This window comes from Salvia hispanica, chromosome 1 (assembly GCF_029641045.1).
Source record: "Salvia hispanica isolate PSC_SH4W2 chromosome 1, Shi_PSC_v1, whole genome shotgun sequence".
Classification (NCBI taxonomy): Eukaryota; Viridiplantae; Streptophyta; class Magnoliopsida; order Lamiales; family Lamiaceae; genus Salvia; species Salvia hispanica.
Window position 1 is genome coordinate 15,497,795 of NC_142692.1, and position 72,089 is coordinate 15,569,883.

General features: G+C 37.0%; 2 protein-coding genes across 2 annotated transcripts; both read right to left on the reverse strand.

Annotated features, from left to right (window-relative positions):
* Window positions 1-30,740: 30,740 nt before the first annotated feature.
* Window positions 30,741-32,869, reverse strand: LOC125219951 (acyltransferase GLAUCE-like). Its single transcript, XM_048122057.2, has 2 exons — window positions 32,404-32,869; window positions 30,741-31,787 (listed from the first exon to the last, which is right to left on the reverse strand). The coding sequence occupies exons 1-2, from the start codon at window positions 32,857-32,859 to the stop codon at window positions 30,888-30,890; spliced, it is 1,356 nt and encodes a 451-aa protein (XP_047978014.2). The 5' UTR covers window positions 32,860-32,869; the 3' UTR covers window positions 30,741-30,887.
* Window positions 32,870-38,792: 5,923 nt separating this feature from the next.
* Window positions 38,793-43,140, reverse strand: LOC125185680 (fatty acyl-CoA reductase 2, chloroplastic-like). Its single transcript, XM_048082255.2, has 9 exons — window positions 42,838-43,140; window positions 42,400-42,500; window positions 42,120-42,319; window positions 40,904-41,004; window positions 40,630-40,822; window positions 40,300-40,461; window positions 39,607-39,688; window positions 39,128-39,519; window positions 38,793-39,049 (listed from the first exon to the last, which is right to left on the reverse strand). The coding sequence occupies exons 1-9, from the start codon at window positions 43,130-43,132 to the stop codon at window positions 38,884-38,886; spliced, it is 1,692 nt and encodes a 563-aa protein (XP_047938212.2). The 5' UTR covers window positions 43,133-43,140; the 3' UTR covers window positions 38,793-38,883.
* Between the last annotated feature and the right edge of the window lie 28,949 nt (window positions 43,141-72,089).

A 72,089-nucleotide genomic window follows, 5' to 3' on the forward strand; every position in this document is an offset into this window, starting at 1 on the left:
GAGCATGTGCATTGCATGTCCCGGGGAAAGACCTTGCTGACTCTTTGAAGTCACAAGGCAAGTGAAAGTCCTGCAAGACTAATTGGCCTAGCCATCTGGAGTCTTGTTTAGGCAACCTGGCTGATCTCTTGACTAATGAGACTCAAAACTCTTTGGTGTCTTGAGTTAGCCTTGTAGGCTGTGATGAAGCAACAGCTGACTAAGGCTCTCCCCATGTGCTCTCAATAGGTCCAAGGTGGAGAATGTTGAATATTTGTGGACCTTCTAAGAGTTGGACTTTGGTATTAATTAGTTGGGCTGGCCCAATCCAATTAATATTAGAGCCCAAGTCTCTGGTGCAGGCCCAATGTGTTAGTTGGCCCGCTACTTACCTGATTACCTGGATGACCGCCACGTAGGCAGCTCCACGCGGATCCTGGAGGGCAGCCGTTGGATCTGATGTGTGTTTGTTAAGTGAGAAGGAGCCTTCTCTCTTCTCTCATTCAGTTGAAACGTCTGACCTAGTCTTTCTCTCTCTTCGAAATCGCTCTACCTTCTCTCTAGCTTTCCGGCGACTCTAGTCGGAGTTTTCCTTCGAGCTTGTGTTTCCACCGATGATTCTCTGTTTCCTAGAGATCTAGTGGATTAGTTTGAGTGTTAGGCAACTTCTTCGGTTTCCTTCTCAAACCCTAGTGTTGGTCTTCTTTCTATGACTGACCTACTTGGCTTGGAGGTGGTGTGGTGAGAAATCTTGGTGTGCGAAGGTGTTTGGAGAGTCTTGTGGTGGTTCGCGTGTTGAGGAGCCCTACTGTGGTGGTAACCGGTGAAACTTAGGGTTTCTGGGGTCCTTGTTCAGTATTACTCCCTTGTGACGGTTGGTTGTAGCTTTGGGGAGGTTCTTGGCCCGGTGTAGTCGCCTGTTGCGACCTGAGCCATATTCCTGTGCTTACAACTTTGTCATACTTGTTTACTTTGTAGTTTAGATCCTGCGGGATCATTCTTGTGGTACTAACAAACTCTACTTAAGTGTGCAGGGTTATTGAAGGATATGGAGACTCAAGTTCTGTGTGCTACTTGAACTTAGTCTAGAATTCTTCAATTGTATCTTCTTGTACTCGTGTAGAGTGCAATCTTAGTATCACACTTGTACTGGCTTGTACTCCTGAGATTAGCCATCTCAGACTCAATAAATAAAAGAGGTCCCGGTAATTAGCGAATCCCGAGTGGTCTGATCCCTACAGTGGTATCAGAGCCCTGGTTCAGGGTTGGGCCTGTGTGGCTCAGGGTTCGGTGGTTGCGCTTGCAAGTTATCTGATGTCTCTGCGTGAGCTCGACCAAGACTTGTGGGTGACCTGGTGACCTGTAACATGAGGCACACATGTGGTCTGTGGTCTGGTGGTCTTGGTTTGAGGGGAGGATTGTGGTAGAGCAAACCATATCCCACATCGGAGAATGGACAAGAGTTGCAAGCATATATAATGGCTACCCCAACTCCATTAGTATGAGGCCTTTTGGAGAGTACCCCAAGAGCAAAACCGTGAGGGCTTTTGCCCAAAGCGGACAATATCATACTAATGTGGAGTTTGGGTGTGCGCCACCGGGACCCTACACATGTAAAATGAAATAGTTATGGCAAACTTGTATGGAATGTGATCAAGTGCTACCTTGCTTGTCCACCACATAAATAATCGATATACCAACTAAAAACATTTAGCTTATTGTAACATCTTATCTTACTAATCTAAAGTGACAGTTGGGTGAAATTACTGTAATATCCTTTTTGGTGGGAAAAATATATGTATGTGAGATGGCTGTTTCGGTAAATCCAGTTAGCCCAATTTAGAATTTAATTTGGAATTTATTTTCTGATTTTTTTTTGTATGTATCGAGACTGCAGACTATTTTCAGCGGTTTCCAAGAAGTATTCAAGAGAAAGAGAGAAATTGAGTGAGTGACAGCTATGCGACGATTTTCAAGAAATAAAAAGTTGTAGTCTTGCAAAGCGTACCAGACAATCTTCATACAAAAACAAAATTTCTATCTAAACCAACACAACAAAATCTCTATATATACTAAACACAGAAACATATAACAATAAACTTCAATGCAACTAGAGAGAAAGATGAGAAGAAGAAAAAGAAGAAGGTGAAAAGATCTGATCAGCGGCAAGGTTGCGAGTAAGCGGCTGCGCGACACTGCCCACGAATCCAGACCAGCGACCTGATGCAGGAGACGACGGCGTTTGATGGTGGCGATTGGCGAGTAGCAGCTGCCGTTCTACAATACACCCTAAGGCACAACTCCCTCCATTCCCTCATCGCCGGACGTCATTTTCTGCATTAGGACGGACAAGGAGACCGGCAGAGGAAGGGCGATGGAGGAGCGGTGAGGCAAAGCGGAAGGCGCGACGGCGATGCAGGCTGATGGGCTTGCCGGCGTGGCGGCGATGCACGAGTCAATTCCGCTGATTGAGAGAGAAAGAGAAAGAGAAAGAGGGAGAGGGAGATGGAGTAGATTTAGGTGAGAGGGAGAGGGAGGCGCCGCTTCTTCATGTAGGGTTTGTAGGAAATATTAATTTATGGAGTACTATTATTTGGGTTTATTTGTGTTGGGATTTTAGTCTAAGAATGTATTATTTGGGTTTTTTTTGTGTTGGTATTTTAGTTTATGAAAGTGTGATATTTGAGCTTTATTCGTGTTGAATTTTAGTTGTGGTATCAAGTATTGAAATTAAATTTGGCTAAACCAAATAATAATTATAAAATACTACTACAAAATAATAATTATAAAATATAAAATTAAGTTAATATCAATATCAAACCAAGAACAATATACATTTTTAAAAAAAATTTGGTGTTACTCCAACTCAAGAGGAAAGATAAAATGTATACTACCAATTATGGAGCGGAATTGAAAGATTGATGAACATTAAAAAAATCGCAAAAACCTTGCCTCAAATGGTACTCCGTTCATATGTATTTGAATGTATTATATTATCTTATCTTATTGATCTAATATATTTAGTTGGATTTTTGCAGTAAATTTTGATTTCAAATAATGGTATAAAATTATGCAATAAATAGTAGGGGTACATTTTTATTAATAGAATATAGTTTTAATTTAAGTGTTGTACTCTATTATTATATTCATGCTAAGTTTTAATTTGAAATTTTAATTTATTGGACTTTACATTTTTTGAATTAATCTTTTGAATTAATTATATTTAAGTGTTGTATAGATTGGGTTGTTTTTTATTTACTCATATTTCTGTTCTTTTTACTTCTCAAAATTTTGAAATATGTTTATATTGAATTCAAATGTGGCTAAACCAAGTAATTATGAAACACAAATAAATAATAATATAAAGTGAGACTAAATTAATATCATTATCAAACAAAGAACAATATTGCATAACATTAATTATTGTTGTGTATAGTAATATATAATTTCATAAATAATATATTAGTTTAATAAAATATGTTGGAGTTGATTTAGTTAATTGAAACTGGTGAACTATGTATTCCTTCAAATAGATTGTTTTTTTTTTTTTTATTCTTTTGTAAATAGTACTATTACATTTTTCTTTATTTGTATGTCTTATTTTATTTCATCCACACATTTCCTCTTTTGTTATTTCTTTTATTTTATACTACACTCATATCAAATATTAAAATAGTATACAATCATCTGCTAAAATATGAAATGTTTCATTGAGAGTGGGCTAAGAGAAGTACAATTGTACAAATATTTTTCCGTTGTTGTTTATAATATTACAAATACTTATTTTAATTAGTTCTTATTGTAAATATATGTTTATACTTATTTACTCTATATTCTTTATTTTAAGTTAATATATCATTATTTAAAAAAAAATTGTCCTATGCATAGCACAAGTGAGAAGTAAAAGCTGTCTTTTCTATATCACATTAGCTAAACACTAGCTCCAAACATCAAAACATAATAATAAATGAATATGTACCATCTGAGGCAATCGAAGGTTAGTTTCTCCTTTCAAGCAATGAAAAACAACAAATAAAATTCTTTATCTGCAGCATTCTTCGGTTTTATGGTATAAAACTAAAACCACACTAGTATCAGCAGAGAAATTTGATGCAACCCGTGGGTAAACTTCGTACCTTAAAGCTAGGGAAGTCAATTCAACCCGAAATCCGTGGGCCGGCCCGAACAACCCGGTAATATGAGTGGGTTAGGGCTGTAATTTAATTACCCGAATACAAAACGGGCTAAACGGGTTGGCCCGAATGGGTTGGCGGGTTAAACGGGTTGGCCCGAACGGGTTGCGGGTCGGCCCGATGGGTTGTGAGTTTTAATTATAAAATATTAAGTTTTAGGGGTTTTTTTATTTTTTTAATCCTCAATCTTCATTCTACACGATCATTAGTCTTATTCAATCTTCATTCTACACTTTTCCCATAATATCAGCTTTCAAGTTCCATCTCAACTCATTATTGCACCGTCCCATCATCTGCCACTAGTGTCTTACCACCACCAAAACCAATCAAGACAAAATTAAAAACTAACCCATCAAAATCTTAATATATTTATCATTTTAATAATGATTCATGTAAGGTATGATTTTTAATTTTCATTAAGAATTAGTTACGAACAATGTCATAATAATGACACCAACACAAGCTTTAATTTATATTGTAGTTGATCCAGATGAAAGGCTTCTTTTCAAGTATTATTGAAGAAAACTATGAAAATTTGAAGATTTTATATGATTATAAACTAAAAAGAAAAAAGTATCTAAAATTTAAAATCATTTTATAGAAGAAAATTTTGATACAAGAGATTATTTTCGAAAGCTTTTAGGCCCGAATAGCCCGATGGGTTAGCCCAAAACCCGACGGGTTAGGGTTAGGGCTGAAAATTTATGACCCGAAAAATCCATAACCCGAATGGCCCACACCCAAATAGCCCGGTGACCCGAGTGAGCTGGCCCGAACCCGAACGGGTTAGCCCGATTGACATCCCTACTTAAAGCACCCTCAACACATTCATCAATAAAGGTAAACGACCGTGTTTGCTTGCCATCTCCCCACATCTCAAATTTATCAGTAGGATTGAGTGCTTTCCTACAGAAAGCAGCTGGTGCTTTCTCCCTCCCACCTATAGCCACAGATGATACAAAACATATTAAACATACTAGTTTACCTTTCCATGTCCCGAATGGACCATAAATATTATGGAACCTTCCTATGCGGCACTCAATACCAAAGTCCTTGTTGTAGTGTTTACACAACTCCTCGGTAGCCAGCTTCTCTAGACCATAAGCATCTTGAGGCTACAGCAATCACCAAAATGCAGCTCATGTCAATAATGGAAAATAAAATGTAAAAACAATTTAATCGAGATAGAAGGTGAAAAAACCTCTGCAGGCCATGCATCAGCCTCCTTCAAGCTCACATTGGTCTCCAACTGCTTAAATTCGGGATAGATACAAGCACTGGAGGCATAGCAAAAACCTATACACCAAAATTAAAGTCCATTTCAATTCTTCACTTCAAAATTATGCTATAGATGAAGGATATCAGTTCAAAGAAAGAAGACCTTTTAATCCCATTATCCTTGCAGCCTCAATCATGTTAAAGCTGATCATTGTGTTGTTGTACATGATGACCTTTTAATACACAAATACATACTGTAGTATTTATTTACAATAATACCTAATCATTGTAGTTTTGACCATTATCCTTGCACATGAGGTCAGCCTGGATTCCCAAGAACATGGAGAGAGCACAAATATCTCCCTCGTTTCAAATCTTCAAGCAAAGCAAATGGAAATCTGAAATTCATAATGGCTAATGATAATGTAAAAATCTTATCATATAGTCATTCGAGATTAATCAACACATACGTGCCGAATATCATAAACTTTAGTCGAATTCTGAAATCACAAATGAAGAATCAGAGTTAAGAGTCAAAGTGAGAGAGGATACGAGAACTGACCAACAGAGGATATGAGAGGATACATCGCCCGCCGAGAACTGTATTCGTCGCCGACAGAATCAAACTGCCTATATGAAACCAATATACAACCAATTTAACCAAAACATACTCAAAATCATCTTACAACAGAATATGATACTCAATAACTTATATGACAGTCTACTGTATTAATACAGCATATAATTTTATTTTATCAACTCCAAATAAAAAAAAAAACAGTTTTATTCAATGCATCAAAATAACCATCTACAAACTAGTATATATGATTAATGGAATCCTTAACGCATAGTCATAATCCACCATTTTGATCTCTAAAGCATGAAAATTCAGATTATTTAAAAAGCTCATCAATCAAGCACCAGAGTCAACAATCCAAACCTCAATCGAATTAGATAATACAATAGAAATCAATAATACCTCACTGATTTCAATCAAATTTTGAAAAATAAAATACAACAATTACATAACCTCACCGATCTCGGCTCGACGATCTTCTCCAAATGCTTAAACGCCACTCTAACGGTGCGACACTCAGTTTGCAGATTCTAAACCAAATGAAATGCCTAAACGCCACCCAATTGGTCGAATCTCGCCACCGATGAAGAATCAGAGAGAAGGGAGGTTTAGGGTCTATAGAGGCAGTGAAATTTTGAGAGAAATAATTTTGTTCTAAAATGTGCCGGTGAGATTTGCGCGGAAATAATTTTGTTCTAATAGTAGTACTCTCTCCGTCCCAAGATAAGTGACCTACTTCTTTTGGGCACGGAATTTAAGGAATGGTATTTAAATAAGTTAAAGTGGAGAGAGTAAAGTATGAGAGAAGGAAAAGTAGAAGAGAAAAGAGAGAATAAAGTAGGTGGAGAATAAAATAAGAGATATGACTTTTTGCTAAAAATGGAAATAGGTCATTTATAGTGGGACACCCCAAAAAGGAATACAAGTCACTTATCTTGGGACGGAGGGAGTATGATTTAAGAACCCCGAGCACAGTTCCAGTACTCGGAATATTTAGAGCACAAGTATTGCAGATAAACAAAATTGTTGAATTTCTCTTTTTTTTAAACTCGTGCACAATATCAGTGCTGGAATGTTCCGACCACATATAGCTGGTGCTCGCTAGTCACGGATTATTAATAGTATTTTGAAATTAAAATTAATATTATATGGCTTCCCAGCACTTTGATTTTGCTCGCAATTTTCCAAGCACATTTAAAAGTGCTCGCCATTTTGTAATATAGTGGATGATTTATAATAGTTGATATATTGGTAGGAAATATTAAAACTTATTGGCATTCATTGAATAATTAAACAATTCATTTTTATTCTGAGCACATATGTAGTGGTCGGAATATCCCGAGCACGGTATACGCTGCTCGCTTTATTGAAAAATATTTATCAAATTCACATGGCATACATTGAATAATCACTACAAAAAAAGGCAACAAGAGCGTAGTATTAGTGGTAGCAATATTTCGAGTACATACCGCTATTCACGAATTTATTTATTGAATATTCTAAATGATAGAATAATATAATGGAGGTTTGAGTAATTTCAATAAATAGTTTTAAACAATATGTTTATGAAATATTTTATTTTGAAAACATATCATAAATGCTCACATCGATATAAACAAAATGAAATGTATTATATGAGTTTTTTTTAAATTCCGAGCACAGTATTTGTGGTAGCAATATTCCGAGCACATACCTAGTGCTCGCTATTCACGAATAAAATAATAATTAAATATTCTAAATTGTAGGGTAATACAATGGAGGTTTGAGTAACTTCATCAATTATTGACATGTTTTAAATTATTATTGTTCTTGAATAATGATTAATTATATTTGCAGATCATTAATATTAGTAAAATTTATTTTGAACATATAAAAAAATAATTAATAATTATTCTTATTCTACAACAATAATAATATAAAACATGTCAATATTTATTAGCAACATCAGAAAATTTGCATATATTCAAATTTATGGATCATTCACCATAAATATTAGTAAAATTTATTTTGAACATATAATATCAATAGTTTTAAGCAATAGTTCCGAGCACCGTATATGTGCTTGAAAAATGCCGAGCACCATGATGTATGTGCTTGGAAATTATAAAAAAATAATTAATAATTATTCTTATTCTACAACAATAATAATATAAAACATGTCAATATTTATTAGCAACATAAGAAAATTTGCATATATACAAAATTATAGATCATTCACCATAAATATTAGTAAAATTTATTTTGAACATATAATATCAATATTTTTAAGCAATAGTTCCGAGCACCGTATATGTGCTTGGCAAATGCCGAGCACCATGATGTATGTGCTTGGAAATTATAAAAAAATAATTAATAATTATTCTTATTCTACAACAATAATAATATAAAACATGTCAATATTTATTAGCAACATCAGAAAATTTGCATATATACAAATTTATAGATCATTCACCATAAATATTAGTAAAATTTATTTTGAACATATAATATCAATATTTTTAAGCAATAGTTCCGAGCACCGTATATGTGCTTGGCAAATGCCGAGCACCATGATGTATGTGCTTGGAAATTATAAAAAAATAATTAATAATTATTCTTATTCTACAACAACATTAATATAAAACATGTCAATATTTATTAGCAACATCAGAAAATTTGCATATATTCAAATTTATGGATCATTCACCATAAATATTAGTAAAATTTATTTTGAACATATAATATCAATATTTTTAAGCAATAGTTCCGAGCACCGTATATGTGCTTGGCAAATGCCGAGCACCATGATGTATGTGCTTGGAAATTATAAAAAAATAATTAATAATTATTCTTATTCTACAACAACATTAATATAAAACATGTCAATATTTATTAGCAACATCAGAAAATTTGCATATATTCAAATTTATGGATCATTCACCATAAATATTAGTAAAATTTATTTTGAACATATAATATCAATATTTTTAAGCAATAGTTCCGAGCACCGTATATGTGCTTGGCAAATGCCGAGCACCATGATGTATGTGCTTGGAAATTATATAAAAAGAATTAATAATTATTCTTATTCTACAACAACATTAATATAAAACATGTCAATATTTATTAGCAACATCAGAAAATTTGCATATATTCAAATTTATGGATCATTCACCATAAATATTAGTAAAATTTATTTCGAACATATAATATCAATATTTTTAAGCAATAGTTCCGAGCACCGTATATGTGCTTGGCAAATGCCGAGCACCATGATGTATGTGCTTGGAAATTATATAAAAAGAATTAATAATTATTCTTATTCTACAACAACATTAATATAAAACATGTCAATATTTATTAGCAACATCAGAAAATTTGCATATATTCAAATTTATGGATCATTCACCATAAATATTAGTAAAATTTATTTCGAACATATAATATCAATATTTTTAAGCAATAGTTCCGAGCACCGTATATGTGCTTGGCAAATGCCGAGCACCTTGTACGTGCTCGGAAATTATATATAAAAAAAAATTCATCCAAAATTTTGCAACTACGTTGGGGTTTCACTGTGCAAATATTCCAAGCACTTTTAAGGTGCTCTTCATTATCCGAGCACAAGTAAGATGCTCGCAAGTATTGGAGAAAAATAAAAAAATGACATAGAGGAAATGAAGACTTACATTATTATTGTTGAATTATTTCACCAAGTATTTTTTGTATCCCGGGCACATATTGCGTGCTCACCTGTGTCCGAGCACTTTTGGTGAACCATATAGTTTCATGACTAAATTACCAAAATCGACCTGGTTCCGAGCACTTTTGGTGCACATTTACGGTGCTCGCCTGGTTCCGAGCATATATTTAGTGCTCGCTTATATTGATGATATGTTTTTTTTTTGTATCCTGGGCACATATTGCGTGCTCGCCTGTTTCCGAGCACTTTTGGTGAACCATATAGTTTCATGACTAAATTACCAAAATCGACCACGTTGCCTGTGATAGCAATTCTCGTAAGTTAACGCACCATTTCTTTACATTGCCGAGCACATTTCGATGTGCTCGGAAATTTGCCGAGCAGATTATAAAGTGCTCGCTATATTCCGAGCACAGATGAAGGTGATCGCTATTTCTGGTCGGGAAACAGTGATTTTTTTGTAGTGTCAGTATTATAACATCCAAAAAAACATTTTGAAAAGATATATTTTAGACTTATGATAATTAGATTAAAGCATGCTTATTATTCTCATATTTACTGTATTCATGATTTTAGTTAAAGACATTATTTGTTAAAGCTATTATTTTTTAAAATAAATTATTGATTTAGATTATAAATTAATGGTTATAATATTAATAATACAGCACGTAACCATATTTTTATACTCCTTTAATTGCACAATATGTTTATTAGTTTTATAATAAAATGTGAGTGGAAAAGGGTTAATGGAATGTGGGGCCTAGTACCATTTATGGAATATTCCAATCGGGACTCCTAAAGTGGGACACCCAAAAATGTTAAACCGGGACTCCTAAAGTGGGACGGAGGGAGTATAATGAATGATGAATACGCGTAACACTGCAATATTCATTGAGTAACACTGCAATCTGGTAACAGACTGAAAATAGAGAATACTGATTTTGCCCTTCAGCGTTTTTTTATGTTCCAATTTAATTAAAAGAGGCTGCCACATGGCAGTTTGAGAATCACATGATCTTCAAATCTAACGACCTAAAATATAAGAATATGTATCTCACAAATTTTGCCAGATAGCATTTCTACCTTATTTATTGTTTACCAAACAACAACAAAAAAACCCTCATCTGAGCTTATCTTGACACAAAGCCAACATCTTCTTATCTTACTTTGCAAATCTTCTTATATCACATCTTTTTTATCAAACGAGTCCTTAGTATTCTAAGTATGTTATATGGAAACATATGTTCTTATAGTTAGCAATGTTTACACAGTTTCTCATGAACTTCTTTATCAAATAAAGTAACTAACGAGATTCCTTGTGGGCGATGGACACTAATTGGTGTGTCAAGACATACTCAATCCTGAAATCTTAAAATTTGATTCCTTGTGGGGGATAGACACTAATCAATCTTGAAATTTTAAAATTTTTCTTATATCAAACTCAAAATTATGTAGTGTAAATATCATATATTAAGTAGTAATTTTACTCAAATTATTTATATCGAACATGAACTTTTAAACTATTATTCTTTATTCACTTACTCTCCTATGTTTACTAATAATCGTCCCATTTTGTTATTTTCATTCGCTCACTAACAGTAAATCTCTTGTTTTTTTAATAATTTTGGCAATGTACCTCGCATTTCGCTAATTTTATCTCACTCACATTTAACTTTTCATTACATTTTTTAGAACTCATGCCAAGTCAAACTATATCTATTATTCATAAGTAGAGTATTTATAAAATTGTACAATAATACATTCATTTTTATTATTAGTCTTCGGTTTTTACTTGATGTATTTTACTTGATTTTTAGAATTTGGGTATTATTTACCTTTTTATTTATTTATTTATTATTTTAACTATTGCCTGTTGTAAAATTACCTGGTAGTATATTCAGTAGTTCATTTTATTACTCAAATTTATTTAATTAAATTCTCAATATAAATAAGAAATAATAAATGAAACGTATCTTATTAAATTATGCCAACTAATTAAAATTTTCTAATTCAACCCGAATTAATATTATTCAACTAAACCAATTAATTTGGTCAAAACAACGTTTAAAGGTATGATATAATTAAACTAAAGAAAGAACGAAAATACATGTTTGTATAATACATTCATATGGGCTAATCTAAAAGAGCCCACTAATTAAATTAGTCTAATTAATAAATTAACTTAATATTAGTAGGATTACGAATCTATAGAGAATCTCCGGTGGCGGACTTCCCACTGGGTCTTCCACTAGGACTTTCCACAAAAACCTCATGCCACATCACTAGGACTTCAACTAGGACTTCTGAAAGTAGGTATGTTCCTTAGTGCGTACAGAAGGAAATAACAGGTTCCCTAGGTCCAACAAATCCACTAGATCACGCGGTCTAGGAACTCGTTGGTCGCAGGAAATCTTGGTCGTCCGACACACAGAACACTTCTTTCAAAAACCCTCAACTACTTTACTAAACCTAGTATAGGGAAGTAGGGATCGATCCCATAGAGAAGGATGCGTAATACTCATGTTCAAGGACTTGGATTTATTTTTGGTGTTGGCTGCTGCCACGCATTTTTTTCTTGGGTTGAGGAAAACAAATTAAACTTGACTTGGGAATCTTAAAACTCCTAAGCTAATAGCTAGACCTAGGCGAAATAATAAGAGAACGTTGCGAGTAAATTAACTGCTAGATCACTAGATCTAAGAAAACTACTCCAATTACCTAGACCTAGGAAATAAACTGACTGTGGGGACCATGACTGAAAAAGCAAAGTACGTACGAAAAGCTGGCAAAATAACTAACTCTAGTACTAACTAACAGCGACATCATCTTCTATAACCAAATTGCGTACAAACTCATAAGAAAATCAACATGAACGAAATCAAAGCAGAGCAAACTAAATCTAAGTCAAATTTATGCATAATCAACAAAAAACTAAACAGATCTGCAGACGCTAGATGAAGTAAAACAGAAAACAAGAAGAAAACCCAAATCCATCTAACAACTTTCTTTTCCCACTTCGGATCCAACCTCAGACGCTAAATCCACTCCGGATCCAAGCGTCCAACACAACTCCAACAAACAGAAACACTTCATCACTTCAGATTCGAACAACAACCTCCAATCAGTCAATAACCCACAGATCTATCACCAAATTCCCATATTAAACACCACAACATCAAAATAAAACAGAGATCGACCTAATACTTGTTAAAATAAACTTCCAGCAGCGAGATCTACGTAAATCAACTCAAAATATCATGACTAAACACAAATCAACAAAGCGAAAGATAACGAGTATCATCAACAGCCAAGTCGACTCCCAAAAGTGAAGTTTGACCGCAAAAAGTGCAGAATAAACGGAATTAAAAGAGATTGTTCTACAGATGCTAGACGAAGTAAAACAGAAAACAAGCAGAAAACTCAAATCCATCCAACAACTTCCTTTTCTCACTTCGGATCCAACCTCAGACGCTAAATCCACTCCGGATCCAAGCGTCTGAGACAAACTCCACCCAACAGAAACACTTCATCACTTCAGATTTAAACAACAACCTCCAAGGAACTAAGTCATCGACTTCATCAAGGAGACTCCTCCTGGTGCGCCTCCTTTCTGCCCTCTCATCTATATTTGGTACATCTTCCTCCCGGTCATCAACCAGGTCCACAATCAATTTCAGCCCTCCCTCGGGCTCCGGTACTCCAGTCGTAAGTAGATCTGCTTCTTCCAACAATTTTTCTGGGGTTCCCCCCTCGCCATCCAACATCGGGGTTGCCCCCTCAATATAAATGGGGTTCTCCCCCTTGACATCTCTTGGGGCTGCCCCCTCTTCCATGGGTTCAGGGGTTGCGCCCCTGAAATCAGTTGGGGTCTCGTCCCCAAAGTCCATAGGGGTTTCCCCCTTAGCAACATTCTCCACAATAGGGGTTTCCCCCTCAGCAACTTTCTCTAAAATAGGGGTTTCCCCCTCACAAACTTCATCAGAAACAGGGGTTTCCCCCTCACAAACTTCCCTACCTTCAAGATTAGGGTTCTCATTTTCTTGCCTTTCTGTCCCCACCATGGTTCCGTCGTTCGTCAATCCGTCACCCCCTGGTCGTTCTTCCACCGCCACCTCTTTCTCTGCCTCTTGTGAAGAGGTTTCTGTATGTTGAGATCCAGAATCATGCGACCTTTCTTCACGAATATCCGCCGGTTGTGCAGCCGAATCGACCGGAATCGGCAGTGGTGGTATGACCGGCGCTGACGGCATCAGGCTAGCGGCGAACAGGGCATACACTTCTTTTACTTTCTCGACGCTCCCCAATTTCTGCGTCAATTCTGCCAACAGGGTTGGGTCATACATCGTGCTCTGTGAACTTCCGGTGCGTTGGGTTGAATCCATGGGTGCAGATCTGAAAATGAGAGAAAAACTGGTCGAATTTGGTTAGGGTTTATTTTCTAGAGAGAGACAACGAAAGTAGAGAGAAGAGAGAGTAAATCAGATTTCGTCAATTTGGGATTATTGGAGAGAGAAAGACGACGGTTGCTTTTCGGATGACAAGATGGTGCGGTTGCAGGCATGATGTGAGCAACCGTACAACTTCCATAAATATCGGCCAGATTTTAAATTTCAAAATATCTTTTTCCCTCCTTGACTTCTCCCTTCAGGTTCTTCTCTAGCTGATTCTCTTGACCATGACCCTACACTTAAAAAGAAAATTTGAAGGCTCCAGACTCCCAGGTCAAGGTTAGAGTATAAAGTGTCGATACCTTCGGAGTCTGGTGCTTCGAAAATATTTTTGGATTTTCTAAGTTTGAAAGGTAATTAAACTATTTACACACTTCCTTAGAGTATTCCCGAGATTCCCTGGTTCAGTTTGTATTTTTAAAATTGTTAACCTACTACTTGATCCAGGAATTCATCGGGAATATCCCCTCATCTGTTTAGGCGATAGTAGGGAGTGTATGTAGTGGAACTTCGTCCACAACACACAACTCGGAATTATCCCTATAGACTTTCACTCTATGACCATTGACAAGGAAAGGAACAGAGTTCGGAGCACTTCCCTGGATCTCCACTGCTCCGTTTGCTCGGATGCCGATGATGGTATATGGGCCGATCCATTTAGACTTCAATTTTCCTGGCATTAGCTTGAGCAGAGACTGGAAAAGAAGCACTTTCTGTCCCACATGAAGTTCCTTGACCCGGAGATTCTTATCATGCCATAACTTCGTCCTTTCTTTGTACCACATGGCAGACTCAAATGACTTCAGCCGAAGTTCCTCCAATTCTTGTAATTGTAACTTCCGCTCTTCTTCGCAATCTATCGGTTTCATGTTCAGTTCTTTTACTGCCCAGTACGCCTTGTGCTCAATCCCAACAGGTAAGTGACACATCTTGCCAAACACAAGTCTGTAAGGCGACATTCCAATAGGGGTTTTAAAAGCAGTTCTGTAAGCCCACAATGCGTCTCCGAGCCTCTTACTCCAGTCCTTCCTTGACGGATTAACTGTTTTCTCCAATATCGCCTTGATCTCGCGATTAGAAATCCCCGCCTGACCATTAGACTGAGGATGGTATGGAGTCGACACTCTATGGTGAGCACCATATTTCTTCATCAAAGCTTCGATGGTGCGATTACAAAAATGAGTTCCCTGATCCGAGACGATGGCCCGAGGAACTCCATATCTGTTGAAAATATTGGCCTTCAAAAATTTTGCCACCTCCTTCGATTCGCATGTTGTGGTGGCCTTAGCTTCTATCCACTTAGACACATAGTCCACTGCAACCAATATATACGTGTTCCCACAAGACGATGGGAACGGTCCCATAAAGTCCATTCCCTACACATCAAAAATTTCGCACACGATCACCGGGACCTGAGGCATCTCGTCTCTCCTTGAAATTCCCCCCGTCTGCTGGCACCTCTCGCAACATTGGCAGAAATCAAAGGCATCCCTATTTAGCGTTGGCCAATAAAACCCGCTGTCCAGAACTTTCCTTGCTGTCTTCCTTGGTCAAAAGTGACCTCCACATGCTAAGGTGTGGCAATGAATTAACACATCTCTTTGTTCCCATTCGGGAATGCAGCGTATAATCACTTGATCTGAGCACATTTTCCACAGGTAAGGGTCGTCCCAAAAGTAATATTTAGCTTCACTCCTAATTTTTATCCTCTGGGCCCGGGAAACTTCGTCTGAACTTGGCATCTCTCCCGTGACCAAGTAGTTGGCTAGGTCAGCAAACCACGGTTCTGCGTTCAGTGTGCGCTTCCCCTTATCCGATTCCCCTAGACCGGTCAGAGCCAAAACTGCTTCCCAATTAAGTGGTCTAGGAAATTTCTCTAGAAGGTACAAATGTTCCTCGGGGAAGGCATCGGGTATGGCCTCTTCTGTTTCCCCTTGATGTATTCTGCTCAAGTGATCAGCTACTCTATTCTCCGTTCCTCTTTTGTCTCTTACTTCCCAATCAAACTCCTGCAAGAGTAACACCCAACGGATTAATCTCGGCTTAGACTCTTTCTTAGACAGCAAGTACTTAATCGCCGCGTGATCCGTGAAAACTATAACCCTCGACCCAAGGAGATACGGTCGAAAATTTTCAAACGAGTATACGACCGCCAACATTTCCTTCTCCGTGGTGTCATAATTTTTCTGAGCCTGATTCAGCGTATTGGAAGCATAGAAGATCACATAGCTTTTTCCATCAATTTTCTGTCCTAGGACAACTCCCATAGCAAAATTGCTCGCATCACACATTATCTCGAAAGGATGTCTGCAGTCTGGTGCCCTGATAATTGGTGCTGATACTAACCTGTCCTTAAGCAACTGGAACGCCCTTTTGCATCCTTCGTCGAAGACGAATTCCACATCATTATGTAACAACCGAGTGAGTGGTTGCGCGATTTTTGCAAAATCCTTGATAAACCTCCTATAGAACCCCGCATGGCCTAGGAAGCCTCTCACCTCTTTTTGGTTCGTAGGGTATGGTAATTTTGATATCACATCCACCTTTGCCTTGTCTACTTGAATACCTCTCTCAGAGACCACGTGACCCAGGACAATGCCTTCAGTCACCATGAAATGGCATTTCTCGAAATTCAACAATAAATGCTTCTCTTGGCATCTCTGTAACACTAGATCAAGGCTGGCTAAACAAGTATCAAATGAGTTCCCATGTACGATGAAATCGTCCATGAATATCTCAATGCATACTTCCAACAGATCCGAGAAAATGCTCATCATACACCGTTGGAAAGTTCCCGGTGCATTACACAATCCAAACGGCATTCTTCGGTATGCATAGGTACCAAAAGGGCATGTGAACGTGGTTTTCCCTTGGTCCTCTGGGTTAACGTAGATTTGGAAGTAACCACTGTATCCGTCAAGGAAAAAAAAATACTGTTTGCCAGCCAGTCTTTCCAGTATCTGATCAATAAAGGTAGGGGAAAATGATCCTTCTTTGTGTCTTCGTTCAGCTTCCTGTAGTCGATGCACATCCTCCACCCTGTCACTAGTATGGTGGGTACCAACTCGTTTCTTTCATTCTCAACAACCTGTATTCCAGATTTTTTTGGTACCATATGTACAGGACTGACCCACTCACTGTCAGGAATGAAGTAGATAATCCCTATAGCAAGCAATTTTAACACCTCCTTTAGGACCTCCTCTCGATGAGCCTTCGCACCTTCTTCTAAACGAATGTGGTGCATACAAAGATCCGGACTTATTCCCACCAAATCTGAGATAGTCCATCCTATTGCTTTCTTGTTTCTTTTGATGACTTCTAATAACTCCTTCTCTTGCTCCTTGGTCAGGTTGCTGTTGACTATTACCGGAAATGTCTCATCCTCCTCCAAGTAAGCATACTTGAGGCCTGGTGGAAGTGTCTTCAGCTCCTTTCTTGTTCCATTCGTCTCCTGGGACAAGGGATTTTTGCCCGCAATTTCTGGTGATGCCTCCTTCCCAGACCCAGGAGATGTTTCCAGACTAGCCACGTGAGCTAATCCCTTAGATTTGGCTGACTCAGGACTTCTGCAAAATTCCATAATGGCCTCCGTGAGTTCTTCATCTGTCAATTCCGCTGTGTTCATTGCTGCACACCATCCTACAACTTCTCTGTCAATCGAATGACTCAACTCCGAGTTGTCGATTTGTTCCTGTATCAATTCCGTCTCAAGATACTCTTGGACTAAAGGGTTAATAACATCAATACCATAGAGATTCTCAACATCTAAAGGCCTTTTCATCCCCTCATCTATGCTAAAGGTATACTTTTCCCCGTTATAGTACAAGCAAATTGTTCCATCAAAGACATCGATAATGGTCTTAGCGCTACGCAAAAATGGTCTCCCTAAAAGTACCCCACTGGACTCAGCAGACTCATTATCATTCATCTTGATCACATAAAAATCAGCAGGATATAAAAAATCATGCACCTTGACTATAACATTTTCCAACACTCCTTCAGGGCAAATGCAAGTTCTATCTGCTAACTGGATCACTACCTTGGTAGCAACCATTCTCACCCCAGTTAACTTCTTAAAGATCGAAAGCGGTAAAACATTTATTGACGCCCCTAGATCAAACAAAGCATGCTCGACTTTGATATCCCCTAGAGAAATGGGTAATGTGAACATACCTGGGTCGGTGCATTTTGAGGGCATTCTTCTCTTTTGTATCACAACAGACACAGTCTCCTCGATCACAATCTTCCCATCTGGCTTGGTCTTTCTTGCAATAAACTCCTTGATAAACTTGCTGAAGGCAGGCATTTTAAGGGCTTGCAAGAATGGCAGGTTGATTTCCAACTTGCTAAAAATCTCCATGAGATCCTCTGTATCATCCTTTTTCTTCTTCGCTTCCCCTCGGTATGGAAATGGTTTTTCTCGCTTTACTGCATTTGTGGAAGTCCCAGCCTGGGTTTCATCTACTCCCTTGCTTCCTTCCTTGCTCACTCCTTCCGGTTCTTGGTCTAGGAAGAATGGGTCTCTTGGTCGAGGTAGGGACCCCCCTAAATCTCCCTTCTGAAGGTCATCTTGAACAAGGCTTTCCCTGGGTCTAGGGTTATCCCCTTGATGCATCTGGCCTTTTTGTCCTCCACTAACCTGCACGGGTACTTCCTCGTCAATCTCCACAGTCGGCCCTTCATAACCCCGCCCAGATCTCAAGGTGATTTGACTAATGTTTGCTCGGTCTGGCGGTTTGACGGTGGCGGGAAGTTTCCCTTCATTCCCTCGCATCTCATTCAAGGAAACTGCAATCTAGCACAGTTGCTTTGCCATCATGTCCATGGCAGCCTTATGTTCAGACTGAGCGTCTTGCAATTTGTGCACCACGTCATTGTTGGAGTGCAGGTTACTCTGCATGAACTGCTGTGAATTCACTAGATCATGTACCATGTCGTCCAAACTCCTCTGTGGTCTGGAGTTAAATTGACCAGAATTTGGTCCTTGACCTTGGTTCTGACGATAGTTACCTTGATGATTGTTGTATTGGTTGTTAGACCCTTGATTTCCCTGATGGTTGTTGTACTGGCTACCAGACCCTTGATTCCCTTGATGATTTGGTTGGGAATTCTGGTAGTTCCCTTGGTTATTCCTCTGATGAGGTGGCACATAGGAGCTCCCTGGGTTGTTCTGATTCCTATTTCCCCAATTAATATGGTCCTGATTCCTGTACCCCAGCTGCAATTGCCCCTCTTGACCTTTCCCTGACCAGTTGGACTGCCTCTCCGGAGGGTGTGCATAATTCGTGAGCTGAAGTGGCTTCCTTGGTTCCAACTTCCGTCGGGATTCCAACTTCCTATCGAATTTGCCTGAGCTTGACACTCCCCTTCGCAGGGCTGACTGTAGTATGGTTGAAGTTGCCTTTCCTCCTGACCAGGGGGTTTCTCAATTTCCACTGGAGCATGCGGATTGTATTTCTCAATTGCATTTAGCAAGGCCTTTTCCAGTTTATCGATCCTATCTTCCACCTTCTTGTCTTCTTGTTCCATCACTGCATTGGCTGATCCTCTACTCAATATGCTTCGCGGGTTATCATAGGCCTTCTTCGCCTCGATCAGCCTTCCCAAGGATTCCCGAGCTTCACTTGCCTTATTCTTGGTAAAATTTCCCCCACTCGAGGAGTTCATCAAGTCCTTTGATTCAGGGTTTGCACTTTCGTAGAACAGATAGTAAGTCTCCACTTCTATCATCCTGTGGTTCGGACAAGCATCCAGCAGCCCCTTGAAACAGGACCAATAAGAACTCAGAGACTTATCGTATTCTTGTTTGCACTCCTAAATCTCCTTCTTCAAGGCATTCGTCTTATTGGATGGAAAAAAGTAATCCAGAAACTCTAGTTTAAAATCCTTCCACGTGTTGATCGAGTCCGGTGAGAGCCTTAGCAGCCAAGTGTTCGCCTACCCCTTGAGAGCAAACAGAATTGCTCGAAGACGGTAGTCCTCCTCTGTTGCCTCGTTGGGTCGCTTTTGAATGCTGCATAGTTTACTGAACTCGTTCAAAAATTCATAGGGGCATTCGTTCCTACGCCCAGAGAAAGTGTGTAGAACTCCGAGTACATTCGTTTTGATGTCGATTGACCTCCGGCGTGGATTCGAGACTATAGCATGAGCGGGTTCACCGTCGAGATGTGCGGTGAGCGACCCTATTTCTGGATCAGGATCTACTAGATGAGCCATATTCGGGTCTTCCTCCTCCTCGGTCTCGGAATGCTCTGGTTCTGTTGACGACTTCGGGTTCTCCTCTGTCGACGAATTCCACTCTTTTTCACTCTCTGACTCGAACGGGAATGGATCCTCCGTCCTCAATCCTGATCTGGTGGTGATGGTAGATGTAGATTCCTTGACACGCCACTTGTATTGGCCACTCCCTGACCCAGATGAGCTTGCCCAACTTCCAGAATGGAAGCCTGCGTTCATAAACAGTCAAGGAGAAAGAAAATAACAGATATTAAAATATTTACACCAGATCCTTAAACGAAATAACAATAAACGCCATCCATCCCCGGCAACGGCGCCATTTGAAAGTAGGTATGTTCCTTAGTGCGTACAGAAGGAAATAACAGGTTCCCTAGGTCCAGCAAATTCACTAGATCACGCGGTCTAGGAACTCGTTGGTCGCAGGAAATCCTGGTCGTCGGACACACAGAGCACTTCTTTCAAAAACCCTCAACCACTTTACTAAACCTAGTATAGGAAAGTAGGGATCGATCCCACAGAGAAGGATGCGTAATAATAATGTTCAAGGATTTGGACTTGTTTTTTGTGTTGGCTGCTGCCACGCATTTTTCTTGGGTTGAGGAAACAAATTAAACTTGACTTGGGAATCTTAAAACTCCTACGCTAATAGCTAGACTTAGGCGAAATAACAAGAGAACGTTGCAAAGAAAATTAACTGCTCAATTAACAGATCTAAGAAAACTACTCTAATTACCTAGATCTAGGAAACAAACTGACTGTGGGGACCATGACTGAAAAGGCAGAGTACGGACAAAAAGCTGGCAGAATAACTAACTCGGGTACTAACTAACAGCGACATCATCTTTTTCAACCAAATTGCGTAAAAACTCATAAGAAAAACAACATGAACGAAATCAGAGCAGAGCAAACTAAATCTAAATCAAATTGATGCATAATAACGAAGAACTAAACGAATCTACAGATGCTAGACGAAGTAAAACAGAAAACAAGCAGAAAACTCAAATCCATCCAACAACTTCCTTTTCTCACTTCGGATCCAACCTCAGACGCTAAATCCACTCCAGATCCAATCGTCTGAGACAAACTCCACCCAACAGAAACACTTCATCACTTCAGATTTAAACAACAACCTCCAATCAACCACAGATCTATCACCAAATTCCCAGAACGAGTACCACAACATCAAAATAAAATAGAGATCGACATAAAACTTGTTAAAATAAACTCTCAGCAGCAAGATCTATGCAAATCAACTCAAAATATCACAACTAAACGCAAACCAACAGAAGCGAAAAGATAACAAGTAACATCAACAGCCAAGTCGACTCCCGAAAGTGAAGTTCGACCGCAAAAAGTGCAAAAACAACTGAAATTAAAATGGATTGTATCTTCGTCCACACGCGGACGGTGTTGCAACTGAGACTTTCTAAAGAAATGAATCCTTCGTATCCCGAACTAAAAGAGAGTAAAAAGTGATGATGTGTGTTGCATGCTCTTCTATTTATAGGCGTTGGAGTGGGGCCCAGCGAGGTATAGATAGACTTTGTTGCCCTCAGCTACTGACTCCCTCCGTCACGCCTTCTTTTCCTTTGGATTCTGCTCATTTTACTTCATTCCTTCGCTAGATTGCTTCCTTCTGCATTCCCTCGATCTAGCGACTCTATCACACACCTGGCTTAGGAAACGTGTTAGACCCAGCAAAATATAACGTTTTTCACCATATAACCGATGCATGAAATTAGCCTTATCACTTCCCTATGCTAAGTTGTAGTATAGTGGGTTGAGGTTTTTGAAGGGACAAAGTGCACCCAACGACCCCTTTCTGATAAGTTTCATGATCTTCTAGCCTCTGAAATCTAGTCGAATCCTCTGGACCTGTTAGATCAAGTGATATCACACACAGCAGAAACCTGCACTGCACTCTGTGGACCTGTCAGCAACCAAACGTATGATTCAGTCTTCTCCATATATCGTGACATACTTTAATATATTATTTCTCACTCACCGGGAATCGGTTAAGAGAAAGTGAATATACTACAATCATCTACTCGCAGCGTAGATCGATTTTAAATTATTTAATTATTTCAAAATTAAATAATCTATCACTTGTACGACCCGGTCTAATTGCGTTGACCGGACTACGATTCCAACAATCCCCCACATGAGCGGAAATAGCCAAATGCAAATGCATGCAGACACAAGCTCAACCCTTGAGAGGTATATAAGCATAAGGATAGGTAGCTTTTAGCTTTGGACCTTCCATAGTCAACGCCATCGGATACACATGCGGCCTAGTAGCGCGATGCTTTGAACTAGTCCCCCACGGCGTGCACTGAGACAATGGTGTTAATACTTAAACACCTGAACCTCATCCGTTCTCACGTTTTGTGTCCTTTTCGGCCTTGGACACCACTTTGGATTCATAAGTGTGTAATTTGAAGCGGCCACACTTCACACTTACATAGGTGATTCCTACTCGAGTATCTTGCCCTACTCGATCTCTTTGAGAACTCAATCTCCTTGAGATCCTTAGGAATCATTAAAAGTCATAGACTTATCCTCACCACAAGGCAAGTTTTCAAACGCTCTATTGCTCTCTAGGGAATAGATGTAGATGAGTGTTTCACACGAACTCTTATAGCTTAGTTTTCCCGTTGAACCAAGTTCTTGGGATCTCCAGTCATCATGGTTGGGTTACCACTATGATAATTCTTTAGTTTGTGGATTTCAAACCCATTCCCTCTAGCAACTTATTCATTTGATCAAGGTTTAACCCTTTGGTTAGCGAATCCGCTAGATTATCTATTGACTTTAAATAATCATTTGTAATCACGTCTGTTGTGATCAAATGTCTCACGGTATTATGTTGTCGACAAATATGTCGAGACTTACCATTATAGAAGCCATTATTTGCCCTAGCGGCTTGACTATCACAGTGAATCAACACTGGAGGTACTAGCTAACACCAACCTGAAATATCCTCAAGGAAGTTCTTAAGCCATTCGGCTTCTTCCCCAGCTTTATCTAAAGCTATGAATTCTGATTCCATGGTTGAACGGGCTATACATGTCTGTTTCGTTGATTTCCACGAGACAACACCATCCCCAATAGTAAAGACGTATCCACTTGTTGAAAGTGAGTCTTTATTATCGGATATCCAATTCACATCACAGTACCCTTCAAGTACCGGGGGTATCACGAAAAATGTAGCCTATGATTTTGAGTATGCTTTAGATATCTCAAAACCCTTACAAGAGTTCTCCAATGCTCTTTGCTTGGATTACTCGTATATCGACTCAACTTGTTCACGGCACAAGCAATGTCCGGCCGAGTGCAATTTGTCAAGTACATAATGCACCCAATGAGCCGTGCATATTCTTCTTGTGCAACAGGTTCACCCTTGTTTTTGCTCAAGTGAACATCGAGTTCAATTGGAGTCTTAACCGGCACGCCATCATAGGCATTGAATTTCTTCAATATCTTCTCAACATAATGAGATTGGGTTAAGATGATTCCATCGGATGTTCTTAGAATTTTTATTCCAAGAATTACATCGGTAAGACCCATGTCTTTCATGTCAAAGTTTCTCTTTAACATGGCCTTTGTCTCGTTAATCATTTGAGTTTTATTACCCATGATTAACATGTCATCAACGTAAAAACACACTATAACGTACCCGTTATCAGTGCTCTTAATATAGACATATTTTTCACACTCGTTGATTTTAAACCCATTTGATAACTTCACATTATCAAACTTCAAGTGCCATTGCAACGGCGCTTGATTCAATCCATAGAGGGACTTAACCAATTTGCATACCTTTTTCTCTTGTCCAGGTAATACAAACCCTTCGGGTTGTTCCATATAGATTTCATCCTCTAATTCACCATTTAGAAACGCAGTCTTAACATCCATTTGATGAATCTTAAGACTGTGCAATGCAGCAATAGCGAGAAGCACTCGGATTGATGTAATCCTCGTTACAGGTGAATATGTATCAAAGAAGTCATGTCCTTCCTTTTGTTTAAAACCCTTTACCACCAGGCGGGCTTTAAATTTATCCACTGTTCCATCGGCCTTAAATTTCCTTTTAAACACCCATTTGCACCCTAAAGGTTTCGCACCTTCAGGAAAATCAACCAACACCCAAGTGTGGTTTAGCAAAATTGAATCAATTTTGCTTTGAACAGCTTCCCTCAAATGTAACTCATTTGGGCCATCGAAGGCTACTTTTATTGACGTTGGCTCTTCATCCAACATAAAAGCAATGTAGTCAGGACCAAATGTTTTTGGTGTTCTGACTCTACTACCACGTCTTAGTACTGTTTTAGAACTGGTGGCTTCATCCACCGTTTTGGAGCTAGTGGCCTCGTCTTAAATTCTCTTCTCAGAATTGATTGGGACTTCTTCTTTCTCCTTGCAAGGAAATGTATTTTCGAGAAATACGGCATTCCTTGACTCGATTGTTGTTCCTACTGTTATAGTCGATATTTCAGACTTGTGGACAACAAATCTATATGCACTACTATTAAGTGCATATCCAATGAAGATACAATCAACTGTTTTAGGGCCAATTGTAACGTCTTTGGGCGGGGGAACCATCACCTTCGCCAAACATCCCCACACTTTGAGGTATTTGTAAGATGGTTTCCTTCCTTTCCACAACTCATAAGGAGTGATGTCTTTTCCTTTGAGTGAAATTTTGTTTAGGATATAGTTGGCTGTCAAGATAACCTCCCCCCCACATGTTATGTGGTAATCCTGCACTTAGTAGCAACATATTCATCATCTCTATTAGAGTTAGATTTTTGCGTTCTGCTACACCATTAGATTGTGGTGAATATGGAGCAGTTGTTTGATGAATTATACCACTTGCGTTGCATAACTCCTCAAACGGGGCTACATACTCGCCTCCTCTATCACTTCGAATCGTTTTGATTTTACAACCAAGTTGATTCTCAACCTCGTTCTTATAATTTTTGAACGCTTCTATTACTTCATCTTTACTTCTTAAACGATAAATGTAGCAATATCTTGTGCAATCATCTATGAAAGTAATAAAGTAATTTTTACCACCTCTAGTTTGCACCATCCTTAAATCACATACATCCATGTGAATTAATTCAAGGGGTTTCGTTTTCCATTCAACAGGGTGAAACGGTAACTCAGTCATTTTAGCTTCAAGACATATTTCACATTTGTCTTGGGTATCCACTTCAATTGCCTTTAGTAAATCTAAATTTACTAATCTTTTCACGGCTTTTGAATTTACATGTCCCAAGGACTTCCTTCAGCGTAATCGTGATGCTAGACGTCATCATGAAGATCACATTTCCGATGCCAAGGACTTCGGAGGATGCTTGATTCCCCATGTTGATCTTCTTCCCTTCAACAACAATGTAGGAGGCAAACTTGCTTCTGTCGGAGCAGACATGAGCAGTAGTGCCGGTGACGATGTACCAGCCCCCTTTGTTATCAACAAGGTTCACTTCTTCGGTGACCACGGCAACGAGGTCATCTTCATCCCAGTCCTTGAACTCCTTCTCAATGACTTGGGCTTCCGGCTTCTTCTTCTTGCTTCAGCAGTCTTTGGCTAAGTGGCCAATTTTGCCACACTTTATAGCATTCGCCTTCAACTTTCTTTGTAGGTTGCTTTTCCTTCCCCTTGTCCTTCTGATTTGGGCGAGGGCGTTTGTTTGAGGGTCCGCCCCGCTCCAACAAGTTGGCTTTGGCATCAAGGGGGTTGAAGCTCTAAGCCTTCTGATCGATCTTGCGCACATCCACTTCAATGCGCAACTTCACGATCAAATCTTCAAGACTCATGTTGGAATCATAGTCCGGTCAACGCAATTGGACCGGGTCGTACAAGTGACGGATTATTTAATTTTGAAATAATTAAATAATTTAAAATTGATCTACGCTTCGAGTAGATGATTGTAGTATATTCACTTTCTCTAAACCGATTCCCGGTGAGTGAGAAATAATATACTCCCTCGGCCACAAACAATAGATCTATTGTTGTTCGGCACGGGTTTTAATGTAGAATTGGTAAAGTAAGAGAGATGAGGAGAAAAAGTAGGTAAAGTAAGAGAGATAGAGAGAAAAAGTGAGTAAAGTATGAGAGAGGGAAGAAAAAGTGGGAAAAGTATGAGATATAAACTTTCCATTTTTAGAAAGTGATCTATTTTTTGTGGACGTCCCAAAATGGCAAAAGTGATCTATTTTTTGTGGACGGAGGGAGTATTAAAGTATGTCACGATATATGGAGATATGTAATTAATTATTTAAATAATTAATTAATATTATTTTGGACACGTAGATAAAATAATGTGGCTTCGTAGAGTGCGTGCACATTGATCGGGTAGTCCAGATATATTTCTGGAATGAACAACTACGTGAGAGGTGTCTAGATACATCCGTCCAGGTTCATGCTCCATGGTTGACGTTTGTAACGTCCGTAACGACTAGTAACCCACCGCGGTTACAATCTAGCCATCAAGACACACATTATGAGTGTTGACTCCATCAATTCAAATGAGTGGACTTGGCCTATAAATAGGCATGCATACTCTTGCATTCTAGAGACCAATTCACAAGCATTCTACAAAGCATAAGCTTTCTCCCTCTTTTGCATTGTTCTTCTGTCGAAGCTCTGCCCTCACCTTGAAGTCAGACCAGGTTCTGATAGAATTTGGTGGCAGCCTCATGAACCAAGTATTCGCCTCCCCTTTAAGAGCAAGGGGAAGGGCCTTCAGCCTATAGTCATCCTCGCTTGATCCCGCTGGCCGCTTTTGTGCCTTGCAGATCTTGCAAAATTCATGTAAAAACTCATAAGGGTTGTCACAACACCTCCCCAAGAACACAGGCAGGACGGCCATAATGTGGGGCTTCACATAGACTGCTTCTTGTCCTAGGGTCGTGACGATAGCTTGCAGTGGTTCGCCAATTAAGTGGGCGTACAGTGAGCCTATCTTAGGATCATCTTGCTGGTCGTCAGCCATGTTGGCTTTCTCTTCTTCAGATGTGGATAATGAATCCGATTCACTCTTGATGGTTGTGCAGCAATCTTCCTTAGTGCTCGCATCCAAGTCAACAGGCAAGGCAGTGGTTAATCCTGAATGAGTGGTGACTGGATCTACCCCTTCTTCCCTTAGCCAGTTGGACTCGGTGTCTTTAAACTGCGGAACACAAAAAATAAAAAAAAAGTTTATTTACAATATTTACACCAAAATTCTTAACAAAAGTACATGATACGCCATCCATCCCCGGCAACGGCGCCATTTGACAAGGAAGATGTTTTTTTTTATGGGCGGCGACTCTATGTGTGTGCGTGTTAACTGGCCAGGAGGGTGCCTAGACCTAGCTGTGTCGTTGGGTCTGTGCCTAAAACCTCTTGTCAACAAAAATACCTCAACCCACTTCCACTGGCTAGTATAATGGAGTAAGGATCGATCCCACAGAGATGGATGTAGGTGAAGTGCAATTGCAAAGACATTTCGGAAGGGTTGGTTTGCTACCACGCTTTTGGGGTTGAGTTCTACCTAGGCGTAAAATTAAAATGAGACTCTACCTATACTGACCAGTAAGTAACTAAATGCTTAATGCTACTGGATGTGTACGTGAATGTGAAAGTTGGACACCTAGTTATGCATATGAGAAGCTACTAGACGAAACTTACTAAAAATGCCTAGACAAAAGGTAAAGGGAATCAAAGGATATGCTGACAGACTGGCTGCTGGGTTTGTAGAAAAGCTAAAAAAAGTGCAAGTACAAAAGCAAAAAGTAACAAAAGCAACATATCTTTGACTGTGACATTTTCTTCTTCACCAAGCTAAACTAACCAGATCTAACAAACTCCATTGATGAATGCTCAAGCTCAAAAATTCGTAAATGCAATATTTAACTTGAAATCGAGAACGAAAGCAAGAAAAACTGAGATTTACGCATACTGGTCAACAGGACAGGGTGACAGAAACAAGTAGAAACGAATTCCATGCATTTTTGAGAGATTTAAACCGATTAAAACTTGTAAACACTTAAGGAAAGACTAGAGCTAACTAAGCTAGGCAGATTCAAGCACTTAAACAACATAAAACTATCAGATCTTGCTAACTAGAGAGATTTAAAGCAATAACAAAGCTGAAACTCAAATAAAACCATAAAAACTTAACTTCATTCAAACATTCAAACCATAGGATGCTTCAAACAGATTAACTACTGAAATCCGAGAAAAATGCAAGTAAAACAAGTTCTTAAACTAAGAAAGCATTAAAAGAAAGCATGTAAATGGCTGATGGCTTCTTCTGAAACTGGAACTGGACTACGGCGGCTGGAATGATTCAGGCATGATGACTCCCCGCCGGCTGGTGGCCGGAATCTTCATGGCAGGCTGCTGGATTTAGAGAGTGGAACTTAGAGCTAATGGAGCTATTCTCCCAAAAAAAAATGAGTTGTAAGTGGTGATAAAGTGATAAGTCCAAAGTTTAGCTCCTATTTATAGGGTGGCTTGCCCTAATTTCTAGGGCTGCCTCTTCATGCGAAATGACAATTTTGCCCCTCTTTAGTAGTTGATTGTTCCAAGCAAGTCCTTCATTCTCGTGTCCAGTTCCGTAGCATCCATCCTGGCCAGTTTGCACATTTTCTGCTCATACTGACCAGTTTGCACACCTTTTGCTTCTTTTTCACTTGAATTCCTTCTGAACCTTTCCTCCTGATTTAGTACCTCAACCTGCACACTTTAGCAACTATTTTGCAGATATTATCCATAAAGCACGTTATACTGACCAGTAACCAAGGCTTAGAACGAGACTCATCAGGACGAAACACCAATCCGAAGAGTACTACCGGGGCGTATCTCGTCTTGCAGAAAGTGGACTCCTCGCTCGGCTAACAACATTCACGGTTTACTTGTTTCGAATTTTCCTTGTAATCTTGTTTCAGTTTTGTCCATTTGTATTTCTTCTTGGGTTGTATTATACCCGGCTAGTTTTATCTCTTGTAATCTAGAAACCAACAATCGCAAGACGAGATATAACTTGCCTTTGAAGGAATTTGAACATAACTGAACTTAAATACTTTCGAAACCTTAATACCCTTGCTGGAGATGTCGACCGAATCCAACACTGCTGCTGCCACCACTCCGGCCACCACCGTGCCATAATTTCCTCCACCATCGCGACCACCGGTCCAGCGGTCAACACGTCGTCGGTCTCGACGATGAACCCTACCCCAGGGTTCACCTCTTCATCAACACTGTCATGGGGGTTTTCAAACCCCTTTGAGCCCACTGTTGGATACTCCTCCAGTGGGTCGGTTGGTTCCACTTTTAGTGGTTTCTTCGGATCCTTTAATGGATCGAGTGTTGGGGCCTTCGGGTCCAACACGGGTGCCGGTACAACCATGGCGGGCTCTACGCCCAACATGTTGTTGGCTCCTTTTGGGGCAACGTGAATGGTTCCTTCCAAGGACCAAGTGCGAGACCTTTAGCACCTAGAATGATACTACCCGCCGAAAAGCCACCAAAATTTGGAGGATCTGACTTTAAGAGGTGATATCAAAAAATGTTGTTCTACTTGACAACATTGGGCGTCGCCAAATTCCTCACGGAGAATGAGCCACCCGCGCCAAGTGATCAAGACGAGACTCGAGATCTTGGCGGACTATGATGCATGGCGCAAAGGAGATTATCTTTGTAAAAATTTAATTAATTAATTAATATTATTTTGGACACGTAGATAAAATAATGTGGCTTCGTAGAATGCGTGCACATTGATCGGGCAGTCCAGATACATTTCTGGAATGAACAACTACGTGAGAGGTGTCTAGATACATCCGTCCAGGTTCATGCTCCATGGTTGACGTTTGTAACGTCCGTAACGGCTAGTAACCCCCTGCGGTTACAATCTAGCCATCAAGACACACATTATGAGTGTTGACTCCATCAATTCAAATGAGTGGACTTGGCCTATAAATAGACATGCATATTCTTGCATTCTAGAGACTAATTCACAAGCATTCTACAAAGCATAAGCGCTCTCCCTCTTTTGCATTGTTCTTCTGTCGAAGCTTTGCCCTCACCTCCATCCAGTTAGCTGGAGCTCTGCTGTTTCATCAGAGACGTAGTGTTTTATCTTTGGGGACGAAACGTCAATCCGAAGAGCACTACCGTGGCGTATCTCGTCTTGCGGAAAGAGGACTCCTCGACTTGGCTAACAACTTTCACGGTTTACTTGTTTCGAATTTTCCTTGTAATCTTGTTTCAGTTTTTTCCATTTGTATTTCTTCTTGGGTTGTATTATGTCCGACTAGTTTTATCTCTTGTAATCCAGAAACCAACACTAGCGTGTTACAAAATTGATCGAAGTGTGTTTCAACAATATTCATAATTCATGAAATACATATAAATTGATCATACTATGTTTCTTCATTCAAAATTCAAGAAAGACATGTTATATGAAATTCAACCATATATAGTCAAAAAGGAGAATACATCACACACAACATTACGCATAACACAAACAAACAACAACTCTTGAGCATGATACCACTATCAATCAATTAGAACTTCCCAATTGCTGAAAAAAGTCTTGAAACACACCATCAAATTTCTCCATCTCTTGAGGAGGCAAAGCCACCATTGCACCAACTCCACCATCAACGGCGTCACGAAATATCCAACATATATCCTTCCGATGGTTCACCACCGGGCAACAATAAACCGGTTTTCCCCACGGGTACTCGACCCGCTCAAACCCTAACCCTAGCCACGAACTAACCATATAATCTCCATGGGGTAACCCTCTATGCCCCTCCATCCAATCAAAAGCCGATTTTATATACTCATCCGTCATCGCTTCCGCCCCTTTCGCCACCACCTCCACCACCCCCGAAAACGGCCCCTTCTCAAGCTCCTCCACCGCGGCAGAAACCCCTATCGGAAGCACCCCATTTCCACTATATCCCGGTGGAAGCTGCGGATTCCTCCTTGGCCTTATATCAATCACATTAAGCAAAGTCGAAACCCTCTCTCCCCAATCTCCGCCGCCTCCAGAGAGGGCTTTGCACCGCCATATGAGCGCTGCTGCCACGCCGAAGGTTGTGATCTTCGCGTTGGCGGCAGTTTTGGCCATTTGTTTTAGGTTTTCAATGTCCGGGAGAGTGAGTTTGAAGATCTTGAAATCGAGTGGCTCCCGGGTACAATCGAAGACCGGAGGGGAGGAGTGCTCGCCGACGGGGAGGCGGAGGTCGAGGAACTCGGGGTGGGGGAAGGAGATTTGCGGCGGGGATCGGGCGGCGAGGAGGCGGCGGTCGTTGCATGGGATGTGGGCTAAGGGTTTGTCGTCGAAAGCTTGAGAAGCTAGGTTTTCTATGAATGATTTGGCGCCTAATCCATCGAGTAAGATGTGATTAGTGCATATTCCGATTGCAAATCCACCGCATTTAAATGATGTTACCTGCAATTATGTGTTAGAAGGATGGCATAAGATCGAAATTACAATGAAAAAATGATTCATTGTATTATGAAAATTACTCTTTCGGTCCCAGTTTAGGATTCCTAATTGAGTAGGGCACGGATTTTACAAATGTAGAGGATAGTTGGTGAAAATAAATTGTGGAATGTGAGTCTCATTTTTATATACTTCATTCGTCTCATTGAAATAGGCTAATTGGGGATGTCACGGGTTTTAATGTGAAATTGATAAAGTAAGAGAGAAAGACAAAAATTGGTTGAAATAATATAGTGGATGGTGAGGTTCATAAATGAAAAGGTAAAAAAGGAGCAAAAAAGTTTCGATAAATGATATGGACTATTTCTATTAGACCGATGAAAAAATTAATTGGGCCTATTTCTATGGGACGGTGAGAGTATTATTTTTATTATAAAATTAAAATGTGAGTGGAATGATGTTAGGGAATGTGGAGCTTATTACCATTTATGGAATATTTTAACTGGGATTCGGGATAGACTAAAATGAAAAACTGAGATTTCTAAAGTGAGACAGACTAAAATGAAAAACTAAGACTCCTAAAATGGGACGGAGGAAATCTGATTTTTTCCCATAAGCGTACCTGAAAAAAACACAACGGTTGGTCAACTTCAGGTGCTAAATTGTCCAAGTTTTGCGCAACAAGCTGGCGGTATCCCAAGTTTGGATAAACCAAGTAGCTCCCTATCTCTTCCAAAGATAGCTCCGACGACACGACGACGAAGCCGACTCCGGCTCCGTTGCAGTCCATCTCTAGGCGGCCGATCTTGGCGTTGAGTTTGAGCCTTCCAGCCATAAAATCATAGTGCACAAGCACTTTTTCAAGTGCCATTCTAAGGCGTTTCACGACATTTTCAAAGGGGAAATCTTGATTTGGCTTAAAGAAATGAGCTGTTGGGATATTGTAGTTGAGAATTTGGTCGATGTTTGACAAAAAAACTGTTTTGTGTGGAATTTCTTGTGATGGGAATACAAGGGAGCTGTGGTGGTATGTGATCTTGAGATCATTCAAGGTAGGGAATGGAGATAGAGATGCCATCTGAATTGATTTTTTGTTGATTGCTTTTGGTTGTAGAGCATGTGTACTTATATTGTTTGAGTAGTGTAGGCTAGCTAGATCATGGTGATAACATTTTGTAAATCTACTTCACACTACGTTTATTACGGATGGGAAGAGTATTAATTACTACTCCCTTCGTACCATCAAAATAGAGACTATTTTCATTTTGTCCATAAAAATAATTTATTTCTATTTTTTTTAACTTATGTATCTCTAATGAGATGAAACTCATTCTCCACTAAAATACTTTAATAAGTTTTCTTTCTATTTCTCTCCTACATTACGATTATATATTAAAACTCGTTCCGTCCAAATATCTCTATTGTTATGGAACGAAGGGAGTATTATACTATGCAACGTCTTATTTATGAAGGATTGCTCTTAAAGAAGAAATTTGTGAATTGATCGGCAAAATTTAAGTAATAGATATTCACAAAAATGGGATGAACTAATTTGCATGAATAAATTTGTTACTTTTCTGGACTATAATTTATAAATTTTGTAGTACTATTGCACAATAATATAAATACATAATGGACCATCAACCATATATGTGATGCATGTGTTTAGGTGATCCTTCATGTTATAATATAATAAATACATATGCAATGGACCGTCGAACTCGATCATATACGTGATGCATGTGTTTAGGTGATCCTTCATAGTATTATAATTACAGTGCTGCATGCTTGACTTTGCTAATTGGCAACTTGGCGTTCGTGAATATTCAAGTGATAATAAAGGAATCAAACAACAATTTTGTTTTTCACGTTTTGTTTAAGACACCATCCTAACAACTTTTAGAGAAATTAGTTAACTAATACTCCATTCTGTCCGATTATAAGTTAAAGTAAACTACAAAATTAGTACTAGAAAATGAGTTTTGCACTTTTTTATATCCAATATTTATAAAATTACATTTAAAATTAAAAATTCAATAAATCCTAATTTCAGTCCTAATTTTAATTATTCTATCCTTCAGCCCTTGAAGGATGCATTTGTCCATGTAGTTGTTTGAAGAGAGCACCAAACTTGTGATTTTTGAAAGTTTATGTACTTCTGTTGTAGTTTTTAAAGATAAAAATCTTCGTGGTATTAATTAATATTTGCATATTATCTCAAACAAATTATTTAAATCTTTGTAGTGTTATCTAAATATGAATTATTTAAATCTTTGAAATTATTTAAATTATTACATTACAATTGAAAAATTAATTTGTAGTATTATTTAGAAAATATTGAATGATTTATTTTTAAAGTATCCATTTTAGTTTAATGCTTGATTGCAACAATAATTTTAGAAAAAAAAAATTATATTTGTTCCTTTACACAAAGATTTAAGAAAAAAATATATTTAGTAGATTATGTGTACATGCAATAAAGTAACAAAGATAATAATATCGAAAAATAAAAATAAAAATAAAATGGAACAAAATAAAAATAAAAATAAAATGGAACAAAATTATAGTGACTTTTTTGTTATAAAGAAAATGACTCACTTGAAATAGAACAAAGAGAATACATATTAACTTTAGTGGCGGATCCAATCAGAAATGAGGGGTCGCTACAACAAAAAAAACGTTAAAGTTATTTTTTAATGCAATTAAAGACGCTAATTTGCATTTCTAAATATATTTCTACCTTCATCCCTGAAAATTTTGTCACTTATTTCCTTTTCATCCCTCGCTAATAATTTGACATCTTTCACTTTTACCATTTTTGGTAGTAGACCCCAAATTCCACTAACTCATTCTCTCTCACATTTCATTTTAAAATTAATATATAAAAATAGGACTCACATGCCACTAACTTTTTCAAACCACTTTCTATTACATTTCTTAAAATTCGTGCCGGGTCAAATGGTGCCAAATTTTAAGGGACAGAGGGAGTACTAACATTTCAAAAAAGCGTCCTTATTGTTGGTGTCCCAACTAAAATTAGAGGATGCAAACAGAAATGTATTAAAAAAGCAAAATATTAAGTTAATATGTCCTTAATTTAAGAGCGCTTTCTTTTCCGTCTTAAATTGTTGTTATTTTTTAAAATTTTATGACGCAAGCAATTGCGTCTCAATTTTTATGTCCTTAAGTAGTACTCCTCCCGTTCCTTGTCAATAGAGGCATTTTTGTCCGTCACATAGTTTAAGAATAATGTGTTAAATGGATGGTGAAAAAAGTAAGAGAGGATAAAGTAAGAGAGACGAAAAAAGAATAAAATAAAAAAGAGAATTACTTTTTGATAAAAATAAATAACTCAATTAATTTAGAATTTTCCAAATTAAAAAAATAAATCTATTAACATAAAACGAACTGAGTATGTTTTTTGTCATGGGTATACCTATACACTAAAACAAACATAAAATACACTGACATGCTTTTACAACAAAGTACTACTTGTAGCCTAGCGTTACTTTATTTATCGATAGGCAAATAGTTTTAAAATTTAAAGTCGAGTCACGATGAATTTGAACCCAAAACTTTTGCCAAACTCACAAACACATACTCCCTATGGAACCGTTCCATATTAATAGAGTAATTTTATTATTTTGGCACGTTCCATAGTAATAGAGTCATTTCTTTTTTTAGTAAAAGTCAACACATTTTTCCACACATACTTTACTCTCTCTTACTTTATTCTCTCTCCATCTCTCCACCTTTTTCATTTTCCACTTTACTCTCCCTTTACTTAACTCACCTAACACAATTTTTCTTAATCCCCGTACCGAAAAGAAACGCCTTCATTACTATGGAACGGAGGGAGTACTACTTGTAGCCTAGCGTTACTTTATTTTTCGATAGGCAAGTAGTTTTTAAATTTAAAGTCGTGTCACGATGAATTTGAACCCGAAACTTTTGCCAACTCACAGACACATAGCAGTACTTTCTCTTTTCCCAAATTATCAACATTAGTTTGAAGTAGGTACAAGAAACTTTCCCTCCGTCACACCGAAGATGATTCACTTTCATTTTTAGTTTGTCACACCAAGATGACTCATTAATAAAAATAGAAACTCATTTATCTCTATGTTAATCATTCTATATTACTTTATTCTCTCTATCTAACACATACTTCCTCCATCCACGAATAGGAGTCCTGTTTTTCCATTTTAGTCTATCCATGAATAGGAGTCCCGGTTCATAATTACCATAAATGGTAAAGAGACCCCATATTCCACCAACTCATTCCACTCACATATCATTTAAAACTAATATATACAAGTGAGACTCCTATTCCACTAACTTTCTTCCACCCACTTTTCTTAACATTTCTTAAAACCCGTGCCGGATATAAATAAGACTCCTATTCGTGGACAGAGGAAGTAATATAAAACTGCATAGAATTCCGTATCGCCCAAGAAATGAGTCATCTTCCTTGAGACGGAGGGAGTACAACTTTTGATTTAGTAAATGCGTTGCTACGTTTGACTAATTTGGCATGATATGGATTGACAATATGACATTCACCAAATCTAATCTATATTGTTTCCCTATATTTAGATTTATTCAACAAAAATAGTGAAACTAATACACCTTTTGATTTCATTAATTACTAGCATAGTTGACAACTTTGTTATAGGCAGAGAAGAAATATGAAAAGAAAGACTTTGATGCCCTAGAGTTGCTAGACATGACGATTGACAATGTAAACGTCTCAATGTGAGTTTCAGTAATACAACTATGATGATTGATGCCCTAGAGTTGCTAGACATGACTATTGATAATGTAAATGTATTGATCAATATGATTTTTAATTACTACTGCTACTGTTGTTGTTGCTGGTACTGCTACTTTTTTTATTATTATTATTATTATTTGAAGACGATGGAATGGTTAAATTTGAATTCTAGGTCCATGTATTATTCCCTATGCCATATTAGTTGATGCATTTCATTTTGGTATAGAGATTAAGGGATTAATATCCAAAAATAAAGTCATGAAAAATAAAATTTGTGCCTAAAAAAGAAAAAAACAACTCAACTATTTTAAAATAATCCCAAAAAAACGACTCAACAATAAAATAAAAAGTTCAAAACAAGATATCATTGTCGAAAGCTCAAATTGTCGACGAAATGGACAAACGACAAACGACAATATATAAACTAGAAAATGGAGTAAGAACTATATTGTTGACGGAATCGATCAACGATAATTATGGAATGTGAGATAATTACGAACTTAATGTATGTAGATATGTATAAATGTTTTTAATTAACTGGTGTGGATCCACACATCATGCATCATACTAATACATAATTTTATAAATAATGTAGCTAGATCCTCCATATTGGTGTGGATTCATGCATCATGCATCAGCACTGTTATATTCGTTAATATACAACAAATTATTTGGTAATAATCCTAATAAATAATTAAGTAATCTGTCATCTCACGCACGTCGAGTTTGAAGAATCCAACAGTTTATAAGAAGACGAGATTTTATTTTAACATTCCCATACAAGAGTTCACATTAAGATTTTATTTTAATTTTTTTAAGCAAGAGTTCACATTACTGACCATGTCAGTATTATAACATCCAAAAATATATTTTGTCTGTCACCTTTAATTGAGCTATAGTGTTGGGGATCATCTATTATCTCTGTTATTGCATATACCTTAGAAATATATTGGCTGTTAGAAATAAATTGCATGCATAAGAAGTACTCCTCATATAAGAAGTATTGGTTGTTAGAAATAAATAATTCAATATGTAAGAAAAAAATAGTCCATTAATCCAGAGAGATTAAATCATGCATCCTCATATCTGTAACAAAAGATTAGGGTTCTAACCTCTAATTAAGTTCTAACCATGCCATTTAAACACCAACCTTAAGTAAAATTAGTGTTAAAATATCATACTCCTATAAGAATTCTTAAATCTAAAATTTTAGTTGGAGGAGGCCGGGTAGTGTTGTGATTGCGAATTTATAAATTTGAATTTCGCCAACAATTAGGTTACGCACCATCACACTGTTGCAACAACTCGAGAATTATATTCGAAGTATTGGAGACGATCCACTAAGGCTCAAATTTGATCCACACCACCCATCACTTGCTCTATCATCCAATCCAATTGAAACTCAGTCTGAGCATATAAATACCTACTCTTCGTGAATTGGATCTTCGCCAACTCCCCAAGCATTGAGTCGATACAAGTCTACGATGGAGCGGAGGTTCTCAAAACTAAAGCCTGTGACGCGGAATACCAAAAGGATATTGTAGTGCTACTCGACATTTCTAAAATTTATTTTTTTGTTGCCAATTTATAAATGCAAGATACACCATATAGGAATGTTATTGATATACACACTCAAGGAAGTCAACAGACTCACACTTGATCTAAACACATGATTTTACCAATGCATTCTGAAGAATAAAATCATCGGTTTTTATACATCATCAGTTCACTTCTCTGCCTCAATTTTATTAAACACCAACTTCTATCCCTTCCTGTTATGTTTTATTATAAACATGAATTTAAAACGAAAAAAACGTTACTACAATAATTACTCATGTCCCAAATTAGCGTGAAACGTGTATCATGGTAGTGACAGCAGCCTATCCCTCAGTAACTAGTGACGGAAACGCGTCAGTCACTAAATAGTGACAAATTAGTCCGTCACTAATACGAACTTACCATGGCAAATCGGTCACTAAAATTTTTAGTGACAAACTTTTTAACTACGGTTCTAACCGACACTAATCTGTCAAACCCTGTTCAGTGACGTACGGATTGACGGAATAATCCGTAGCGATTTTTTGTAGGTATATTCATCTCAATATAAAGATGATTTTTAATAAAAAATAATTTAAATGTGAATTATGATTTGTTTTGAGCCAATCTTTACTTTAGTTTAACAAGAGAAGGATTTCCACAAAGTGATATTTTTGTATATTATTAAGACATAATTTTTAGAATTTTTCCAAATAAAAATACACGTAGTAGCATCCTCTCTTGCATTAAACAGGAAGAAAGAAAACGTCAAACATAACAAATTCATTAGCACTAGAGAGATATCCTTTTGTCGTTGAGCACGTGCTTTCTCAAACCAGGAATGTGAATTTCCTGAAAATATTTCCTCCAATTTACTTCTCTTACATCAACTGCAAAGCTGTTTTTCTCTTCTATCGACATTTCAGACAATAATTTCTGCGTGTTGCCAACATCGAACCTGCATATAACAATTTTATTGCTCAATAATTAATGAAATAGGATAAAATACATCAAGTGTAAAAATTAAAATATGTACCTTGCTTTGAAAAATCCTAAAAATTCATACATCTTGCACAAGTTCTCAGCATATGCAGCTTTTGCTTTACATTGCTTTTGTATTTTGATCTGATTCGTCTTCCCGCCAAATCGTTCATTTATCTCGTCTCTCGTATAGCTTGAAAATTCGTCGAAATTGTCAAAATATTTTATACTTTTTAAATCATCATAGTAATTGATTCGAGTAAAAGTTTCAGACTGGATTAGAGGCTCTGAGGTGAAGTAATCGCGAATATATTCAAAAAATTGTGAATATCGCAATGGGTTGACTAGATCGGAAGCCAAGTGGTAGACATTGATTTCTGGTTTATGCATTTTCCCATGCTTAGCAATAGCTGCAATTGTTGTGTTCACCGCCATGTCTAATGGAATCTGATCAACATCGTGAAAACAATTATTAATTAATGTTAGCATCAATCAATATTCATATCATATGTAAATTAAACTTGTGCTACTCACCACATCCATGGGTGTATCTGGTTTGCCTAAAAAGGCAGGAAGCTGTCCCTTTCCATATGAAATAATGATCGGATCAAACATCCTATATTTCATACCAAACCATATGAAAATAAGTTAGTTAATAAATAAAATTATGTTAACATTGGCAAACCTAGACTTTTGATACTCCTTCTGTCTTATTTTAAATGACATACTTGGATAATGACACGAAATTTTAGAAGACGTTTTACATGTTAATTGAAGAAAGAAAAGAATATATTAATATAAAAGAGAATTTTTTTTAAAAAAAATATATTACATCTTTTGTTAAGTAAATTAAAAAGATGATACTGATGTTAAAAACATGAGATGACATGACATAATATGACAATGACGAGGTCATTTTATATATTCTCTACTTTTTTATGCATATACTCCGACTCTTGTCTCTCTATTTTCTCATTAAAAAATGAACTCGTCATCACAATTTTCTATGCTTTGGGAGACTTGATCAGATCGGTAGATTTAAAAAAATATATAAATAAATCGAAAGTCACAAATGAGATCCTTACCTTCCTCATGTTCAACCAACCATTTTTTAAAATATATGTCATTTATAGTGGCAATTTTAAATATTGGTATGATTTCGGAATAACGGGAAATATGGGAAATATAAACTATAATAATTAATTCAAAACAAATATTTTCTTTTACCTATTTCCTTGTATCCAACCGGGGTAAGGTTCTCTATAGCAGCTCTCTATAACCGATGGTCTAATGATTAGCACTGGTATATCTCCTCTTGTTTCATGAATTACCATTTCAGCCATTGCTTTGGTCAAGTGATAAGTATTGTACCATCCATACGACTTCGCTCTGTTAAGATAAATAACAATTTCATAAATAAATTGATCAGAAAACAATTTGTTATAGGTATCACAGTCACTTGGTAAGACGTTTTCTCTCCAACCATATCATAATAAGTTCATTATTAAATTTGTATGAATTGTGACTCAAATTAAAGAAGAAAAACAGAGATTTGACCTTTCCATTCCAAGCCTTTTCATATCTTTGGTGGTATCATAGTTTGAAGTAGCCTTGCATGATCTCAATGCCAAATTTATTTCATCACTAACGTCAAGGGGCAGACATATTTCTCCGTTGCCATTTCTTCTATTCTCCCCCATAGTTAACGGCTCCTCTAAGATGATCCCTTCTTTCTCACCATTGACATACACTAACAAAAAACATTTACAATATTGATGAACATATTAGCATAATCCATCCTATAAAAAATGATTTAGGTATTTTTACGTACCGGTTGAAATATGGACAAGTAGCTCAAGGTTCTTGCATGATTTAGCAAACCTCATTAGTCTTTGAGGGCCATTAACATTAGTGTCAAGTAACAAATCGTACCTGGCAATATGCATATAAATTTATAATTAGGGAAAGTTGATCTATGACAAAAAATCTAAAGCATGTAGTAGTAATTTGCTACATCAACCAGTAGGGATGTCAATCGAGCTAACCCGTTCGGGTTCGGGCCAACCCACTCGGATTGTCAAGCTATTCGGGTTATGAATTTTTCGGGTCATAAATTTTCGACCCTAACCTTAGCCCGCCGGGTTTCGGGCTAACCCATCGGGCTATTCGGGCCTAAAAACTTTCAAAAATAATCTTTTGTAATCAAATTTTCCTCCAAAAAATAATTTTAATTTTTAGATATTTTTTCTTCTTAGTGTTAGAATCATATAAAATCTTCAAATTTTTCATAGTTTTCCTTAATAATAGTTGGAAAGAAGCATTTCATCTCGATCAACTACAATCTAAGCAAATATAAAAAAAATTAAATCAATTAATTTCAATTAAAGCTTGTGTTCGTGTTATTATTTTGGCATTGTTTCATAATTATTTATTTATGAAAATTAAAAATCATATCTTACATGAATTATTATTAAAATGATAACTATATTGAGATTTTGATGGGTTAATTCTTAATTTTGTATTGATTTGCTTTGTTGGTAGTAAGACAGTAGTGACAGATGATGGGGCGATGAAAAATGAGTTGAGGTGAAACATTAAAGTTGATAGTGTGGGATTGAGTGGCACAGTGTAGTAGAATGTAGATCGAAGAAGACTTATGATTATGCCACATCAAAATTCAAAAATATAAAAACTCAATATTTTTTAATTTAAAGTTGCAACCCGTCGGGCTGACCCGCAACCCATTCGGGCCAACCCGTTTAGCCCGTTTTGTATTCGGGTTATAAAATTACAGCCCTAACCTACTCATTTTCTAGGCTAATCGGGCTACCACGTGTATCGGGTTGAATTAATATCCCTATCAAACAGTATTAAAGTTGCAAATTTTAAAGATTATTATCAAATTTTAGGTAGAAATTGGATGAGTATAGGATAATATCTTGACTTTCAAAACATATAAATTAAAAAATATTATAGAATCTAAGAAAATTTTACTAGCTATAAGCCAAATAATAGATTTCAAATTTAAAAAGGGAAAGAACACTAGCCTTTCATTCAAGGTTGTAATAGCTGCAGATTCAATGATAACGTTGACATCTTCCATTATTGCTCGAGCAGAATCCAAATCCATGCCTAAGTTTGGCTCACAAATATTACCAACAATTGGTATCACCTTCTCCTTTATAAATTCTTGGTAACATTTTCCATGTTTTTCTTGTATGCATCCAAATAACTCCGAGTTTATAAGCTAATAAAAAAGCTTTACGTTAGTAGTCTTAAATTTAATTAATTATATAAAGAAAAAATAATTTCGACATAAAACCATACTTCTTTAAACAATCTATCCCATGCTGCTTTCGGATTATCTGCTTTTATTAATACATATATTTTTCCCAGTGGTGTTGACCTTAGCATCTTCTCCACAAGTACTGCAAAATATTATGGACATTATTAAAAAAAACTGAAAATACAGTTATCTACTAGATAATACTCCCTCCGTTCATGAAATATTGTCTATATTTGACCGGCACATGCTTTTAAAAATGTAAAGGAAATTAATTTAGTTGAAAAAGTTAGTGAAGTGTAGGTCTCACTTTAATATATTAGTTTTATATTGGAATGTGAGTGTAATAAAACGATTGAGTATGAGGTCCACTTACATAAAATTAAAAAAGTGAATGTGGACAATATTTTATGGACAACCCAAAATGGAAACGTGGACAATATTTCATGGATGGTGACATAATAAAAAATATATAAACAAACCTTTTCCTAGAAGGCCAGTTCCACCAGTAAGGAAAATGTTCTTTCCTTCAAAAAAATTGGATATTCCAATTCCTAAGCCAGAATCCACCATTGATGGCATCTCTAGTTCTTTAGTAACAGCTTTAAAGCCGTCAATAACTGTTGCATTTATCTTACTATTTTTGGAATATATCCTTTGTAGTTGGATTTCGTTTAGATCATTGCACAAAAAGGAAATCTTGGGTCTGTCACAAGACATTCCCTTAATTTCCCTAGTTGCTGGACAGAAAAGAGGGCTCTTTGTTAGTTGTAACATGGCTCACGTGAGAGAGAGAGAAAGAGAGAGAGTGGAGGGAGGCGTGTGAGAAGTTCTCTTACTAAGTAGATGTACATTTATAATAGTAGGAAAATTGGTATGAGATTTTTTTAGTGTTTCGTTGTTTCCAAGTAGGGTTTATAATTTAATTATGAAACGTAAATGATAACTTGATAAGCATAAAATGTTGGAAATGGGATGGGATGGGATGGGAATTAGAAAAATTGAACCTTATAGTACTCCTTCTGTTTAACAAATTGACCCATTAGTAAACCTGGATTTTAAATTTGGGCTATAGTTTAGTCGATTAGAAAAAGTTTGAGCTAGTGGTACAATTGATCGACCCATCAGTTAATCTGGACTTTAAATTTGGGCTATAGTTCAATCGATTAGAAAAATTTAAGCTAGTGGTACAAATGATCAGGAAAAAAAAGTCCTAACCCCTCCATGATTTAGTTTGAGGGGTTCGAGGGAAGGTGTTGCCAATTAAAACTAAAAAAAAGAGTATTATATAACTACCCCACGTCGATGCCAAAAAAAACAACTTAAACTAGTATATAAATATCATGCGACACTCCATGTATCACCAATTAATTTTAGGATGGAATCAAAAATTTCGATCGAAAAGGTTATAAGTATTAATTAGATAATCAATGAAATGTATATACTAATAAATGAGTTAAATAAATTACATTTCCCGTAAATAAGCCTATATAATTTGGATATTCAAACAAAAAACCCTACTCCTCTGTCCACTAAAAATAGGGCACTTTGCGAATGACAAGAGTTTTAATGTAGAATTGGTAAAGTAAGACGCAAGGGAAAAAAGTAAGAGAGAAGTAGTGTTAGTGGAATATGGGGTCCATATTATTAGTAAGAGAGAAGGGAAAAAAGTAAGAGAGAGGTTGTTGAAAACTTTTCTTTTTTGAATATGTCCTATTTTTCGTGGACAACCAGAAATGGCAAATACGCCCTATTTTTCGTGGACAGAGGGGGTATATCATTAGAGCATCCACATCTGTGCTCTTTGCCAAGAGCACGGAAGTGGGCCCGGACCCACTTTTACTCCCTGCTCTTAGGCAAAAGCACAACACCCACATCCATGCTCTCTTCCGCAAGAGCATGCTCAAGGGTCTCACCATTCTATTATTCAATTTAAATACTTCAATTACTAAAAACTTTTCCACAATATTAAAATGCATTAAAATATAAAAATTACATAATTAAATCCTAAAAATAAAATTTACATAATTAAAATCCTAAAAAATAAAAATACATGATTAAAATCCTATAAAATAAAAAAATACATAATTAAAATCCTACAAATTAAAAATTACATAATTAAAGACTAAAAAATACCCCCGCGGAAGACTAGTCCTCTATCCCCAATGTTCTTCGGAGACCCCGTATTATTGCCACATGTGTTGCAAGTTGGTAGGGAGTTATGTTAGACCTATCAGTCGCATTGAGTTAACCCAAGAGGACGCACAACGAGTTGATGGGGGGGTTGAGGTGGCACAAAGGGAGCGGGAGCTGGAGCGGGATCGGGGGTAGATGGAGTCGGGGCTCTTCCTTCTTTGCGGGCACCGGGAACTGCTCGGGCCAGACTCAGGGCTACCCAAGTTAGTTCCGACAAGCTGGGTAGCCACATCATCAGAGGCGCCGTCGGATAGGAATACTAACCTCGACCGTTTGCTGGAGGAGCTGGAGGAGGATATTACGCCTCCCTTATACTTCGGATGATGGCACGACTCCTGCCAACAATTGAGGTACTTGAACGGTTTCAAATTCATGGATTGGTAGGTCGTCAAGGCGGCCCTAATGATGTCAAGCTTGCTCTTGCCGCTCCCAGCCGACCACTCTTCCTGGAGGTAATACCCCTGGAACTTTTGGATTTCGTCTTGGGCTCTGTTTATGGAATTGCGCACCATACTCTCATTGCGATAGATGGTTCTAACCGACCGGTTTTCATTGTACCGACGAGAGACGCGCTACGAAAATCTATCCCCGGTTTGGTTCGTGCCAACCTCGGGATTTTCAGAGATGATCACATAGGCTTTGAATAACACTTCCATCTCCGCCGGTGTGTACGGGGTTCGGGTGCCACGTGTAGGAGGATGAGGAGTAAGAGAAGGATAAGTTTGAGAACCGCCCGATCCGGGTTCGGACATCCACCCTTACCGCCCATCGGGGGAATCTTGGTCATCCACCGAGTAAGGCCGGTAGCCACCCGGAACTTGAGAATCTTGGGTTCGAGGAGGGGCCGAGAATTGCGTTTCCGGACTAGGAAATGGCTTTGATTCGAACCAATCGTGGTTCCAACCGCGGGAGCCGGAGGGGTGATCGCCGGTGCCAGACATTTTTTTGTAAGAATGAAGTGAAATATTGAGAATTGATGAGAGAATTCAGATGGGAGAATTTAGATGAGAAGTGTGGTGTGGTGTGAAATTTTTGGTAGTGAAGTGAAGGTATTTATAGATGAAAAATGTGAATTTTGGGGAAAAAAATTGAATAAAAAATTAAAATTGAGAAGAAAATGGATATAATTTTTTGGGAAGTGGGAAAATATTTTTTTTATTAATTTTTTATTTTTTTTTAAATTAAAAATGAATTTTAAAAAAAGGAAAATTTGAAAACGGCAGTGTGCTCGCTGGAACGGACGTGCTCGATGCATCGAGCAGCGCCGTGCCAGCGGCGAGAGTGCACCGTTGCGGATGTTCTTAGGACTACAAGTTTAAAGTTAGTTGTTCGCAAATAGGAGTGAGCAAAAAAACCGAAAATCGAATATCTGAACCAATCCAAACCAAAATTTGAAATTCGATTTAGATTTTCAGTTCGATTCGGCCCAAAAAAAAACAAAAGATTGAATTATATTTTAATATTATACTATATACCGTAGCATTTATATGATATAATATATTATATACATTATAATCATTCCTTCTCAAGATAAGTGAGCACAAATTTTTCGGCACGGGATTTAAGGAAATGGAGTTTTGTTAGTAAAGTGGAAAGTGAATAAAGTAAGAGAGTTAATAAAGTAGAGAGAAAAAATAAGAGAAAGAATAACAAAAAAGTAAATGACTCAATTATCTTGGGACATCCCTAAAAGGAATGTGAGTCGCTTATCTTGGGATGTAGGGAGTAGTATATTATGTACTATATAATCTAATACCCCCTCTGTTCCACTTTAGGAGTCCCGGTTTATCATTTTTGGGTGTCCCACTTTAGAAGTCCCGGTTGAAATATTACATAAATGATATTAGGCTCTACATTCCACTAACTTTTTTCCACTCACAATTTATTGTAAAACTAATATAAAAACGTAGGACCCACATTCCACTATCTTTTTTCACCAACTTTCCTTTACATTTCTTAAAACTCGTGCCGAACTCAACTAGGACTCCTAAAGTGGGTCGGAGGGAGTATATACTAGTATATAGTACTACCTCTGTCCCGCTTTAGGAGTCTCGGTTGATCAATTTCGGCCGACCTGCTTTAGGAGTTCCGGTTAGGATAAACTAATAAAAAATGCTTACAAAGTAAGTAAAAAAGGTGTTAAAAGTAGGTCCCAACATCCACTACAACATTTATTTATTACTCACTCAAACACTTTCTTAAAACATGTGTCTGACTCAACCGGGACTCCTAAAGCGGGACAGAGGGAGTATTATGGAGTATTATATACTACTCCCTCCGTCCCTAATAATTCGTCACCATTTGACTCGGCACGGGTTTTAAGAAATGTAATAAAAAGTAGGTTGAAAAAGTTAGTGGAATGTGGGTCCTACTTTTATATATTAGTTTTATAATAAAATGTGAGTGGAAATGAGTTAGTGGAATGTAGGGTCCTCTACCAACTATAATAAAAGTGAAAGATGAATTTTTTTTTGGGACGGACAAAAATGGAAATAAGTGACAAATTTTCAGGGACAGAGGGAGTATATTATGGTTTTGTATGTTTTTTTTTTGTTTTCCGATTTTTAAAAATCACATATAATTTCGTATTTTTTTTGTTTTAGTTCGGTTTTTCGGTTTTAGTATTTTGATTTTGGTTTTTCCAATTGTTTGGTTCGGCTTGGATTTTGTACTAAATTCGATTTTTCAGTTTCAGTTCGATTCAGGCAAAAAACAAACTGAAACCTGAATACTCACCCCTATTCGCAAAATAATGTATAGTTAATTACCGTTAGTTAGTCTTATAATAGCCTTTAATTAATTAACTTGGTTTTCCTACATAGTCAGCCATATCATAGAGTATCTCCTACAATTTACACTAAACTCAAACTTATTTTAGTGTAAATATCATATTAAATATGATTTTACTTCAACCAATTACACTAAACTCAAACTTAAAAGAATATTCTCTATATTATGCATCTTTTACTCACAAAATTTGAAACACTTTTAGGTTTTGGTTTCGTGTAAACCTAAAAATAAGTAATTTTTTCTCAAAAATAAAAATGAGATTGGTTTTTGAGTACTATTGGAACTAATTATTTATCACATTTTAGATTTTTGTACCATTAGAGATGGTCTAAGACCAGACATTAAAAAGTTTAAGTTCCATAATTATTGTTGACAAGATTTTCAATACTATGGAACTCAGGGGCAATAGTTATATTCATTAACTCCCTCCTTCCCAGTTTAAATTGAACATTTCTAATTCAGCATGTGAATTTTAAATTTTATGTAGTGTTATTTTAGTAAAGTGGAAAAAATAAAGTAAAAAAGAGATAAAAGTAAGAGAATGATGTTTTTAGATTTAGAAATGTCATTTAAAGTGAGTGAGTAGGAGAGTTAATCAGCATTGGTTTATAATTGTATTTTTTTTTTAATAAATGCATTAATTTAAAATCACATCTTGGTCGTTCATTAACAAAATTTGAATTGAATTGAAATATAATTGAAATTCAATATAAATACTTTGTTTGATAGAATGAAATACTTACTTCGTTCCACAATAGGAGTCACATTTGGTGTGGGCACGAGTTTTAAGTAATGGAAAAAATTGTGAATTAGAAAAGTTAGTGAAAATGTGAGACCTACATACCCTTTATGGTAAACGTGAAGTGTGACTCTTATTGTGGGATGGACCGAAATGATAAAATATCACTCATATTGTTGGACGGAGGGACTAATACATATGACATTGCATTTAAAAAATTATGCACACTCACACAAATTGTATATAAGCAGCGTGTATTGTGTGATAAACTCATATTTCTATCCGTTTGATTGGCTTGTCGATATGATTAATGTCATATATTCTCCCCTCATCCCACAATAAGGGTTCAGTTTTGCCATTTCGGTTCGTCTCATAATAAAAGTCTTATTACACTTTTACCATAAATGGTAGGTACAGTGGCGAAGCCAGAAAATTAATTATGGGGGGTCCAAAATTAAACTTCAAAACAAATTACATAAATTAAATTATAAGGTTCAAAATGTAAATGTTAAATACAATCACATCATAACATTTGTCTTCTATTCTTCATCTTCTGAAATCGTTGCATAATAATATCATTGGTAACTATAACAAACACGTCCTTTTCTATATATATAAGGAACTAAGCACTCATTTAATAGTTGGTCTCCCATGCTATTATGTAGACAAGTCTTGATTATCTTCATTGCTGAAAAGGCTCTTTCTACTGACGCAGTGACAACTAGTAAGATCAATAACAACTTAACTAATAAATAAATCATTGGAAAAACTCCATGTTTCCTTGTAGAAACCATCTTTGAGCAAGACCACTGATTCCTGATATTTGTGAAAACTTTTCATTTATGCGCACATCGAAAATAAAGTTCTCAAGTTGACTTTCAAGTTCAAACAATATGCTCAACGGAAATGGAGGTTCAACTGACGAATAATCAATGGAAGAAAGTTTTTTGAAATAACGATCCATATACTTACATAAATAGTCAAAACTGATTAAGTTTTGCAAAATATTTGATATTTTTTGTACTAAGATTAGAAAAATATAAATCATACACAAAAAGGATAAAATTCATCATATATGGAGTACTTTACAACTAAAACAATAAAAGTAACCAAAATATACAATATGCTCAGATCTAAAAATTTGTCATTGCAAACAATAATTAATAACATTGGGATTCACACTCACAAATCAAATTGTATATATATAAAGAATTTCACATCAAATTACATACCTACGGCGAAGAACTCAGAAGCAGAAAGCTAAATTAAGGATAAACAGTTCATATAAATTTTGTTGAAAGCAATCTTTAATATTACATATATTATAAATTATAATTAATGTGGGAATTACTAAAATACCCCTGATTTTTTTTAAGAATTGGTGGGGTACCATGGGCCCCCCTGGCCCCACCCTCCCTCCGCCCCTGGGTAGGTTGGCCCCACATTCTACCAACTCATTCCACTCACATTCTATTATAAAATTAATATATATATATAAGTGAGACTCATATTCCACTAACCTATTCAATCCATTTTTTTTAACATTTCTTAAAATTCATGCCATAACCAAATAGGACTCTTATTGCGGACGTAGTGAGAATTTTATAGCTAGAATATTGTATTTCCGATTAATTATGTGGTGTTTTGGAGTTTAACGAGATTGTCGAGAAAATTCAAGAAACTAGGTTAAATAAAAAGACATATTTTCTCTAAGGCAAAATGAACAGAAATTAAATCTTAATGTTAACAGTAATCAGCATACCGAGATGGTCTCTAAAACTACTTAATGGCTACCATCGACTATAATAAATAGAGGGAGTAATACTTATAATTCAAATTTAACCGTTCCCCATCTTCATATAATAATAATAATTATTATTATTATTAATAAAAAAAATTAATAATTATTATTAATATTATAATAATAAATTGTTGAATACGAAACGATATTTGTCTTATTTAAGATCACAACTTCAATACATTTACATTACAATCGTCATTCCTAACAACTCCAGGACATCAAAGTCTTTCTTTCATGTTTCTTCTCTGCTTCTAACAGAGTTGTCAACTATGTTAGTTATTAAATAAACCACAAGGTGTATTATTTTCACTATTTTTGGCTGAATAAAAGGCTAAACATTGGGAAACAATGTATGGAGTATTGATTTGGTGAATGTCATATTTTTAATCCAAATCATGCTAGAATTAGTCAAGCACGTAGCAATCAAAAAACTTCTCATTTAAGGACATAAATATTGAGATACACTTACTATAATTTGAAAATTTGTTAAAATAATAATAATACAGGACAAAAAAAAGTGTCTGTTGATGGCAGATTATCTAATTCTTTTAATTTTTTAGAATACTTATATTAGTGTCCCCTAATATTTAGACACACAGATTAGTATCCTTCGTAACATTTAAAAATATCCTTAGTCGTTATTTCTGTAGTTGTGAATGGTTTTACTAAATCAAAAGTTGCATGTAGTTATTTTGTTCTCGTTTGTTGGTTGTTATAATCACTAATACATATGGGATTTTCAATTTTAAGTTGAGATATAGAATTATTGTGACTTAGAACTTCATATCTGAGTATATTTTATCTTTATTTTAATTTATTTCCCAAATCAAAATTAAGTCTCTTTTACTTTTTATGGTTCTTCATTGTATATAAAAATAAACTATTAGAAAGGCTTTCAATATATGGATGGCAATCTAATTCGAAACCCGTTGATTGATCTGAATGACCTGAATATATTAGCAAGTTAAAGCTGTAATTTTGAAATTTATATGCAAAATGGACAAACGGGTTAGCCCATTAGAGTTGACGGGTTAAATGGGTTAGGGTAGCCCATTACGATTGCGGGTCAACCCTGATGGGTTGCAGTTTTGATACGATCCAATATCATAGGATATTCCAATTATTTAGTTTCCTATTTATTCACTATATCTTTTCCATTTATATTTAGATATTTGTTTCTTATTCAATAAGTTAGGGTAGTAGTGTTCTAGAATTATAAATAGGAGAGATTATATCATTGTATCAATCAATCAATGAATCAATGAATATATTATGTTCCTAACCTAAAGGGTGCAATCTGAATATATTTGTTCTCTCTTTATTAAAGATCGGGAAACGTACGTGAAAATCGTGACCTTTCCTTCAAGCTTGTCGAAGGACCGATCACTTTATCATTCCGAGAAGTTAGTTAACCGGCCTCGTTACGGAGAACGTCTATAACAACTAGTGCTTTCATCCCGTACTAATCCTCCATCTTCGTTCATCTATATCCCAAAAAAAAAATCAGTTACAGTACCTGCCTCGATCACCTCCAACTGTCGAGCTTCACCGTCGCCGTTCAACGTCATCATGTCACGCAACTACACCGGATTGGGGTGTTAGGAACAACTGTTCGATCAATTGGATGCCGCTATCTCCAAGTTGGAATCATGTTGTGACAAAATCGAACGGCGTGTGACAAACTTGCCTGCGTCAAAATCAACGTATGCACAACAGGCGTGCTACGATTCCCGCAGAGAAATTCGCACTCATCCGCTGCCAGAGCCACCGCCACAGCCGGCTCAAGACCTGTCGTACTATTCGCTGCCTTCCTGGGACCCTCGGGCCATAGGCAACAGTTCGGTCGGGCCGTATATCAGCCGTTACGTGCTCGCCAGATGTCGCACCATCCTGGTCCCCGAAATCCAATGAGATTCTCCCCCTATGAACAGCCTGAACCCTACCGACCGTGACCAAAACCGTCGCCCGTGCGTCAGCCCACCTGCTGGGACCCGCCGAAACAGCAGGAATACTCGACACATAAACCACCAACACATGTGGATCCCCTTGACCGTGGGTTTGTAAAATTCCAACCTTTGCCGCAGCCACCACTTCCGCATCGCTTTCGGAGTGGGTAGATGAGAACAGATGTTATGGAGAGGTCGTTGTTGGAACTACCGCAGTGGAAGACACAAAAAACAAACAAATCCTTACGGATCTATTTAGTTGATTATGCATTCGATTCCAATCATAGGATTGATGTATATTCGATTGTTTCCTCTTGATCCATCATAGGATTGACATTGCTAGCTGCACCACCCGGAGATCCTTGATTTATCGACCGTGAATCTTCTATACTATTCCTTTGTCCTTGATTATGCATCCGTATGGGCGGATCTTGAACAACTAAACAAAAGTGATATGAGATCTAGGGAAAACCAATCACAAACACGAGATTGTCTTGATCTAATCCTATGAATTAGGATAGAACAAGAACAAAGATCAAAACCCTAATTCTCTCACGTGCTAGGCACGAGAATCCAGACCAAAAGAGAGAGAGAGGCGCCGCCTATGGCGGCTAGGGTTAGGGTTAGGAGTGTTGTGTGTTGTGGTGGTATTCTAGGGTTTCCCTTCTCTACACTATATATAAGCTTGGAGTTGTTGGCTATGATGGGGATCCATGGAATGATCTAGATGTTGGGCTCACCCATTAGATAAATATCTAATTAAATCAAATGACCCATGATTTAATATATTATCAATGGAATATTATTTTGTTCCGCTAAAGAATAATATTGCACTCCCATCTAAATCACCAAATTACAAATAACTTGGGTCCATTTTAATTCACTCCAATATTTCTCGTGTTTAAGATTTTCTTAATCCGTCAATTTAATTCTTTTTTGTGCTACGGGACTTGAATTAAATTAATTCTCCGAAGATTTTTCTAGTTTGAAACTTTATTTATTATTTGTGGAATACATTTCCAACTGCGCAGATTTCTGAATAATAAATTCTTTTTTCAAACACCTCTTTGGGGATCACCTCTTAGGGATTTAATCATACCACACTGGTGATGCACTATTTTTTAGCACTAAATAAACCTGCACGTATACAGAGTATATATAGTATAGCTAAAGGTCAGTACTGGATATCGAACACGGGGAATATAATTGCAACTGGCTATTATGTACTAAGCGTCAAATACTATCTAGAGAAACAAGAGAATTATGAAAACTTTGGAAACTGAAGACAATTAAAAGCAATCAAACAACTAAATGCAATTAAATCACAAAGATAAAATATGAGAGATAAGAGAATTCTAGGGATGTGCGTTCACAATTATACAATTATGGTTATACAAATTCCAACTACAATACCCTAGCACAGTTTATACTTTGAAAGGATGAGTCACCTAGCTCATGCTCATGCGATACAAACGTTGATTACAACATTAGGGTTGACAATCCTAACACGTAACTCCAAAAAGCTCCTAAAACCCTTGAAAAGTCTCCACTCTCAATTAACAGTGTCGTTTTAAGGGAAGCTAACTGTAGCGTCTACTAAGTGGATCTAACTCACTAGAACTCTCTCACAGTTATGAAGCAAGCTATATTAAATCATACACGATTGTGTCACTCAGTCATGCAGCATCAAAATTACTTAGGGAAGAAATAAAGTAAAAACAAAACGGATATTAAATAGAAAAAGGAATTGTATAAACCAATAAAAGTTAATAACACATCCAAAGAATCCCATGAATTTAGTTAGACATAATTGAATAAGCTAAAAACATAGATTGGAGTGAAAACAATTGGAACATAAAACTAAAGCAAATAAAACCCGTAGGTTGAATGCTCGTCGTTCTTGATGTTCTTGCTTCTTTCTCTAACCCCTTGCACAATGAAGAACTCTCAAATTTATGCTATGGAAGTAATTGGCAAAAATAGGATGAAAGATTAGGGTTGGAGGAGGAGCTGTGAAAGCTCCCCTTTTGGGGGGCTATGGAAGGGTTGGATTCTATGAATGAGGTTATGGGGTATATATAGGCTTTAGAAGGATTTAAATTTGGTAATAAGTTTCCTCCAAACATTAGGAAAGATGTAATTTTCGTTCCACATAGTAGAAGGAAAAGATTTGGCTTCACAAGGTAATATCTTCCTTCCTTCTTCAAATTTCCGCCTAGATTGCAGCTGGCAGCTTTGCGCGACTTTGGTAGAACGACCATAACTCTCTCCACAGAAGTCCTATTGAGGTGATTCTTGTACCATCTTAAATCTTATCAAGAAGAAGAAAATGGCGTGTAGAACGCCCTGATCAGACTTCAGGATCGTCGGAAAATTGAGTTTGAAGACAGCTGTCGCACGCCGCGTTTATGTGGCGGGCCGCCGCACCTTGGCCGGCGATCGCCGCGCGCAGTTCAGAAGCTTCTGACTCTTTGTGGTGGTCGCCACGCACTTCCCGGCGGTCGCCGGGCGTGTCTTTGTCACCGCTTAGCGCCGGCGGTCGCCGGAAATGTTGCGGTGGTCGCCGGAGAAGCTCCAGATTTCCTACCTCGCGTTTTTACTCCCTTTTTAGGCTCATATATGCACAATTCTCACAAAACATGTCAAAATACCAAAATAGATAAAATATGCAAATAATGGACATGTAATGCAACTTTGACATTAAAAACGGACCAAATAGTGGCCTTAAAACAGTGCAAAATGCGAGCGTATCATACCCCCAAACTTGAATATTTGTTTGTCCTCAAACAAAACAAGAAAGAAATGTAAAATAGACGCACAGATTGCACGAGGACTAGACGTCGTCATTGCCTCAAAAGATGACAGAATAGATTAAGCATGTATTAACGCAATCAAATCAAGTAAGGCTTATTAGTGCACTTTCATTACTAACTCGTGGAACACCTTGAATTCACGCACTCACATGTGGCAAACTTCCAAAGATGGGAGGTGTTCTCTCACTCTCAAAGTGTATAAAGGTAATGTGTATATAAGCACTCAAATCATGCATCATGCAAAGTTTACCATAGGCTTGCTCAAAGTCTAATCCATCCTCCACTAGATGTGATTAAGCATCAAAAATCCGAAAGGTCTTTATCTTTGGTTGTAATGTAGGCTCTTTGGTAGGTGAGGAAAATTTGGCTAAAACGTGACTAAACCCAACCAACAATTCAAATTTAGCACCCAACCAACAATTCAAATCTCAGTAAACTTAGACTTTGTCTATATTTCTTCTCACTTTCCAAATTCCTTTGATTTTTTTTTTCTTTTCTTCACAACCTTTCACAACTTTTTTTTTCTTTCTTTTTCTTTTCTTTTCATAAGCATCCTTTCTAAGATCAAGTATACGCTTTGAATTTTTTCACTATTTCACAACTTGTACTTTTCAACATTTAAGCACATTACTTTTCTCAACTTTTTCTCCTTATCTCTCCAATTTCTTTACAAAAGAAGATAAGAAAAACTAACTAACCCCAAGAATTGTCCCCATTTATTTGGCTTCCAAAGAAAATGCTTAAAGGCTCAAACTTGGCTCCAAAGGGAAAAATTTCGAAACATTGAGAGGGTCGAAAATTTTGGATAAAAGTAGGCTAGAAAAGATGGCCAATCATCCTCCTAAATCACCTTAAACACTATGTAAACATAGACAAGACTAAGAGCAAGTTCTAGAAACATATACACGAATGCAGATAAATCACACAAGAAAGAAATATATGGCTCAAATCCTCACAAGGTATAAGCATTGTAGACTAAGAGCAAGTTCTAGAAACATATACACGAATGCAGATAAACATATTTGACTGAATAAACAATATTGATATTAATATTATAGACTAGAAAATACTAAACTTTAAATATATTCTTACAGTAGATAGCAATAAATAATATATTTCTATTAGATCTTTTCAATGTTTTATCACACCGATGTTACTAATCTCTTACCTAAGAGAGAATTATGACAAACACCACAACCATAACAATAGGTAGCCAAAGCATGTCTAGGTTGTGAATACGTTTTTCTTCTTACTAGATCTGGCCAAGTCCCCTACTTGAAAACTCATGAGGAGATTCATCGAATTTCCCTACTTGAACTTCTTAGTAAGAAGCCTTAGACTTGTTTATTACTTCCTATGTCCCATTAGAAATGAAACGTTTTCCTTTTTAGTCTGTCCCATTAAAAATGAAAAGTTTCCTAAAATGGAAACATCTCTATCTCTACTTTTTCATCTCTCTTACTTTACTCTCTCTTCACTAACTCACAAAAAAACACTGCATAAAATCTCGTGCTGATTACCAAATGTTGCATATTTAATGGAACGGATGGAGTATATTTCAATAATAAACCATTATATTATATTATTTATTCTCATAATTAGGTAAACAAGTGGATGTGGCGTTTCTTATATACATACATGAGCTGACTGTACAAGGGCATGTACGCTCGAAGCATCTTTTAGTATACAAACCCCAACAGTCGTTACTCACACACATTCGCCAACAATTGACGACGATGAGGAGCTTTGTGATTCAGAGGACTCCATATTAGAGGAGGAGCATTGTGATTCAGAGAATTCCATATTTGAGATAGCAGCAAAGAAACTCATGGATCGTGGCTTGCCTAGTGAGAATCGGGGATCTAGGGAAGGTAGAGATGGCAGACTCGAAGACAAACAAGTTTTATCTTTTGTGGAAATCTACCCACCGTGCAACCCCGATATGCGTACAGAAAAGGAGGAAAAGACATTGTTGAATGATGCAGAGGAGGACGATTCCACTAATGAAGTGACGAAGGTCGTCGCCTCACTCAGTGTTGTTCAAGTTCCATCCAAAAATATTGTTGGAAATGGTTGGGGCAAGAAAGGAGATGGTGCATACATCAGTTTGCCCGTCATTGCTTGTGTTTATGTGGATTTGAATGTCGGTGATATCCCAAGTTAAAATCTTCGATCAACATCGCTCGACACCGATGCAAGGTTATTCCCTCCGCGCAATGACATACCACGTTTGAGCATTCTGAAAGGCGTGGACAAGCTTTTCATTTTGGCATGGAATTATGCCGACAAAATTGGGTCTCCTTTGTTGATTTTTGATAGAGGTGATAAAGGGAGATGTTCAGCTGTTTGGTATGCATTTGATCCAGGAAGAGACGCCTCGCCAAAGCTTATGCTGTCAACTCTCGTCGTTGGTCGTGGTTCCCACCTTGAGGATAAGGTGGATTTTAACCGTGGGGGAGTTGATACGATCCTATATCATAGGATATTCCAATTATTTAGTTTCCTATTTATTCACCATATCTTTTCCATTTATGTTTAGATATTTGTTTCTTATTCAATAAGTTAGGGTAGTAGTATTCTTTAATTATAAATAGGAGAGATTATATCATTGTCAAATCAATCAATGAATCAATGAATATATTATTTTCCTAACCTAAAGGGTGCAATCTGAATATATTTGTTCTCTCTTTGTTGCTGATCGGAAAACGTCCGTGAAACAACAAATCGTGACCTTTCCTTCGAGCTTGTAGAATGACCGATCACTTTATCATTCCGAGAAGTTAGTTAACCGGCCTCATGACGGAGAACGTCTATAACAAGTTTTTAGTAAAAAAACTAAGTTTTATTGTTTTTTTTGTACTACTACTTTTAGATTTCATGCCTTGCAATTCACTAGTCTTATTTTATCCTTCATTCCAGACCTTTTTCACTCGGTTTCATACTACCAACTTTCAAGTTCCCCGCAACCCATTCTTCCGTCGTCCCAAAATCTGTCACCACCGGCTTATCACTTTGAAAGCCCATCAAGACAAAGTTTAGAACTTTCCCATCAAAATTCCTAATATATTAATCGTTTTAAAGTGATTTATATAAGATATAATTTCTACTTTTTATAAAGAATCGATTACGACCAATTCCAAAATAATGACACAACGAAAAGATTTAATTTAAATTGATTGCTTTAATTTTGATTTATCTTTTTGTTAACCAAGACGAAAGACTAATTATGAACTGATACTGAAAACCATAAAAATTTAAGGATTTTTTGTGATTCTAAAACTAAGAATAAAAGAATATCTAAAATATAAAATTATTTTACACATGAAAAATTGTGCACACATGACAAACACGGATTTTGCATGTTTTTAAGGGTTAGATTTGACTCGTTTTAAATGTCAATCATGCAAATTATGTTCTTAAATTGAATATGTTATACATGTTGGTATTTTGACGTGTTTGTTGAGAAATGATATAAAAAGACATAAAAAGGTGCAAAAACCAAGGTGTAGCATCCTCAGTTCAAGCCGAATTTCCCAGAAGTGTTGAAGTCTAATCAGTGATTAATTCATACCATTCTCTTTGTTAACGAAATATCTTCACGTGGATACCTTGCACGTATTAATCGGAGCCTACGCAGATCCAGGCAAGAGAAGCCTTCAGATTGAAGATTAAACCATGGGTCTTATCAATTTATTAATTCATGTCTCATACTTTTATTTATTGGTTTTACTACTTGTCTATGGGTAGCTAATCACCTTTTTGTAGGTTTTTGGTAAAGACTATTATGAACATGTTTTGATTTATTGGATTAAACATTTTCCTAGCTCTTGTGATTATTTTGATTGTTCTTGTTCTTTTATTGTACTTTTGTCTGACCAACTTTAGAACTATGATCGGTTAGCTATATTAATCGAGAGATAGGTAGATTTTCGCGGTTAAGGGAACCCTTTGTAAGGACTTGGTTCTTAGGAGCTTTGAGGAGTTAAACTCTAAATATTGGAAGGAGACTTCGATAATTAGAATTTAAACGACTAGGTATGTTCACTCGAGAGATGGCTTATTCTATTGTAGCGATTTTCCTGATAATCCTAGAGACATATAAAGGTAAAGGTTATGTGAGATTAATCATCACTCGGTCGAAGTAGTTGGATCTTAAAACTCTATATTTTCTGCCTACTTTATACTACTCCCTCCGTCCAAGGAAGATGAACCCTTCCTTGGACCCTTCCTTGGACGGCACGAGATTTTATGCAACTTTATTTTGTGTGTTAAGTGGAGAGAGTAAAGTAAGAGAGAGAGAGAATAAAGTAGAGATAAATGTGTTTTCATTTTTAGTAATAAGTCATCTTTGTTGGAACAACCCAAAAAGAAAAGTGGGTCATCTTTAGTGGGACGGATGAAGTATTTGTTTTTATGCTTTCTGTAATTTATATATTTAATTCTGTCTAGTTTAATTAATCAACCCAAAAATTCCGTGTCTCTAAATAGTATATGACGCTTATTATATGATATCCGGTTGCAATCTTATTCTCTGGCTTGTACTGACCTTTAGCTATATTAGATCTACCTTGTATGCTTGCAAATATTTTTTGTGTTAATAAAAAGTGCATCTACACATATGCACAATACACACGTTGCACACATTCACGCAAATTGTGTGTAAGCATTGTGTATTGTGTGAGAGCGTGTACACAATGTGTGATAAACTTGTATTTCTATCCGTTGGATTGGCTTGTTTGTATGAAAATTGTCAAGTTTTATATCTAGAATTGTGTATTTCATGTTGATAATGTGGTGTTCCTAATGGAAGAGAGAAAATAATATATTTAAATTAATATGAAAGATATTTAAAATAAAAAAAGGAATATGACATCTTTTATGGAACAAATTAAAAAGGAAAATGTGATTTTTATTATGGGACCGAGCGATTATTATTTTGTACCACTATAAAAAATAATATTGACTTTCCATCCCAATCCTAAAATTACAAGTAATCGGGCTTCCATTTTAATTATGGTTGACGAATAAGGATTATATATTTTTTAATAACAAAACTACTCATATTTAATATCTAAATCATTTTACAAATTTGAAAATACACTCATTAAAAAGGTAAATATACTTAATCATAAAAGTACATCTAGTTAATCATGGGCAAAATAAATTCTTAGGTCCTTATACTTTAATCAAAATGTTCGTTAGGTCCTCATACAATTTTTTCGTTTTAATAGGTCTTTATACTTTTCTCATAAATTTCATCACATCCTCGTATATTTTTTTCGTTTTAGTAGGTCCTTATACTTTGATTATAACTTTTATTAGGTCCTTATAAGTTTTTGAATGTACAATAAACAAAAAGATATACAAAATTAAATGCATTCAAAACATAAAATACTTTACAAGATATACAGAAGATAAAAAAAAATAATTCATTAGCAAAAATATCATATACAAGATATGTTATAATAAAAAATAAAATAGAGGAAAAGACAATGTATACGTGAGAATGCCATTCACAAGATTCGAACTACAGTCAAGCGGATGGCAAGGTAATAAATTAAAGCATCACTACTTGGACTTTGATTCGTGGGTACACTCGTACCCTTTGTTCTCACTTAAATCCGCCACTACTTGCATATACATTTTTCATGCAAATTTTCTCATAAAAATATATTGAATTAAGATTTTGTTAGAGTTTATAAAGAATTACCTTTAATATATATAGCATATCATTTATATGATTTATGTGCGTGAAAATTAATTAAATAGAGAGAGTTGTATAATTTTTTTAAAAAATTTAAGAGTGTTAATTGTCATTTAACATGATACATGTCATTTTAGATTCTAAAATATACATTGAATTACTTTATTGTAACACAAAATTTGAGTTTTTATAACATTGAAAATGTCTATCATCATAGGCAAATTACGTAGATTCAGCTAGAACCTGCGAGAATTAAGGTATTTAGATAACTAATCGTTGTATTAGTCGACAAATATACCCTTAAGCATTATGATAATTAATTAAATTTATTTAAGCATCAATTAGAGTCATTTGATATTGCAATCCTAAGAGAAAGAATGATATTTACCTTGATTATGCGATAAAATATACTCCCTCCGTCCCACTTAAAATGCAACATTTGGAAATCGGCACGGGATTTTATGTAGTGTTGTTTTGTGAGTGAATGAAGAGAGAGTAAAGTAAGAGAGATGAAAAAGTAGAGATTGAGTTGTTTCCATTTTAGGAAACGTTTCATTTTTAATGGGACAATCAAAAAAGGAAAACGTTGCATTTTTAATGGGACAGAGGGAGTATATTTGTTCTTGGTTATGCAATAAAATCGAGTTTTATCACCAATTCTAAAAGATTGATGATACAACTTATTCTGGTTCTATATCAACTTCTAAAAGATTGATGATACAACTTCTTGTTCCATTATCATCTTAGAACAAATATGATAATCCAACAAAATAAACATTCTTGTATTCAACTCTAACAAAATAAACAAAATGCACCATACTATCTATCCACTGTACAATTATGGAAAATAAAAATATTAAAATTCAAGAGAAAAATGTCACTTGTGATTTCTGGACGGCCAACTGCACAACCACTCATTAATTAAAATGGATTCAAGTTAAATATAAGAACACTAACTTTCAATTTGTAACATGCTTTGTAAATAGAGTTGAGGATTTCTAAAATAGGTCTCATCATTGGTTGAGCTCATCAATCTTATAATTAAAGAATGTGAACAACTGGTATACATACAAAATTATATGGTTATCGATCTAACATAAACATCACTTATTCGAAATTCAAGCCATGGAAGTAAACGTCATACAAGTATATTTTATATTCAAGACCTACGTCACGTTTAATAATTTCCGGGATAATATTGATGCATGATTGTATCTACCTATTAATCTATATACGTATATTAATTTGTACTTCAGCCATTATATGCATATTGACAAAAGAGAGTGGACATAATCAGCGTCTTTATGTAATTTAACTAACTACTATGATTTATTTACACACATGTTTCGTGAGCACATGGTGTGAACAGTGATGTTGTATACTTTTACTATCTCACGCTTGAGTCACTCATTTTGGAAAAATTATACTCCTCTCTCCGTCCTAAGTTACTTGAGTCATATTCCATTTTGAATTATCTCATACTTGAGTTATTTCATTTTTTAGCTAAAAACAAAACATCTAACATTACCTATTTTATTTTTTCTTTTACTGTACTATCTCTTCTTTCTCTTATTTTATTATTTCATCTACTTTATTTAACTCACTAAACATAGATTTTGTAAATCTCGCGCCGAAAAGAAACGTCTCAAGTAACGTGAAACGGATGGAGCATACAGTTTAAATGGAGAGAGAGTAAAGTAAGAAATAATACGATCGAGAAGACACTATTTTACAGTATTCTCTCTCTTATTTTACTCTCTCTCCACTTTAACTATTTCTTACCATCATTTTTTCAAAACAGAGGTAAAAGAGAAATAGCTCAAGAAACGTGGGACAGAGGGACTTCAAAACTTGGCATAGAATAAATTATGGGAAAATTATCTATAATTTTTTAAATTCTTCATGTATATTTTAAAGTCATATAATACCATAAATAATGAAAAAATAACTTTCAATTTTGTATAGTAGTGAATTTCATAAGAAAACTAATTGAATTAATAAAATATTTTGAAGAAAGAACTATGCTAATAATTCCTCCATTTAAGACAAATAATGTAAAAGATGGCAAGAAACAATCCTATTTCATATTTTGACTTTAAATCTTCTTTTTATGAAACCCTTCTCAGATTGGTTCAATATATGCATGGATGTCATTTGGAACTTCGATTTCTACACTCAAATCTTTAATGATAGATTGAAAACAAAACTGAGAATAAAAGATTTGCAAGAAAACGACATAATCCACCAACTCATCTATACTAATGCGCAAATTGATTATTGAGCGGGAACTCTCTATTGTTAGTTAGAAACTTTGTTTTGTGATAATAAACAACTCAGTTTGATAAAATATTTCTTCTTTATTCAAATGGTCGTGGGCTCTAGCCAATGTGGGATACACAAACAACTATTTCCTCTGTTCACATTTGTGTGTTAATGAAAAACTGTGAACCAATTTAATGAAAAATTGATAAAGTAAGAGAAAAAAAAAAGGATAAAGTAAGAGAGAAGAGATTAAAATATGGTTAAAATATGCTAGAATTATTTTTCACTTTTAAAAAATGAAATAATTTTTGCGGATATCCCAAAATGATAAAATGATTATTTTTTGTGGATGAATGAAATATTATTAATTATACTTTTGATAAAGAAAAATAACTAAACTTTATTTAGTAAGGTTGAAGTATAGCTCAGTTAATAAAATACTTCTTCTCTATTTAATTAGTCATGTTTCTGAGTCAACTTGAATTAGATAATAGAAGTCATTAACTAAACTAAATTTTGTTTTGTACTGATCTCTGTCAAACTCAATTTATTTTTGTGTTGATCTCTGTCAATTTTAGTTTTATAAGATCGTCATTATTTAGGCTCTGACATTTTTCGATTTTCACACTCATAATAATTATTTTTTCCATGTGGAGTATTTATAATGACATAGTTGGCAAACTTGTAGTACAATTTTATTCGACGTCATGTTTGGTGTTAGGTTTTGGTAATGAGACCCTAATTAATGATGACATCTATTACAAAAAAATTTAACAGCATATTTATGCCCCCTACGCATTAAATAGAGAAGAAATTAACATCAAAACCAATGAAGTGTTTAAATCCAAGATCTGGCCTTATCCATCATACCAATTTATACAAACTATATGCGTTATATTTGTTCTAACATCCCAGTATTTATAGGGTATAATAAATGCAGCGATTGCTACTTAGGCGAACTTAAAAACAACAAGAACAGAGACTAGGGTTTCAATTAAAGAGATTACCCTAGCAATTAATGAAGATCAAGGCAATAAGTCAACGACTAACTTACGAGAATCAAGACTTAATAGATTAGGCTCAAAAGTCAAAGGTTTAGCCTAATTCCAACAAAACGCAATAATTCCCCTCATTCCAAAACAAAGAATTTAAGTTCACCACAACCAAAGATAATAAGTTTTCAAAAAAAAATTCAGCGGAAGCATATCAAGAGAAAGCGGAGCCATGTATGAAGACACGACTACACTTATAGTTCCAAACATCCATTTTATTCGATTCAATCTTCTCAACACCACCGACCGCCCATCGCCATAACTTGCAAATCGTGAGCGACTATCTTAAGTTCTCCTAGCACGATTTCTATGTTCGAGCACGTTCGAGATATTTCTATCGTTCCTCCTACTGGTGAGGACACCATAATTCTATGTTCAGATTCGTTAGTAGACAAGCCCAACGTGTGCACACACAGCCTCAGTTCTTTCCGCTCTGGACCCAAGAGTCTTGTTGTCTTAAAATCTGAAATTTGTGGGAATTGATTAAATAATAATGGTTGAAGACTCAACACCACGACTCGTCTCCGCTCAACCACGAAGAAAGAGGTAACCCGTATCTTTGAATATTGATTTGAATTATGAAATGTTGGAGGTTGAAACGAATGGAACTTGTTGTGATATTGGGAAATTTGTGTTGGAATATAAAGTGATGATTATGCATGCAATTGAAATTGCTAACTGTGATTATGCAAAAATAAAAGATGAATGCTGTTATGCAAGTGATTTGCGACCAAGATCGCTACGAATTGAATAAATGAAATTCTATATGATTTGTGATTACGTGACTGTTCGGTGAACACCGTTATGAGTTGAACTTGAGCATGCTATACTTAGTTGAAAATCGTGTTGTGATTGGAAAATTTGTATGACGATATCGAACTTGGAGGCATAAAAACACCGAACGCGAGGCGAACGAACTTGCGAGAACGAAATTGCGAACTATCGAAATGCGAGAAATATATATATACATATACGAGCCTTTTGTCTCGGAAATGAAATTCCGTTCATTCTTGATATGATATTATCTTCACACCTCTATCGTTCGACCTATATATATATATCCCTCGAATACTCTCAGCATCATTCGAAATACACTATTGATATTTTCTTCGATCCTTGTTCTGATGCTGAGATTTCTTTTGTAGATGCCTAATCAGTATTACGCACTGATGCGCGACCGTTACACGAAGAACAAGGTTTTCCCCGTCGAGACCTATCAGGAGTTTGAGTGGGATGGAAATTCCTTTCTCCTAACCTACGTCACTGAATTCTACGATCGTTGGATGGATGCATACGCGTATGGAGGAGTTACCCATCACGCGGGGATCTCGAGATTGATCCACAGCTGCCTTCTCCATGGAGCGAATGGACTGCTCAAGCTGCGATACTGTTTACGTGGTTCAGTCCGCCCGAGTACAAGCCTCGAGGCGACATAATCGGCTTGATTGGAGTGCTACTCCCAGCCATGGCAGCTGCAAGGGATGGACCGCCGCTTAGTCCCCCAGCACACAAGTACCCGCCAGGCCAGGCTCGTCGATGGAGATATCGTCGTGATAAGGAGCCGCACGTTGATCGTGTCCCTACTAAACCAAGGCTTAGGACTCGTACGTCTAACCCGTTGGTCATAAATGGGAACGTGGAGGACATGCGTGCGATAACCCCTCCGCCCCCGGATGTTGGTGGATCAAGCGAGGACGAGGAATCTTACGAGGAAGGAAACGACTTGGACATGGGAAATGTCGATGAGGATGAGGACCCCGAAGAGGACATGAACAATATCGACTAGGAGTGATAGTCGTGGAAAACATTGTTTTGCTTTCCCCATATTTTTGGAATATTTTTGCTAAACTTTTGCCGTACCTCTTTACTTTTGTTTTTTTTTCCGCTGATACTAAGACCTCTTTGAGGCAATGTTTTTGATTATTATGCTATGGGGAGAATTTTAATTTTCATTCCAATCTTGCTACCTTATAATGTGATGGATTTCCATATTGTTATTCCCATGCCACTGAGAAAATTTTCTATCACTATGTTATCATGCCATCATATCATCACACCACTATCTTTGAATATCTTATTGCGCCTTATACTTGCCACTTGAATTGCATAAGTGCCTCTTGATTACAGTTACCTTGTTGATAAGGACCAATGATTCATTTGATACCCTATGGTGCAACCGATTTTGTGATGCTTTGACACTACTTGTGAAACCCATCTATGTGACGAACTTTTGCTTGGCCATATACACCAAAACAATTGTCCTATGCACCTTGGTATACCACGCGATTGTTGATAGAATTTTGAGAATAATCCGTGTATTGATAAATAAGAATGCCGCCGAGACGCCATAACCGTCAACCGACACCTTCGCCTTCAAGCGAGGAAAGTGTGACGCAGTCAATTCAGAAACCGCCGCCTCCCCCACCCCCGGTTAATCGGGAAATAGTGAAGCTGTTCTTGGAACAGAAACCACCTGTTTTCGATGGACTTGGAGAACCGGCCAAGGCCGAAGCATGGATCCGCGCGATAGAGCTTATCTTCGCAATCTTGGGATGCAATGATAGGGAACGGATGAGTTGTGTTACTCACCAACTAATCGAAGCAGCCGACTTTTGGTGGGATACTAGAACGAAGACCTTGACGCGAGATCAAGTGGAAGCAATGACGTGGGAAGATTTCAAGACTGAATTGTACAACAAGTATGTTCCTAAGAGCTACCGGAAAGCGAAGGCATCCGAGTTCCATAATCTGACTCAAGGACGTATGACCGTAACCGAGTACGATCGAGCGCTTAACAGCATGACCCGATACGCCCCCGATCAAGTCGACACTGACGAGAAGCTGTCGGACAAGTTCCGTGAGGGACTAAGGTCCGAGATAAAGATGTCTTTGGCCAGTCGAGGGAGACTCACCTACGCTAAAGCTTTGGCACTCGCGTTGGATATTGAGGCAGCAATGCCTAGAGAGAGAGCAAAGGAGAACTCTACACCGTCCCTGCCCCCATCACATCACTCCCGAGAGAAGAGAAAGTGGGAGGATTCTAGGAATTTCTACGATGGGAAGCGACATCAGTCGAATCAGCATCGATCCCAGCACGGAGGAGGGCAACATACGTCTAGCCAGAGAGGAGAGTATCGACCCAAGGCACCGCAGTGCAATGTGTGCTCTAAGTACCATTTCGAAGAATGCCGATATCAGAACGTCTTCAAGTGCTACACCTGCGGAGGAAACGGCCACTACTCTAGGGAGTGTGCGAATAACAAGGTAGGATCGGGATCAAGGCAGAATGATCAAGGATCCCGTCAGCAATCGAGGGCACCGCAAAATGAAGCAAGAGGAAATCGCGACCAATCGTCGCGGCAGCAACAACCTCACCGCCCAAGACTTCCTCCACAAGGTAGAGCGTTCGCGTTGGAGCAAAAGAAGCCGAAGAAAGAACAAGACGAACGCAAAAAAGGAAACTTGACAGGTATGGGCGAAATTCTCAACACCCCTGTTGTTGTGTTGTTTGATACGGGCGCGTCGCACTCGTTTATATCTGAGCTGTGTGTGCACACGTTGGGCTTGTCTACTAGCGAATCTGAACATAGGATTATGGTGTCCTCACCAGTAGGAGGAACGATAGAAATATCTCGAACGTGCTCGAACATAGAAATCGTGCTAGGAGAACTTAAGATAGTCGCTCACGATTTGCAAGTTATGGCGTTGGGCGGTCGGTGGTGTTGAGAAGATTGAATCGAATAAAATGGATGTTTGGAACTATAAGTGTAGTCGTGTTTTCATACATGGCTCCGCTTTCTCTTGATATGCTTCCGCTGAATTTTTTTTTGAAAACTTATTATCTTTGGTTGTGGTGAACTTAAATTCTTTGTTTTGGAATGAGGGGAATTATTGCGTTTTGTTGGAATTAAGCTAAACATTTGACTTTTGAGCCTAATCTATTAAGTCTTGATTCTCGTAAGTCAAACTAAATAATTTAATGATGTGGCATGTGATTTATTATGTGATTTATGTGGTAAATTAATTGTTTATGGGTGAGTGAGAATATTAGAGAAAATTTCCATAAATACTTATCACCCTAAGTCTTGAGATTTTCGAACCCTAGACCCCTTGGAGAAAGAATTTCTATCTTTCCGGAATTTATTTAATCCTTGGGATATTTATCCAAATTAAATTCCAAGAACCAATTATTTCCTTGTTTAGAGATGGAAAAATCGAGCCCCTCTTTTTTCTAGGTGATTTTCGAAAATCACCCATGTGGGAAGGAAATATTATTTTGCCTATTTATTTGATTCCTCACTTGATTTCCTTCCATACCTAGAATTTAATTATTCTACCAAATCTTTCCATACTTCAAGAGATCTTGCCTTACTTTATTTTGGTCAATATTCAAAAATCCATGTCTTATTTAAAAGGCTAGAAATCGGCCCTCACCTTGTTTCATGGAGGATTTTCCTTATTTTTATTTTGCTCCATAATATCTTATTCTATATGGAAAAATACCAAAACAAAGTCTTGGCTATTTTGAGAGCCTAATTTTCGAAAATTTGGAGATATTGCCATCTTCTATTTTTGTTAATTCTTCTTCCCTACTTCACAATATTATTTTATTTATTTATTTAATTGGGAGAATGAGATCTTACCAAATATTCTATTCTAATTATCTAAAGATCTTGTGGAACTCTATAAATAAGAACCAAAACCCCAACCCTAGCCCCATAATTTTCGGCCCCCTCACCCCCATTCACTCTCTCAATTTTTCTTCCACTTTACTCCATAAATCCTTCATCTTTTGAGAAGAAATCGAAGTTTAATCCGAGGATATTGAAGAACCAAGTCTCTACTTTATTCCTACCGATTGATTTTCTCTAAAAAGGTATTTTTGCTTAAGAGTTATGTTGTTCTTCTTCTACCCCTTCTTTTCTTCTTCCAACCGGTTAATCGGTCTTCTTGAACCCTCATGCATCTTAGTTGAGTGAAAGAGGGATGAAAAGGGATGTGGGAACATGTGTATGTGTGTGTGCCGAGTGTGTGTGTGTGGCGTGTGTGTGTGTGCCGTGTGTGTGTGTGTGTGTGTTGTGGTGTGGTGTAGTGTGTGTTTGATAGTTAAAGAATATGGTGTGATAAACATGATCTTGATTAATTAGTAATGATAAGATAAATCGTTGGGAAGAGGGAAAAGTAATGAGACATGCATGAGTAAGAGTAGTATTGAACCTAATTTGTGATATGTGCCTATGTGATTAAAAGGTGAAACTTTGGTTGCGAAGCCGGATAACGGAAAAGCGAAACTACTTGAAAACTAAGCAGTCGAGGTGGGCTTTACTCTTAAAACTCTCTTTTATTTTATCAAAATGTTGTTCGGAGCTATAAGGGTGGTTTAACTGTTATGTCATACCTATGTTTGTTTTTAATGTGATATCTGATCTGCTTATACGAATTCGGGTCTGAGTGTGGGTCGCAAGCCCTACCAGGCTGTGTACACGATGGAATCGAGAGCCGTCCTTGCTAGTCGGCCGGTCTTGTGGGTGAAAAGTGTGGCCACACTTTCGTCGCACCATGGAATTATTGTTAATTTATGAGAAAATGGGAGGTTATTTTGACTGGCCAGTCTATGAAACTATATTTTGTGATACTCGTGATATTCTTTTATAACTGCTTAAAACTCGAGTTCACTTGGTAAGGGTGGCATAACTTATAAAATGTTTTGGCAACGAGCTCACTGAGTATTTCAAAATACTCAGCCCTGCATGTGTTTTCCTTATGTGCAGGTTGAATGAAGACGAGTGGTGGCGGGTGTTGAGCAGCTTAATTAATTAATATGGATGTGTTGAACTCTAAGTGTAGTTGTGTCGTCACACATAGCTATGCTTCTCTCTTGGTCGTTTTCCGCTGAAGTTTTCATACACTCTATTTCTTTCCTTTCTTTTTGGGATAATTGCATCTTGCCTTCGGTTTGAGGCCTTAGTCTTTTTCTCATGATTCTGTTTGGGATACTATGTCGTACTCTTAAGATATTTTGATCGTTTTTTATGAAATCTTTCTTCCTTCAATCTCCTAGGTTAAGTTGTTGCAATTATTACTCTGATATTTCTTTCATTTCTTTGGGTCAACGCTCTTTAAATGCAACCCTAGCCTATGTTTATTTCGTTGGAGTCGGTTTTGGGTAGCAGCCGCCGCATTTACTGTACCCTAGGAGGGCGGGCTGTTACAGTTGGTATCAGAGCCTCAGTTCTTTCCGCTCTGGACCCAAGAGTCTTCTTTTTAAAACTTTAGGATATCTTTACAACCCTTTTGTGTAAACGAACTAAATGCGAAGGACTCAACACCGCAGCTCGTCTCATTCAACCGCAAAGAAAGTGGTACTAGATATTTTGTGACTTGTGCTTGAAACTTGATGCTTTTGGAAACACTATGAATGAAAAGTGACGTTTCCGGAATAATGATTTGTTGAATGTGAAAACTTGTGAAAAGTATGCTCTATGTGCTAGAAATATTATGAATGCGAAGCGATGCTTCTTGAATGACTTGATGAATATGAGAATTTGTGAAAAACATGCTTTATGTGATGAAAATACTATGAACACGAAGCGATGCTTCTTGAATGAATTGTTGAATGACACATGAGAACTTGTGAAAATTTGTGGAATGCGAATGTGATCACGTGAGACTATGTTGAAGTATTGCTATGCTTAGACTTGGACTTTTGGAACCTAGCATGTTTGGGACTTAGCATGACTTAGCTATACGATCACAACGCTTGTTCCAACATTAGAAACGCGAAAGAACTAGTATAAGGCCGTTAGTGTATGTGGAGATTCGACGAAACGCGAATAGAGAACGCACGAATAGTCGCCTTAAGAACGAGACCCTTGGACGCGACGTTTTGAACCACCTTCCTTGGACTCTTATACACTTTCGCAGCACCATTTGAGATCACGCACTATCTATCCTTTTCCACTTCTGTGACGGTGCTGACCTGTTCCTTTTTTTCCCCTTTTGTAGATGGTCCAACCCTATCACGCCCTTACGCGACACCGTTACGCCAGGAATAAGAACTTTCCGGTAGAACGCTATAGAGGCTGGAATGGGACGGAGAGCAGTTCCTGCTGAACTTCGTCACCGATTTCTATGGTCATTGGCTTGACGCCTACGCGTACGGAACTACCCATCACGAGGGAATCATGCGACTTATCCACATACTGCCTTCCCCTTGGAGCGAGTGGACCGCTCAAGCCTCAGTATCCTACACTTGGTTTAGCCCTCCCAAATACACGCCTCGAGGAGACTTCGTTGGCTTAATAGGAGTCCTACTTCCGGCCATGTCTGCCGCCGTTAATGGACCTCCACTTCATCCGCCAACGCAAAGGTACTCGCCAGGAGCAGCGCGCCGAATGAAGTATCGCGATGACGAGGAACCGCATGTCGCTCGCGTACCCCGTAGAAGGACCCCTAGGATGCGCGTTTTGGCCCCACGAAGGATCATAAGAGAGGCCGAAGGAATGGTTGCTTCGATTCCTTCGCCCCTAAGCAACGAAAAGAAGGACGAAGAAATGGGATCGTTCGAGAGAGGAGAGAGTTCGAGCGCCGAGAGTGTCGGAGAGTCGGGAGAACCCGAAGAGGACGAGGCCAAAAGTGGCTAAGTGCTCATGTGGCGATTTTGTTTTCCTTTCCCCACGTTTTGATTTTCTAGGAACTTTGGTTATGTTGTTATTTTCCTTCCGCGATTGAATCGCTCTTTTCCATTCATTGTACCAAAACCTTTTGGGATCGTTTTGAAATTTTATGGGGAATTTATACCTTTCATTCTATTACATGGCAATGAAGCCGTCTTCACTCTTTTATCCTTATTGCATGAATAGACTTGCTCTTTCTATTATCTTCCAACTGTTTTCCACCTTATGGTGCGATTTTATCGTGTACTTCCATACACGACTGTTTTCCACCTTATCATACAACATTATCGTGTTCTTCCATACACGACTATTTTCCACCTTATGGTGCGATTTTACCGTGTTCTTCCACACACGACTGTTTTTCCACCTTAGGGTGCAACCGTATTATGTTCTCTGTTTACCTTACAACTGTTTTGCGTGGTCTTTCTTTAGACCCTAATTGCGAATGATTTAAAGATTCCTTTTCCGTCTTTTCAAAAAGTACCCTATCACTACCTTGAAATGTTAAGTACGCTAACCGTTCGAACGTAGTAAATCAGAATGCCGCCTAGACGCAACGTGAGGAACGAGGAGCCTACCTCTCAGGCTTCGGTAGAGGAGAGTGTGACGCAACCAAGACCGCCGTCACCACCACCACCACCACCTCCACGAGTAGAAAGGGAAGTCGTGAAACTTTTCCTTGATCAAAAGCCTCCTACCTTCGATGGAATGGGCGAACCTGCGAAAGCCGAAACTTGGATACGAGCCTTAGAACG

Coding starts and splice junctions, on each gene's coding strand:
- LOC125185680 (XM_048082255.2), bottom strand. CDS start 43,132: ATGTTACAACTAACAAAGAGCCCTCTTTTCTGTCCAGCAACTAGGGAA. Junction 41,005..42,119: donor ATTACAACCTTGAATGAAAG/GCTAGTGTTCTT, acceptor GCATATTGCCAG/GTACGATTTGTTACTTGACA. Junction 39,520..39,606: donor CAGATACACCCATGGATGTG/GTGAGTAGCACA, acceptor GATGTTGATCAG/ATTCCATTAGACATGGCGGT.
- LOC125219951 (XM_048122057.2), bottom strand. CDS start 32,859: ATGGCATCTCTATCTCCATTCCCTACCTTGAATGATCTCAAGATCACA. Junction 31,788..32,403: donor AACCGTTGTGTTTTTTTCAG/GTACGCTTATGG, acceptor ACATAATTGCAG/GTAACATCATTTAAATGCGG.